We start from the raw sequence: 72,089 nt of genomic DNA, 5'->3' as shown, positions 1-72,089 counted from the left end.
CCAATCACAATTCACAAGACAGATGCGATTTCATTCGATAAGACTAGACTCCACTGACACCTCTCTCTCTCCAACATTACATGTCGAAGTAGTTAGGCTCTCTCTCTCAATTGTGAGCTCTTGCTCTTTTCAAATGAGAGTAAAAGTGCGAATGAGTATTCACTGGTTATTCACTGCAATTAACACACTGGGAGGGTGGGATGGGAGGGGAGAGAGAGATTCCATTCTCCCTAGCATTACATTTCCTCCGCTTCAAAAGTGTCAAAGTAGTTAAGTTGTCTGTGTCCACATATTCTCTCACTCTCTAATTTGTGAGCACTTTTCTAGTGAGACTGAGATTGTTCGTTGTTCACTGCTTCTTCTTCCCACTCTCCCCAACAGTATATTTCCTCCGCACCAAAATTGTCAAAGTAATTAGGTTGGTTGTCTCTGTCCACATATTCTCTCTCTCTTTCTTTCTCAATTGGTGAGCACTTTTCGAGTGAGAGTGATAGTGAAAGTGTTCACTGTTCACTGTTCACTGTTCACTGTTCACTGGTTAGCTTGCTGCAATTAAGCCACCAGGAAGGGGGGAAAGAGATGCCAAAGAGACACTAAAATAGGGTAACATATCAATGATATAAGAAGGGACCACTAAACTTATCATCAATTAGCACCCCCTTCCCCGGGATTATAACCCCTATTAATTTACTTTTATTCTTGCTTACTTTAAAAGTTATGGCCTATTAAAAGTGAAAAAAAAATCACCGATACTAAAATTTTGGGCGATTATTCGCTTGGATGCGTAGGTTACACCGAGACACATGGAGTGATCATTTTGACCATTAGGGGGGCGGGGCGGTTATTTCGCTCACCCCATTTGTTTAGGCACATCTTGCGCCCCTGCACACAGAACATTTGGCTTAAAATTTTAACAATTTTAAGCTCCTCCAAATCCTAAATGTACTTGGCACAACCAATGTCCCAAGAGGGCATGGAGCGCGATCATGTCCTAATACAAATACAGTCTAAAGCCCTTTAAGATCAATCACATGGAATCCACATAATACATCGCAGCCAAATTTTTTTTCCTTTGATACACACGAGAAGGAAAACCAGAATCGCATCTCATTCGCTAGTGTAATAGTAGTAGCAGTAGTCTAATTAGGAGCAAATAGAAATCGCACCACCTTGAAATGGATGGGTGGATGGGCATGGCCGATGATTACCATTTCCAACTCCGGTCCACACCCCAACACTCACACCCAAAAAAATAAGACAGCTCGTGTGAGCAGACGCAACCTTATTGAGGGCCTTCGTTGGCCATAAGTTTAATAAATCTTCTTTACCAAAAAAAAGTTTAATAAATTTTAGATAAAATATTATATGAGACAAAAGATACCCGTTAAAATTAAAAGACAAAATAATAATAAATAAATACTAAAAGAACTTGTTTAATCTTAGCTCTCATGACCTTACATCTTAAGAATTATCTAATATGAGGTTAGGGTGTGGATTTGTTTCAGTTTAGTTCCAACAATTCTTAGTTGGTTTATTGTGATGAGTCATAAAATCGTCATCCGCTCAGAGAGTGACATATGGAAGGACCGAGGCCGAATCAAGGTCCGAGTTGAGCACACAGTGTGCGGCACTAAACCGGTCACCGAAGGGGAGGACATGCACCCTATCCCCAACATGGCCGAACGGCGTGACCGAGCACTAAGTTCGCGTCGAGGGCTGACCCGAGCCCGCTCTGATCAGCCATAGGCCGAACACCGGTGAGGTCTGTGGTCGACCGAGCTAACATAACGCTTATGGAGCAGCTCACTCGACACTTATGCAGAGCACGAAGCCGAACATTAAGGGCACGACAGCCCGAGGCCGAGACCTCTCCAGAAGCAGTAACAACGGCTCACCGGGGATCATGGAGCCACATCAGCATGCCCCGATAATCACGGGATATGAATCGGGCCACGATCCCGCGATAGGATCGAATCACATTCCAATAAGGACTCTTACCTTATTAAGAACCCGACTCCGAGAGTAACTCTCCATTCCGCTCCGTACGGAAGAGCCCTACCAATAGAGGACTCTTACCATACAAGGACTCTTCCAGTCGCCTCATCTCATCCTATAAATACTCAGGTATGGAACTCAAAGGTTCATCTCATTTTTCACTAAGTTGATACGCTGTTGCACAAGAGACCTAACTTAAGCATCGAAGAGTCTTTGGCCGGGGCCACACCGTCTCTCTTGTGCTCACTCGGTTTTTGCAGGCTCATCCATGGGCGAACCGGGCGACGGAGGTTTTCACACGCAACATATCCGTTCTAAAATTATTGGGAGACCAATAACTTAATTGGTAGATCCAAAACTGATCCAATAAGCAATTGGATGGATCGATTCCAATTTCTAGTGGATCGGTCTAAATCTGATCCGATTTCCGGTTCTAGTGCACATACAGATCCCGACTCTTGGTTTTTAATCCTTGATTATCTTACGGGAATGTTGGTACTTCTAGAGATTCAAATCACGATAACCCAAACTATCAATTACTTCCAATATTGATATTGATACAAATAGTTTCAAACAATCACTTTTTTGTATTAAAAAATCATATCAACTCAATATCAGTATCGACTAGACCCAAGATTAAGATTTACATCCGATTTAATTTCATACTATTGGGGTTGGGTGTGTCTTGTATTATACGGGTCCATATAATTGTAATTAACTCTGTATTTGTAACTGGGTCGGGTTTACGTCCATTACATGTTCGGGCTAAAATTTTAATAGTGTGGGATTAGGGTTTTGAGTTTCCCTATATATTGTCTCTATGTGAAAAAACCCTAGGCACAAGCAAAGAGGACCACTTTGTGAGGTGGAGAGTGGTGTAGAGAGTTTAGGAAATAGTGAAAAATCTCTGGTTCTCTTGGGGATGTAGGCAATCTTGCCAAACCATAGTAAATTCTTTGCGTTGTATGTGATTGTTTGCTTGAGTTCTTCTTCATGGTTGTGCATTCGTCCCTAACAAGCGATATCAGAGCGAGGTTCGACAAATTGTTGCAAGGTGTGCACAGAGATCGAAGGAAAAGAGTATCACAAGAGCATGTGGATCAATTGTCTCTTACGATGTATATTCGTGTAAGAGAGCAAGAAAGTGTACATTGAAGGAAGTAAAAAAAATAGAGAAATTGTAATCATCAGTTTGGGAACGTAATGTCTACAGAATAAAAATAAATCAAGAAAAGGGATCATACAAGAAAGAGGAGGAGAAAGTTAGGTTTGATTGAAAAAGCATATATTTTTTCCGAGTTGATATCGTACGGATTTGGCTTTGTATGGAAGTTCTAATTTTGGACAAAGGGTGCAATATGGAGGTTAAGTGTTCCTAAGGCTTTTTAATGTTCTGGAGTCAAATGGAAGGGATAGATCGAGCAAATTCTGCTCCGCTGGTATAGATAATGTGGGTTTTGCAAGATCAACGGTGATACGGTTTGACAATTCATTTTGAGCATGGAGGGTATAGATTTGGTAAATTGAATGGTGGTGAAAGATTCAAACTACATTGAACGTTTCAATGGCCCTAATGACTTCATTCTGTGGCAACAACGGGTGAAGAATATTTTATGTAGGAAGGGGCAGCCAAGGCTCTTAGGAAGAAATCAGAAAAACCAAAGAAGATGAAGGACATGAGTGACAAGAGTTGAGGGATTTAGCAAGCATTACAATCCAGTTGTATCTTGCGGATAACATTCTTCATGAGGTCATCGGGTTTGGGGATCCAGAGGAAGTCTGGGCAAAGATGGAGATCAAATTCAAGTCCAGGTCAATGACAAATTGATTGTTTTTGAAGAAATAGTTATATGGCATTTAGTTCTTAGAGGAAGCAAAGTTTGAGATACTCTTGGATGAGTTCTACAGGATATTAACGGAATTGTTAGCTCTTGATGTGAAGATCGAAGAGGAGGACAAGGCACTTCTCCTTTTAGTGTCACTACCTCCTTTATATGATCACATTGTGACTACACTACTATTTAATAAAGATACTCTCAAACTTGACAAGGTTGTTGTTGCTTTGCTGATGAATGACACACGACAAAAAAATAGCGGTGAGGTGACGTTAAGGGGGGGGGGGGGGGGGTAGTGCCTTGGCTGTAGGTGGTGGTCAAGATAGAGGCAGATTAAGTGAGAGGCTGGAGGAGTTCGGTAAGTATAAGTGTTACATCTACACCCAACTTTGACCCAAACCCTAATTGTAGGTCTAAAACCTAAGGTCATAGCCACTAGTACTTTGTGGAGTATTGACTGGGTGATTGTTCAAGAATAAGGAACCCTGTGGTGCAATTTTATACGCCAGCGAGGAGATGAATACCTCCTCCATGCAATTGCAAAGTCCATCACCAGATGTACAGCTCATGGTGAGTACCCTTAACTGACTAACCCTAACCATAAACTTAATTTATTAAACTTGGGGAATCATGTTGGGGAAATTATTATGCGAAGGCTTTGACAACTGGGGGTAATTTGATAGTGATTCAGCAAGGAACCACACTCAAGTTGATGGGGAACTACTTGACCCATCGACCTGAGTTGTTGTATTACCTTAAACTCTGTCCCGTGAGTGCGGGGCCCGGAGTCGCGAGTCGGGGGTCTCGTTGTCGTGACCCAATTACCTAATAGAGTCATTACTCCAACAATGCGGGTGAGCAAGACCCACGTATCGACCCTTGTATACGAAAATTGACCAAATAATCATTTTTCATCAAATAGACCCTCTCCAAACGAGGCCTTAAGTCATTACCTATATAAACCAAACTAAAACCTGAAAACCATTCTTAGTTAAAATCGTGGGAGAAGAAGGAAGGAGGGGAGGTCTTGCCAACCAAACCTCTGACCGGAGCTGAGAACCTCATCTCTCTCTCTTTATTTTTCATAGTTTTTAGTTCCTTTCCTTAGAACCCCCGTCGAACCAGCCATGCAACCACTGCACAGCTTGATTCTAGTGAACCAAGTGTTGGATTCATCTCAAGTTCAAGGTAAACTCCAGCCTAATCAAATTCCTATTTTCAAACTCTTTTCCTAGACTTAGGGCCATGTGCAATTCTGACCTAAGTTGAGACTTTATACAATTAATTGCCATGCATGTCAAATTATGCAATTAGAAGCCTAATCCCTTTTTGCATGCATGCTTAAACTCAACTATAGGACCTAACCTTAGTTTTAGGTTAAGTTAATTTTGACCTTCATCACCTTGAATGCTTGAATTAAAGCATTTACAGAACAAACATTAGCTTGCGTGTTTGATATAATGATCTAGACTCGATCCTATGCATGCATGACCATTCTTATGTGGATCATCAAACCCCCATCATCTAGACCTAATTAGGATGTTAATTTTGTAGATTGAGTAAACTAATCATCACCGCTGAAGCCAATTGAATGGATTCAAGCAAAATCCCTATATTCCCAATCGAAATTCTACAACTACTGACTCAAGTCGATCACTAGGGTCACTGGGGATCGACTTGAGACATCGACCTGTGAATGGTCTTTAAAAGCCTGAAAACCAAGCTAGCTACTACCTAATTGGAGTCAATGGGGATTGACCTGACCCATGGACCTAAGTTTCTGTCAACTCTGTTTTTGAGTTTTAAACCGGTTCCAACATAAATCTTAGTGCACCTTAGGGCCCCTCCTATACTCTAACTCTTTCTAATTCATGCACTTGATTAATTAACATAGGATAGGATCCTTGTAAGACGAGGCCTAATCGAGAAGTGAGTCAGAACCCTATAATCAAACAAACAGTTAAGTCTTTGACAAGGTGAATGGGATAGACATTGAAATCTTCGGGTCGTTTCTTTTATTTACTTTCTTGTATGCCATACATGCTTGCATGATGCACGTACCCTTGAGTTATATTGTTTAGAATTCCACATGATATGTGTCCTCGTACTTATTTTGTTATACGGAACTGTTGATGGATACTATGGAAATTTTATTATGTGTTGGAATGCATGCTATCAGTATGCTAGATTAGATGTCATATCTGGCCTGGAGATGAGGAGTGTGGTGGCCCGTAGTATGGGATGCGGAGGCACCACTCAACTCATACTATGCCATGTAGTATACACGTGGTTAGGGATATTTTACACCCATATACTATGATCCTTACCAACAAGGGTTTAGGTGTTGGGTAATCATAGCTTCCTATTATCTGAGAAGTTATTATCTGCCTAGGATAGGTTTGATTATGATTATCAGGGGTCTGCCAATGGGTGGTGTGCGGTGCCATAACCTGCGTGGGTCCCATGACAATAATTAAGGTTGCAAACACGGTGATGACAGATTAAGCCGTGAATGTTTCTTGAGTTGTTACAGTAGCATAAACCTAGAGACTTAGACATTGTTAATAAGTGAATTAAAAGATAGAACCAGACTTCATGCATATAGGATCATGAATACTACAACTGCTTGTGTGGTTTATTCCACTCATTTGGCTTAGTGGAGCTCACCCTTGTGGAATTTCTTTTTTTTTTTAGATGATCTTGCAGGTGGATACCCCTGTACAGGAGGATTGTTTCAAGGCGGAGATCGATGGTGATAGTGACTATCTTGGTATGGACCCCAAGGGGTGTGATCCCTCTTATGCATGTGATCAGGGTGTCTCTTCGTGATGAGACATGATGGACTAGACTTCTTTTCTTTTTGATGTTGTGAACAATATTCTTATTGAGTAGATAGGATTCTACTGTTCTTTTGTAAAGCTTTCATGGTTATCTTTGTAAAGTTGACCCTATAGTATCTTGTAAAGCTTTAAACTACTGACTAGAGCATATGTACATATGGTACAATACAAGATGTGGGAACAACTGTACATTTGTATTATAAATCCTTTGGGTATTTTAGTTTTCCGTGCACTCTGATTAAACTATTATCTGTTTAACTTGATGCATGATTGTGAGTTATATTTACTGCTTCTGGATCCTGGAGATTTGGCGGATATTGCTGGGTATCCAGGTCACCTGCCGAACCCATCCATGAGTCGAGTTTGGGGTGTGACAATAAGGGTCACTCAAATTCTAAAGGTCGTAAAATAATATGTTATTATTACGAGGAAGAAGGTCTCATATAAAGAATACTTGTCCAAGACATAAGGAGGAGAAAGAAGATAAATCATCCACTGTTGGTATTGCGGAAGAGTCTTGGAGTGAAAATGAAGATATACTTCTCACTACTTCATCAGGTATTGATACTTCAGAGCATGGGTTTAGTCCCAAATCGGGTGTATGAGTGTGGTGTGCGTTGTGTATATCCACTATTCCACGACCCAAAAAGTCGGTTACCTTTTGGGATTGGTATGTGGTTTGTGTGATTACTAAAAGAAACTGCGTTGTGTGCGCTGGGTGTGTGGGTTTAACCCCACATTGGGTGAATGAGTGTGGTGTGCGTTATGTATATCCCCCATCCTGCGATCCTAAAAGTCGATTAACCTTGTATGATTGGTGTGTGGTTTGTGTGATAACAAAAAAAAAGTATGGATAAAGGTACAAGTTTTCATGATTGATGGGATTGTGCGAACTTTGACTAGGGTGAGGAATGTGCCAGTTCTAAGGAATAATCTCAGATGCTAATATTAAGGTGAGTTCTCAAGGTTTCAAGAGGGTCTATGGTTGTGATGTACGATGGATGATTGGGAATCTGTACAGACTTGTAGGGAATATTGAAATAGGTGGAGTTTGCATTGAAACTTAGGCAAGAGGTATAGGTGGTTCGAGTGATGAATAAGTGTGAGTCTAGAAAGAAGTGGGTGTCTTTCACTTTAGATTTGACAAGTGACGATGATCTCTCGAAGTGGGGTGCAACAGTAGGAGAGGTGGAGCCACTTCATATCGTGTGGTGGCAGTGAGCTATATGGGACACCCTGAGTAGGGGTGTGGACTATGCCAGTTTGGGAATGGCAGACATACAAGGAAACCCTGGACAGGGGCATGGCCATGACAATTGGGAGTGGCCGATAGGTAGAGACAATGGTGAAGTTTACGGAGTCGACATCAATATCGGTCTTCTTTAGGGTGCTTGCAAAATCCAAGCCAAGGTTGAGATTGTTGGGGTTGGATGTGTCTTGTATTTTGTGGGTCCACATAATTGTAATTGAGTCAGGTTTGGTTCAATTACATGTAGAGGGGTAAAATTGTAATTGTGTAAGGATTAAGGTTTTGGGTTTTTCTATATTATCTATGTGAAAAATCCTAGACACAAGCAAAGGGAAGTACTTTTTTTTTTTTTTTTTCTGTAAACAAAGCTTTATTGATAAGAACGTGCAGTACACATGAATTATGAATTATAAGCTTCATAAAACCATGGAATGAAAGTGGGCCAAACAATTCCACATGCCAACAATTCAGCCACGCTGTTTTCCTCCCTTGAAATAAAAACGAAAAATACATGATTCCAAACTAGATGTCAAATGAGTTGTAATGACTATATCCGTTGGGGCATTATTCGTAGAGTGTTCTTATAATGCTATAGCATTTGACATACTATTAGCCAGTTGTGCCATTACGGTTAATGCAGCTTGTCACTGGTAACGGAAGTGTAACCACTCCTTAGTTGTAAGGATTGATGAGCCCCATAATGATCTTTAAGAGCATGAAACAGATGAAATTGTGGAAACTTATTCCTACTAGGAGATGTTGAAATTGATGAAATTGAAGGCATGTAACCCATGACCAACTGTGGAGGTTGATGAACATTAGCCATTGTAGCAGACTGTGGTGGTATAACTGTTGGCTGCATATTGGGCATTTAAATGTGTAACTGTTTGAATGGAATTATAATAATTTAATGCAAAGGCTGGTTGAAGGGAAAAACCATGAGGAATCGCTGTAACAGCAATAGCTGCTCAAGTCAATGGTAGAGTGCAGTGGCATTGACCGTTGATTGCATGTTGAGCATTTAAATGTATAACTGTTTAAATGGAGTTATAATCATTTAATGCAAAGGCTGGTTGAAGGAACAACCATCAAGTATCACTGTAACGGCATTAACGATTGAGGTCGGTGGTGGAGTTGCGCCGGCATTGGAGGCCCGAGCTCGTGAGATCTCATACCATAGTGTAGCGGTACTCTCTAAATTGAGAGATAACGAAAAACCCAAGTACTATCATCACCTACCTCCATCTTAAAATCCTCCACCTCTCCTTGAGCATGCCAAGCCAAAACCACTAGAGCATTATTCCAAGATACTGCAGCGCTACCCTCCAATTCATTTCCTACCACAAACTCATCTTTGCCTTCGTTTTCGCTTCATCTTCGCCTTCCTCATCTGTCATCTTCACCTTTCTAAATCTTTGTCTTCGCTTTTGTCTAAACAACTTCCAGTGGTCATGGTGATACACTCACAAGTAGAGATGTAAATGGATCGGATTCGGATCGGATGTGATCGGAGCCAGACAGTCCCTGACCAAATATCGATACCTTTAAATGGATTCGGATACTGATTTTCGACCATCCGTTTACATCTCTGCCTTGTGTAACCCAGATCTTCCTCCCCCTAGTGGATACAATTCACTCTCGACCCATATCTCTTAGATCATGATTCTATTTTCATCATTTTCTAGAACCTGTTGAATCTTCAAAAACCCTCAAAATCATTATTTACTTAATTTTTTTATTAATAAATATTTAGATTTTTTTTTTTTCGAACGGATTTTTATCGGAGTATTCAAAAATTTTTCCAGATATCTCTAAACAAATACGAGTGTCCCTAAACAGATACAGTTGCGGATTCGGATTCCGGTTATCCATTTATATCCCTACTCATAAGGAGAAAAAATAATTCTATTGGAAAATTATCAATACAAAGGGAAGTACTTTGTGGGATGTAAAGAATTTTTAAGAATTTGTAAAAAATCTCAAATTTTTTCAGGTGGGATGGCATACAATATTGTGGAACTTGAGTTTTTCCATGTTGATGTAGGAGTCCAGATTCTATCCCAATACATGCATGGTACAATTCAATCACATTCTCCTAGAAACTTTCATGATTATTAAGGCCCATCTCACACACCTCTCTTCACCTCACAAAAATCAATCACAATCACAGTCAATCATCAACAACAACATGGTCCTTTTCCGAGCCTAACGGATCACATAAATTATGCAAAAGAGAGGGAAATTCATATAAATTATATATTATTGAAGAGCACTAATAGTGGAGTAAGGAATGGATAAACATTGCTGGTCATTATCTTCTTATTTCCTTTCCACCACCACCACCACCACCACCTTATAAACACATATTAACACAACCTTACAAATTTTGCATTTCATCTCCTCTTTGTCTTATAGAGTCATATAAGAAAGAGCTCAATGTCATCAACCCCTACTAGTTTCACTGACCTTTTTTTTGATTATACCATCTATAAGTACTCCCTCTATCTATAGTCTCTCTATATAATATAAGATAATTAATTTAAACCCTAACTCCCACTAAGGAAAAAAAAAAAAAAAAAGATAATTAAATAAGCACATTCCATGTCTCCATCTGTAAATTTTGCATCAGACTTTATCTGGTCATCACCATTGTTGAACTGTTGAAGAAGAAGAAAAAGAAGAAAGGACGAAGAAAAGCACCACTACTCTGCATCACCTCCACAAAGACCAACTCAGGCAGACGAAAACTAACAGATATGGAGTTTAAGTCGAAGCAATTCACATCACATTGCAACTGCTAGTGTTCTCATCACTGAAGAAATGGGTGTAGGGATCTGTCGGTGGTGGTGGAGGCAAGTAGTTGACCGCCGGCGGTGGCCGGGCATACATCATGGGTTGGAACCTTTCGTTTCCGTTGGCGCGTTGCTGGTTAATCAACATGGCCAAGTACTGTTGTTGTTGTTGTTGTTGTTGTTGTTGGTACGGGTGAGCCATCATCTCAGGCCCCGCTCCCGGGAAGTACCCAGCAGCGCCGGCGTTAATCGCCGCCGCCGGGAGCCCTTGCACGGCCGGAATGTTGCCCATGTGAGCCATGGGAATATTTCCCATCTTAGGCATGCCTCGCGTGACATCGATGTCATGGAAAGCGGGGTGAGGTTGCTGCATCATGTTGTTCATGTTCATTGTTTGACCACCGCCACCGCCACCGCCACCGCCACCGCCACCGCCACCGCCACCACCACCACCACCACCACCTCCACCTCCACCTCCGCCTCCGCCTCCGCCTCCGCCTCCACCTCCACCCTTCTTACCACCACCATTGGCACCACCGGGATTGTTCCCTCCACCGCCATTCCCATTATTGCCACCCTTCTGGTTATTTCCTCCACCATTTTTGCCGGCACCGGCACCGGCACCGCCACCTTGATTTTGATTGCCTCCATTGTTTCCACCACCGCCACCCTTCTTTCCTCCACCGCCATTCTTCCCATCGTTATTTCCACCCATGCCCTTCACTTGGGCAGGAATCTCACCGCCACCACCTTTCTTTCCGTTGCCACCACCGCCGCCACCACCGTTGGCTGCTTTGAGTTGGGGATGCTGACCATTCATCATCACATTAGCTCCCTGAACATTACCCATCATGGGTTTCATCTTGTTCGGGGGTGGTTGTTCAAAATCATCATCAAAATCATAGTCATCATCAAAATCATCGTCATCAAAATCATCAAAGCTATCCCCATCACTAAAATCTTCATCCTCAGGCAAGTTGAACTTAACAGATTTCTGATCCTTTAAGGGCATCTTTAAGTCCTTGAATTGGGGAAGCATATTCAGATCTTTGAACCCTTTCATCTGCTGTAGTTGCTGTTGAAGCTGCTGTTGTTGCTGTAGTTGCTGTTGGAGCTGCTGTTGTTGCTGTAGTTGCTGTTGAAGCTGCTGCTGTTGTTGCAGTTGTGGCTGACCACCCTTCTGTTGGTTTTGTCCTCCACCCTTCTGAGACTTGTTGTCTTTGCCGCCTTTGCCATTGTCAATTTGCATGTTCTTGAACTGGTTCTGGGGCTGGGGTTGGGGCTGGTTCTTGTTGTTCCCCTTTTGAGCCCCCCACAGCTCTGCATGTTTCCCAGCTTTCCCGAGCTTCTTTATGAGCGTTGCTGGGTCAACATTTCCTGAAACTGTTACCTTCCCCTGTTCCGAATCTATAGTGGTGGTATAGACCCCTGACAAAAAAAAAAAGGAGAAGATCAGAATTCATGATAAGAAAATGGAAAATTTGTTGATAGTACCTTCATGGAATCCAAATAACAACTTAAGAGGAAATTATTAAAGACAGGAGGAGGGAAAAATAATGAGGGATATGAAAATTTAGAAAAACAAATTATATGTCTAGGAAAGAGAATATATGTTAGAACAAGAAAAACACCTTCGATTTTCTGCAACAGTTTCTTCACCTTCTGCTTACATCCATCACAGTGAATGTTCACTCTGAGCACGCAAGTCTGCAAGAACAGATTACAATCAAGAAGAAAACAGAGTAAACAAAAAAGAAAAGCTTGCAAAGAATTATGCCGTGGGAAGAATGAGAGAAAAACAGAAAGAAAGAGACTTGAGTCTGAGTACAGAACAAGCAAACCCCCATAAAAGAAAAAGGAAAACAGAATAACTAGAATGTTACCTGGATCTTCAAAAACTCTTCTTTACTCATCTCTTCCACTCAAACAAAAAAACCAGATATAATGCGATAATGGGAAGAGAAATTGGAAAGAAAAAAAAAAAAAAAAGAAGATCTGAGTATCAGAAGTGGCCGTAACAGAGGCAATAAATTGCAGAAAACCCACAAAAGAGCTCTCCTCTGTTATCCTTTATGGTGGGTTCTTCCAACCCAACGCAGAGACACACGACACAAATGGCTTCTGAGCAGCAGGAAGGAGGGACGACAGGGTCCAGATTACAAAGGGAGAGAGAAAGCGAGAGTTCAGAGGAGGTGGGTCGACATTAAAATGCTCTTCTTCTCCGTTTCCTCTGTTTCAGGGCTGCATTTGTTGTGTGAGAGAAAGAGAGAGACAGCTCTTGCTTCTCTCCTTTCTTTTGCCCTTTATTTATGGATTACTTTATCCTATTTACAAAAAAAAAACTTTGTTTTTGGAAAATCAGAAGAGAATTAGCCAGAAGGTTAGGTGAGCTTGGCTAGAGATAGGCTCGGCTTCAATATGAAATAAAAATAATAATATGGACAAAGTAAATGGAGAGAGGTTAATTTTTTGTATTAATTAATCATAAATAAACTGTCAGATAAAACCACCGAAATTGGACGCGTGTCATAAATACGGTATGAATGCACCGTGACCCGACCCACATACTACATATGTTTTTAAGGTAAAAACATAGAGCATATTCAAAAACTTAGGGTGATAGGCTGCATGATGATGCACCAGCGCTGTGGTCAATGAGAGCATGCATGGGGCATCAATGAAGGTGAGATTTTCACATTTTTTGCGCAGGTATCAATTCACCCGTGTCGGATGGGATTTTCGCACTTCACAGGGGGCAGGGCTATTCTTTTGCCTTCATGTCTGGGTGTAGGCACCAGCCTGGCAAAGATCTCTTTTCCTAATATAATACTTAAAAAGGAAAAGGTTTTCTAAGTCAGATGAGCAAGGTCTAGTAGCATCTCTCGTGAAATGATTTCATTGCCCTTCAACATACATACAATCTTGCCAACAAGGGTGGGATTTTCACATTTCAGTGGGCGAAGACCATCGTTTCATCCCATGCAAGGGATGGGATTTTCACATTCACAGGAGGCAAGGCCATCATTTTGCTCTCATGTCTAGGCATAGACACCAACCTGGCAAATATCTGTTTACCTAATTCTTAAAAGGAAAAAGGTTCTCTAAGCCAACGGGCAAGGTCTATTAGTTTTTCTCTCATGAAATGACCTCATTAATTGTCCTCCAATGTACATACAATGTGGTTTTATCATCGATCACTCATTGGTTCGCTATGTTGCTTGTTCAGAGACAAACTCTCTCCGATACTTAAATTACCCTAAATACTCTCTCTTGTTTCAGTATTCAAAATAAATTACTATTTGTTATTTTCTACAAAATGCCAAGATGACATAAACTTCTCACTCGCCATAGACCATCCTTAAGCTACATCTTTGGCCAATGGTTGTTGTTAATCAGAAATAGAATTATCTAAAAATTAATCAATCCATGCATGACACACATCTTAAGTTAAAAGATAATAATCTAAATTTTAGTTAATTACTTCTGCTGGATTGATTTATAAACTGTTAGCACCTGCCAAAAGTTAATCAATCTATGCAAGATACACATCTTATAACTTCTGTTGGATCAGATTCTTGCATTACATTGGTAGCAAAATTAAAGGATTAATAACACAACCAATAGGTATTTAGCCCTTTTTCTTTTTCAGTTTGAGTTTTTCCAAAAAAAATTCTGATTTATTGCTAAAGAGGCGAAGAAATAAATTCATCAATCCATTCCAATCTAATAAAAAACCGAAGAACAAGCTAATGTCTGATTTGGGTATCTCAATTGAAATACCCATAAATGGTTATTTTTGTAGAAACAATATTCTTGTGTATTCTACCTATAAGAGTGTCATATTTCATCTGTAGTAAAGTTAAAAGAAAATAAATAAATAAATAAAATTTGCAGGACCTCAGTTATTAATCACATAAGTTCAATTTTTTTGATTGTCCAACACCCTTCGAAGAAATGGGGAAAATCTCTTTGAATAAGAAGCGTAGTCTATGCCTTCTCAAATTTTTTGGAGCAAGAGATCATTGCCTAATCATGTGGCCGCTGCATCAGTGTAGGGCCAATGAGAGCGAATGTAGGGGAATCAACATGGATGAGATTTTTAATTTCATGGAATACAAGGCGGTAATTTTTTATGCTCCTGTGTCTGGATGCAGATTACATTATTTTTTCTCCTCTATTAGTTCTTTTGAGGAGAGAAAAAATGAATAAAAAAAATCTCGCTGTAGGACTATAGTCCACCTTGCTTGCTCAAAGAACCCTCTCCCTTAAATAAAGATTATGTATAAAAATGATTCTATATAACATTTAACGTCTCTATTTAAGATTCCCATTATTATATCTTTAAATTAAAAGAGATAATACATTAACTTCAATTAATTCCTTCCTTCGATCAATTTATAATCAAACACAAGATTTTTTTTTAGGAAAGAAATAATTAAATTTACTAAATAGATCATCTGATACAGTAGTAGTTTCTCCATCCTTGCCTTACATGCCCATTTGTGAGTAATAGATTTTTTAGTTTCCGGTAATATTTGTGAGTAATAGATATAACATCTCAATATTTCTTAGAAAAATTAACATCAAAACTTCTTTTCATAATAATAACATCCATTAATAGAGTAAATGCATCCCATGGCCATCTCTCTTTCGTTCCTTGAGTAATCTAGTCTATTACTTGTTGACAATTTATCCATACAATTAAAACTTTCCTCCCTTGCTCCTTAGCTGGTTGCATTCCTTGAAGCAAACTCCGGATCTCTCATTCCTTTGGCGACCCTACAAAACCATAATCCTTTGAGACCACAACAAACTAAGAGCAACACATCAAAGTTGAGGTCCATCCTTCTACTCCTAATGAAGGATCATAGCTACCGTCACATATAAGGATATGGTCATCCCCTTTAGATAAACCCTGGTATTCATCATCGGATAACACAATACTAGAAATGGGACGGTCAATAACATCTCCATAGTAAAAACATATTCAAATCATGAGACCATTTATACATAAGTGGACAATATGGTTAGGATTAGGTTTGACATGTTTGAATAGAAACTCATTTGGAACCATCCAAATGAAATAAGAGGCGATGGCAAAAACAGAAATAAGAGTTTTTTTTTTTTTTTTTCCTAATTTCAATAAGAAGGGAGTAAAAACGAGGGATTTAATCAAGTCAAAAATACTAAGGGCAGAGAGAGTTTCAGTTCTTAACCTAATGGTTCAGTAAGAAGTAATCTCTTAGGGAAACTACATGATAAAAACAAGGGTGAGCATTCTCTGTGAGAAACGTGGCCCCTGTGCGCCCACAGAAGCACCATGGGGACAGGATTTCTACTTTTCATAGGAGACAGAGCGATCATTTTGCCCTCCACTGTGTCTAGGCTAGGCGTTCCTAAAAACAAATGTCATGAGGTTCCATTTCTTGTGAGCAAAGACAGTAGATGGGGTCTACAGGCAAAAAAGACCTGAAGTTTATCGTATTTTTAAGTGCCAAATAAAATTCCAAATATATTGAATACTCCTAACATGTAAATGACCTAAAGAAATTTGACACAATAATCGAAAAACAATCTTAGTAGAAAAGGAACCTATCATTGCTAAATGGACAAACCCACACATCATTCTAGTTAGGAACACTAAATGTGGAATTCTACTAATAGCTTGCACCACTTCTGGAGAGAAAATAGAGTGCAAAACAATAACAATATTCCAACGATTTAGGTTTACACACAGCTTGCCAACCAATGGCTTAAGAAGAAGAACTTAATGTGGTTAATTAAGCATCGAATTAGGTTTACACACAATCTTTCAACCAATAGCACTCCACTTCTTCTTACCATTTTCCTCCCCTCTCCAGAATTTAGCATTAATGGGATCAAGCTTATCATATATCTTGTTAGGCAACATAAAACCAGGACATCCAATAAGTAAGAATAGAACTGAGAACAGTTCTAACCAGAATTGACCTCTCAGCCTAAGATAAGAATGAAAATTTCCAACCTCCAAGCTTTTTTTTTTTCCTCTTTTTGAATTAACATAGACCAATCACTACATTTATTCCTAGAGAAAAATATAGGAGTCCTAAATAAGAAGACTTAATCTAAAATAGTATTAATGTCTAAACTACAAGCCACTTAATTTTTAATATCCTCACACATATATATGTTTACTAAACAACATTCCAGTTTACCAAAAAAACACAACACTCCACTATTTTTAAAATTTATTTGTTGTCTAGAAATGTCTTGAAAAGGGATTTAATAAAGCATGCAAGGTGGAAATATCATTCTTATTAGCACGACAAAAAATGAATATATCATTGGAAAATAAGAGATGGGTTTCTTTCGGACAATGTCTCCCACTCTAACTATCTTTAAACATATTCAAATCCTTATAGACATTCAGGATACGAGATAGACCTTCCATAGCAACAAGAAATAGAAAGGGACTCAATGGACATCTTGTCTAATACCACGAGAAGGCTCAAAAAATAAAATTATTATATTCCATTTTGATTAAGAGACAAGAGGATATAATATATTACTTATCATGTCACACCAAGTTTGATTAAAACCTAAAAACTCAAAAATAGCATGTAAATATCCACATTCTGTCCTATCATATGCCTTGGACATATTTAATTTAAAAGTAGTTCAACCCCTTCAACCTTTATGATGCGTAAAAAAATGAAAAATTCCATGAGCAACTATGATGTTATCTAATATTTGTCTATCCTTGATAAAGGCTGCTTGAACACAAGACTCATTTTGCTCCAATATTTACCCTATGTATATGAGATTCACTTATTATGTTCTAATAGAGGGCATAATTGTAGAATTTCAATTGTTCAATAGTTCAATTAATAAGTTGTCGATCATCTGCCATGACAATATTGAAGGCAATGAAAACATAATTAACTCTAACTTTTAAATGAACTCTTTAGGATGGACTAAGTTTTCCTTCATCCATTCCTTCACTATTGGTGATGTGACCATTTGATTGGGCTCCTGTGTTATCATTAACTCCCACCCTCTATTGAACAGGATCGAAACTACCCTTCTGATGCCAAGCCAATGGGGTACTAATAGCCATGGTGAAGGATAACTCGGTCCATTTAGGATTTATATTTTGAAAAACATAAATCATCATGCATGTAATTGTTCTATCAATTCATAATTGATGTATATATATGGATACAATTTTATGAGGTTCCTTGTGAGTTACTACCTCTCAATTTAGAAAGTATGCTACACTATGGTATGAGAATTCACGATCTTGGGCCTCCAACGCCGTTGCAACTCCACTATCGACCTCAATTACTGGTGCCATGAATATTGGTTGCCAACAGGGTGGCTTAGTCGTCGGTGCCGTTACAATGATTCCTCATGGTTGTTCCCTTCAACCAGTCTTTGCGTTAAATGACCGTAACTCTCAAACGGTACACATTTAAATGCCCAACATGCGACCAGCGGTTATACCACATTCTTTGCTGCAATATTTAATACTCATCAACCTCCACAGTTGACCAATGATTACATGCCTTTAATTTTATAAGTTACAACATCTCCTAGTAGGAACAAGTTACCACATTTCATCCGTTTCACGCACTTAAGGATTATTATGGGACTCGTCAATCCTTACGAGTAAGGAGTGGTTACACTTCTATTACATGTGGCTAGTAGTTTCCTAGTGGCAATGAGCTTCTTCAATCGGTTGTGAATCATAATAGACGTCAATTTCTCAACAATTACTAACCATAATGGCACAGCTGGACAATGGTATGTCAAATGTTTTAGCGCTACAAGGACTGTGCAACGGATATGGCCATCACAGCTCATTTGATATCGAGTTTGAAATCATGTATTTCCATTTTTATTTCAAGGGAGGAAAACACCGTGGCTTACTCCCTTGTCAAGAGGGCCCGGTTTTTGACGTGTTAAACTGTTTGGCTCATTTCTATTTCATGGTTTCATGAAGCTTGTAATTCAGAATCAATGTGTATTACACGTTCTTATCAATAAAGCTTTGTTTACCAAAAAACAATTGATCACAAAAGATATGAAAGTGTAATTTTAAGTAATTAGTTTATAGGATTGGTTTTATAGACAAGTTGCTCTTAAGTTGGCCTCTTTGAGTTTCAGAAGAAAAAACTCTTTCATAGATGAATTGCATACAATGTTCAAGATTATAATTAATGAAGATTTTCAATAAACTTTCTTAATTCTTTCCTTTAGTGTGGGGATTGATTTTAATTCTTTCCTTCAGCAAATAGAAGTAGGCTAAATAATAAGCAGCCAAAACATTATGATTCAAATTGAATCACTATTTCTCCCAGGTTCTTACCCTCTTTTGATAGCAAATTATACTTGTCATTCTTAAAAGCCTAACCCACCAAGAAAATCTTGTGCTTTTACCTTCTTTTTCCGATATACCTTTGCTTTGAAAAGAAGCATGAATGCTGACAAAGTCTTCCCATAATCCCAAAAACAAAAAATTTACATTTTGTCAAACTTTACAGTTTACATCCAATAGATTAGGTGACATGAATGGCTTAGGATTTGAAAGATTAATGACCCTAAGTCTCATATAATTTCTTCAGAACAGTAAAATTCCTAGGTAAAGTTGAATGGTAATGATAAGTACAGCTTTAATAAACTCTAGGCCGCTATAGAAGAGGCTAAGTATTGATATTGCTTTCTTTATATGTCTATCATAATTGAGGGAATAAATTGTGCAACTGTACAAGATGACTCAAAATGTCACATGATCATCACATGACCGACCAGCATAGAAGAGGAAATAAGACCCCTATAAGCTGTGTTGGTACATTGAATTATTTTTCCTTCTACATTGAAAATGATAGAAGATATTTTTGTGTGAATTATTGGTGGCATCTATAGTGTATTATATTATTATGGTTCTGTTTGGTATGCATTTTCAAAATAGATTTTAGATCTGGAATGTATTCTAAAATGAGAAAAATCGGATTTTTAAATACGTTCTAAACCCATAATCTTTTCCAAGATCAAACATAACCATAATAATTTGCAAAACAGAAGATCTGGTTTCAAGGTCTATGTGGATGCCACGTAAGCCATCCTCATGGAGAGGGTTTTTTATTACTTTGCATTGTTCAAATTGATGAGTTATTGGGTTACATTTACGGTCTTTGTTTTTTTTTTTTTTTGAAAGAGAGTTGTCTATGGGAGAGTGTATTGCCCATGCCTAGACATAAAGTGCGGCAAAATGATCACCCCGACCCCATCTACATGCAGAGGTCACACTCCCCATAGAGAACACCAATTATTTTCTTTTAGTAGCATTAGAGTTATCCTATTACTTTGGGTCCTCTAGTTCTAACAACATTTCGACATGATAATTAATAAATTATTCTAATCTTTAATTATTGAACCAATTAAAACAATAAACTAAAAATAATTTAATAATAGATTAGTGAAAGTTAGGCAACATAGCCGCTAATATATATATATCTATATATATATATATATATAACTATCCTGACTCTTGTTAATTCTTCATCGTTACCATGTGTGATTTGTGGGCAAGTCAGGTTTAGTACCCTCGTTAATTGTATATGTCAAACAAAACTCCAATTTCCCAAGTTTTACCATTTGCAGTATCGTCGGCAAGACGCAGTTCGAAATTTTTGCAAACCCCAATACATATATGAGAGTATGAACAGAGTATTTTTTAAATCGAAAACAATAGTAGAACTTTGGAGTGTCAACTGATGAGCTCCAGTTTTGTTCCAAAAATATACCCTACTACATGTGAAATCCACTGTAGAAATTAGGTTTGTCTATTGAAGCCAAATTGTTGGGGGTATGATGTCTTGTATTCTGTTGTTTTCATATGTGGACTAATTTCAAAGGACAGTTAGAGAAGCCCCGAAGAAATCGATCCAGCTTTTGCTTTTGAAGTAACCTCGAGGAAATTTCGTTTAGAGTAATATGGGTATTTAGGTAAATTATCTGTATAAGGTTTCGCTATATATTTAAAACGAGGGTTCTTTCTCTGTAATCAATTTGAGAGAGGAGTGAGGACAATAGACTGTAACCCTGTTTTCCATTGATAGTAAAGTAGATCTCATCTCACCGTGTGTGTAGACAATCTTACCGAACCACGTAACCTTATTTTCCAGACCCTGAGTCATGATCGAGCAGGGCTGACCCAACTAAGGGGACTCAAGGTGGGGTTGAGGTTTTAAAAAGCCCGGGTATTAAAACCGACCATACACCAATTCCCATTAACCACACCCACTGAAAAGGCAAAAAGGACCAACGATGCACCGATTATTTCACGTGTGATTGTGTTTGAGCACAAATACACACTGCATTGCACGACCGGTTAGCATTATTTTTCCCCTTTTAAAATTTTTTTTTCTTTTGGGGTGGGGGTGTGGAGGATGGGGGGGATTGGTTTGGGGGTTCTATTATTTATGGGTATAGAGCTTGGACTGGTGGGACACTTCTCAAAGGATTCACAGTTTTGAAAATTAAATACATTATCGTTGGGCATCCCAATTCCCAATAGACAACCCATCCATCTAGAGTGGGAATGTGGGATTGGGGTTTGGGGTTTGGAGGAAGGGCCTCTGGGAATATGGAGTACCATCCTTCAAACTTTGGACCGTCCGATTGGTGAGTGAAACTGACAACAGTACAATGAATAAAACCCAAAGGGTCTTTAGTGATTGATTTACTTATGATACACTAAATTTCAAAACATGGTTTTAGGTATCGGTATTGGGACATGGCTGATTCTGAAACGAATCAACCGTATCCCAATATCGATACCTGACCAATACAGATCGGCCGATATGTTACAAACATTCTTCTGTTTTCTTTTTTAGGTAAAAATAGCTTTTTGATTCAGTATCGGTTTGATATGACTGATACGTATCAGTATCAGTATCAATATTGTTAGCAACCGATATTGGTGTCGATATTATGAACTCCACTATCCTCCAAAGCGTCGCCTATCACCCCACAACAACCCCTCGCCCCCTCCCAAAAGAAAAACCAAGCCTTGACTCTTGAGTGTGAACGCGAAAGTGAGTAAGAGCACAACACCTGATGCTCTGTCCCTTTCCTCAGTAGCCCCACCTCCCTTTCTCCCCCCCCCCCCCCCCTAAACAACACCTGATTCCCTTGTCCCTTTCCTCAGTGGCCCAACTACCCCAACTCAGTATTGAGTCTTGAGTCCGAGTCAGAGTCTAAGAATGAGTAGAGTGAGAGCACAACACCCAATGAGATTTTCATGCAACACATGGGAACCAACCATGATTTTGCTTTCAAACTTGATAAGATCTTTGCCAAAAGGCCCAGAACACAGTTTTGGAGTTGTTCTCTTCGATGTCCCCACCTGGATCCAAAAGAAAAAAGGAACCCAGAGAGAGCTTCTTTTCATTAGGGAGCAGAAGACATTCTTCACCCCCTCTTTTCTTAAACCTTCGGTTACGAATCTTTCGAACTTCAAAGAAGATCCAAACCCTACCAAATCCACCCCTAAGACAAAAGCCTCTCCCTCTCCTTACAGTAGGATTATAATGGATTAGAGTTAAAGACTGCATGTTTGGTATGGCATACCAGGAAAGAAAAAAAAAAAAGAAAAATGAATGAAGAAGAAGAGGCACGAGGCTCTCAATTCTTGCCCATGCTTTTAACAGAGAGTCGTTGAAGCAAAGTAAGGACGAGTTTTTAACTTAAAAGCAAATAGGGGGAAGTGGGGTAGAGTGTGTTCAAAATCCAAATAACAGGTGGGATTTCCCACTTTGGGGATAATATTATAAATATCGAGGGAGTCATAATGGTCAAAAGAGTCCCCCAAAACGGAAGACCCGTGACAAATCCAGAGAGGGATCTAAGAGACTTCCTTGCTTAGTAATTAATAGGTTTTACAGTTTTACTACTACTACTACTACTAACAACGAAGGGGACTTCCTTGCTTAGTAATTAATAGGTTTTACTAATACTACTACTAACGAAAGGCACTTCCTCATTTGATGCTTAAAGCCCTCACATCCTCACTCTGAGGCTCTGAGCTATTTCGTCAGTGTTCCATGTGCTTTACCAGCAGGTAGGGGATGGTTACGTAACCCCAATTCATGTGTTAGAAAGAGACATTTTTTAACCGACCATGGCCTGGCCTGGCCTGGTCTGGTCCAGTGTGTGTTAACGTAATGCTTAAACCGCAGCTCCCCACATGCTGTGAAGTATCTATCCATTAGCAGCTAATCAAGGATTCAGGGAAGTTAGTAAAGGTCTGTATGACTTTATCGAATATAAGAGAAAGGCGAGGGTTCTCCGAGGAAGCGGCATAGGGGAGCCACCAATGACCACTTAATTTCTCATTCCACTCAGGGAATTCTACAAACAACTGCAACTCAATGTGCTTATCCTAACAAACAGTTGGGATGGGAGTACATTCCCCCCTCTGAGAGAACTGAGTGTCCTCATTATTGGTGCTCAAATGTTACTGCTGCGCAGTGACAAGCATGCGCATTAGTGTTTCCTGCCACACAAGGAGACTAGTGCTCTATACATCAACTCAATAATATGCTTATCTACCTATGTATGGCCTATGCAGATGTGGTATATAAGGTATTCCATTCATCATTTCCAGTTCACCATGATTGTATCTTTCTGCAGCATGTAAACCTCAGGCATTACTTTATCCATCGAGTAAGATCGGGAGCAGACTATAATTCCCTGAATGGCTACACGCCTCTGCAGACAACTTGTGCTGCCTACAGCTCTCCCCACTGAATACTGACCTTCTATCTTTAGTTTTCAAGAACTATGATTCCTTTGTAGCAGCAAAATATGGTGCAATGTACGCTATTCTGTTGATCCAAGGCGTTGACGGTCAAGATGCAAGGCGAAATTAAAAAGGCGACCAAGTCACCTAGACACTTCGGTGATGCCTTGAGAATTGTAGTTGCTCTTATCACCACTTCAGCATAGTGCTCATGCAATCAAATCAAGAACAACGAATTAACCTCATCAGTGAGGATGATCTGCAGCTCATGGATCACTGAACCATGACACTGCTACCTCCTCTCATGATTATGTGCATCTACAACCTTCCCAATCCCCCCCCCCCCCCCAAAACAAAAGACTTGTGTCACCTAAATCCACGCCCATGGAACAAGAACCGAACCTACAACACACTCAATTTGGCATTTTATCTCATAGAACATCTGGTGAACAAAAGCTGGAAAAGACCAAAAAGGTGCCTCTTACTCCCCGTAGTAATTGTGGTCAGGTCTTAGGATTTGGCCCTGGTCTCTCGTAAGCAGTGTGAATCTATGAGAAGCTCAAAGGTTGAACTTTGACATAAGAGTTGGAGCCAACGAGTTTAGGTGCACAGTGTACAACCATACTGCAAGTCATGCTCCACAATCTCTCTCATATGCTTCTATCTGTATGTTACATCTAGGTTCTCTTGGTGCTTTTATCTGTAGGAAGACAAATGTGAAAGGAGGAAAGGTGGTGAATCTTTCCCGCCATGAACAAAGAGTAACCGCAGCAAGAGCCAGCCCGAATGCTGAAATTTATGAGCCAAAACTTGAGGGAGGTAGACCGGTCTCAACTTCCCTACTGGCTACAGGTACAGACCATAAGGAGAAGTCATGCTCACACCCATTTTGTCGTCCACATGAAACACAATTAGGAGAATCAGATTAGAGCCGTACCCAAGAAGCTGGTAAGAGTGGTTAAATTTGCAATCAAAGTTTCAGAAGCAAAAATTTCAATGCAAGCTTTAGAATAACGATCCATCGCATTGGGTGTAGTCATACCTTAGAGAAAACAAATGAATTTTATTGTGTCCCATTCCCATCTGGCTATCATGATGTTTCTCTTCCTAATTCCTACTCTCTTCCCCCATGGCTTCCACATTCTCTTACTCTCCCAATATATATAACACATGGTATATATATATATATATACATATATACTCAAATAATTCCTACCATGTATTTCTCTGTTAAATATCCTGAGCACTGCTGGGCTCTACCCGTTTGTTCTGACTTCTAAACCCTTGTTGCTGTGGCACAAGATCTAGGTTTTGGCAAGCCCAACGCATATGCCCATACCTAAACCCAAAACCGCAATCCTGCAGCACAGGCCCACTCATGTTCCCTCTGAACACTTTCTACAAAGGAACATTAGTCCTCAATTATTTACTGTGGACTCATTGAATGCGCAACAGAGTACAGAACCTAATTGATGAAATACTTCACAAGCACAACCCCAACGAATAAAAAACATATAGGCCAGCAGGGCACCAACCATCACACAAATGCTTGCTAGGGATAAAGTTCCACTGACCATGTTTCTCTTCTCTTCACAACCCCCCCCCCCCCCCCCCCAACCATGGTTTGGCAATTCTAACCCTACCCCATTACTTTTAGAGCTAGCTTGTATAGCAAACATTCCCTTTCTTTTCCCTCCAGAGCAAAACCTCCTCCCCAACCCTAGAAACGATAATAATAATAATAACAGATAGGTATGAGATACTCTTCTTCATAGACCGTTTTAGTAATCCATTTCTTGCTTTTGGACTCCCAAAATGCTCTTCCTTGGATTAGAAAAGAAAAAGGGACAGACCTTTAGAAGTTAGCACCACCGCAAACCTCTCCTACCTTTTAAAATAAGAGAGCTACACGAGCAGCTGTCACTCAAATTTGCAGAGGTGACTGCATAGGGAAACCTAAAGAAGAAAGGCAAGCAAGTAACTGTGTGTTTTATTAGAAAGAAAAGGTAAACCAACAAAGTCATGATGCTTTATTTTCAAGTTGTATGTACAACAATATTTACAATCCACAATAGACTGAAACACTAGACATGATTATATTTGAAGGTGAGATGGAAAACCAAAGAAGGAACAATCTAGGTAGAATAAGTTATACAAATGAATAAAAAGCACAGATGAAGGTAAAAGATGTATTAAAAAAACCTTATGCCACACAAATTGTTGAAATATCAAGAAGCGGATCTTTCACCGACCATGCGACCATCATCATTGACTTTGATTTCTAAGAGCTCCTCAATGGCCTGACGGCATATCGGACACTTATTAGATTGATGCCTCAATGCGTTTGCACATTCTCTGCACATACACTGAACAGGGAGCACCATTGTCCAACGTGAGCACAAAGCAAATCAAGACAGTTAAATAAGCAGTAACCTACTGTCAACAGAGAGAAGTTCGCTAGTAACTGCTGTATGCTGTAAAAAACATCAATAATATTTATCCTTTTTCTTTTGGGGAAAAAAAACCTTGGTTGTTTTCCAAGAACTTGGAATAGGACTGGGTTTTCCTACACAGACATTAAGGAAAGAATCTCCCCAATAGGCACCTAAATCTGCCACGTGACAGATCAAATAGTGGACAGGTAAACCCTAAGGTCTCTCATCACATCCTTAATTTCTGGCCAATCCAAGTTTGCCAAGTGTCAAGACAAGGAATTGAAATTCTGAACAACCAAGAGGGTACACAGGACTACAGTGGAGGGTGCATGGACATACACAGGAGGGTAATTGACTGAATTTGAGACAGAAATCTGAAATGTGGCCTATTTCCCTAGTTATCAAATGGTCAGATTTGCCACTTCCATGTGGCAAAACTACATGTGCCTCTTAAGGAGATTCTTTCTGAATAGATGTGTGGTAGAACTTTTTACAATGGCAAAATTAAAGAAGTTTGAAGTCTCAAAACCCTGATACTATTGAGATTTTTCGTACTTCATTTTTCTGAAATTCATAATGGAAAATCACAAAGTTTTAAACTTTCATGTACAGCATAGCTATCTTATTTATCTTGTCACTCATTATTTCCTAGGTCAAGCAAATAATTTTAATCTCCCTCGAAGTTATCTAGCACAAAAGTCCAGGGACCTTGATCTCACAATGACCAAATGGTCCTATCTTAAATATCCAATATTGTAGCTCAATTGGAGAAAGGACCAGCAAAACATAACCGAATTTGTATCAGATGCATCGAGTTGCATTTGAGTGACCCAATCATCCAATCTATTGGCTCTTCTGCAGACATTACACATGATGCCTTTCAAGCTATCCAGAAGACCACAAAAGATTGAATGGTTAGGGTTATCCAATTGGGTCGTCAATAAGAATTCCAGGGAAGGATCTAGAAAGTTAATATATCACATCCCTCTGTGCATAAGCCACATGCACCAGAATGCATATGTTGCCTGATGGTTATCTTAAACTCCAATTGATAGAACACGTATGCTCTTGATGGTTCTTACCATATGTCGACAAGGTAAGACAGCTGTATCTTTAGGTTCTGTCATGCAAATAACACACTCCTTCCCTTCGTCTTTGTCACCAAAGCCTGCTTCCACTGGGTCGCCAATTCCATAAATTTCACGAAGTTCATAGCGAACCCCATCAACCCACAATATCTGCTTCACAACTCTCACTTGAAATGATTCCCTGTTATTCTTTTCTAAGATGGCTTGAGTAATCTGTGCATGAGAGGATGTGGTTAGTGGCAGAGACTGACCAAGTTGATCGTCTGCAGGCAGAGGTGGTAGGCATGCTTCAGCTAAGATAACAAGTGGGAAAACATCTTCACCCGGTGATGGCTTAGAAAGATCATCCAACTCAAAGAAGCCTAGGTCAATTCCAGTCCCTGGAGACTGACTGAATTTCTGGCCCAAGCCTTTCTGAAAGGAAATTCTAACTGGCATATAGGCCTCAGGATATAGTGGACTGAAGCTGCAGTCTGCCCCTTCTTTCGCAAAGTAGAAGATAGTGATACTGCCATCAATAAGAAAAAATAAACCATAATATATGGCCTGATATGTGTGTGCTCATGAGAGATTTGCATAAACTTTCTTACGAATTAATTACAATTTGTGTGGTATGGAGATCACTCAAACAAGCCAACACTTTGGGGTTCAACTCCTCAAAAAGATCATGAGAATCATGATGCAATGACAAGGTCAAAAAACAGTTGGCTACTTGCTTGTTCAAGTAAAAAAAAAAAAAAAAAAGTCCCGATAAAAGGGCATTCTGGGTTGACATGCTTAAAATGGAAAGCAATTTTATTGCAGGAATCAAAATGTGGATTCCATCTCAGGAGAAAATAGTATATCTACACAGAACACATCATAGGTGGTTTAGTAACCATATGCTACACTTATTACAATAAAAGCTCAAGTATTTGACCATAACAAATCAACACCTGGCTGAGTCACAGGTGTAACTCGGTCTGTGAAAAGCTTTTCGCAATAAGTTTAGTGCAATACACACAATCTATACTCATATAATATAAACTCCAACCTATTTGGAATTGACCACAGATACAAATTTGACACAACAAGAATCAAAGGCACTCCATCCTGTTTTAAGTAGAGGCCCTCTACGTATATATCTTCCCTCGGAATCTTCCTTTCCAATTCTCTCCCCAACAAGAATTTCCAATCCCATGGGGCCTTTATTTATCATGTACCAATCAAAAGCAGATATCACAACCTGTTCACCAACATCCCTTTTCAAAAACTAGATTGTTGACGTATTGGCACTATCTGTAGGTCCTAAAAAATTTATATACTTTAAATCCACCAAATTAGTTAAGTTTACATACTAGTGGGAGAAAGTGTGTCAGACATCCTAGTCAAATGTTTCTAATGAAGATTTGTTCTACATGCTCTCCCCCTCCCCCACCCCAAAAGCAATGTACAAGGTTTCACCGAAATATCACGATTTTGAGATTTCGGGTTTTTTTTTTTTTGTTGGTTTCGACAGCAACTGAAACGATTCTAGGTGCGATATAGATAATGTACAAGTTCGGTCAAAATTTCGGTAGGTTTTGCCGAAATTTCGGCTGAAACGGCACAATCATATGTTTTAAATATGTGGTTTTGACGAGATGGATCGAAATTTTGACCAATCTTGTTAGTAGCCTCTGGTTATGACAGAAAAGCTCCAAAACTCCCCTTTTCTTGTTATTTTGGCCAAATCTCTACCATACACGCTTGGTACTAATGCTTGGACAGTAGAGGAACTCAATGGAAGTGAAGATTTGCTGCCGAACAACAGGATTTGTGCAAAATCCAAAATTGCAGGTAACTCACTTTTCCCCAAAACTAATTTTTGCAAAAAAAAATAGGATCAATACTTGGTTGTTGTCATTCAATTTTTTATATGTCAAACATTGTAGCCCGACCTATGACTTCACAGACCCGGGTTTCATTTTCCATCGGGAGCCTTGTGCACTGGGTCGCTCTTTTTTCTTTAAGAACTTAGAGATGCTAATGGGAGTTCCAGTCGTGTAGCCGCAGTAGCTGCTAGAGAATCCACATATCCTGGTAAGTCTACTGCATTATTTGTCATATTGTTTACATTGAATTCATATACCTATTATTTATTCCTAATATTATAATTTTAATGCAGCCGACTAGTAGGTGCTCTATGGAAAAGAAGCACCTAACTTGAGAAAGATAGCAAACAATGTTCTCTCTCAAAGTTGCTCCGCCTTCAGATGCGAGTGCTTCTATATTACATTCTTGCTCATCCCCAACAAGAGGCGGAACCAATTGGGTCACAAACGACTGGAGCAATTGGTGTACGTTCTTTATAACATGAGACTGAAGATGCAGCACATAAGCCAAGGCATGGAGGGTGATAACAATCCAATTGAGCTTGCCAACATTTTTCAAGCTGACTCAGACAATGAGGAGGATCCCCTATAGCAATGGATGAAGGATCGAGCTGACCCTGTCATGGATCAAGTTGGGAGTAGGCCCGACCCCGAGATAGCTAGTTAGATGGGTACCGACGTAGACGAGTATATGCCGTCTTGCGAGGGCCGTGTGCATTCATGGATACCCCAACCTTTCGAGTCTCAGGCTGGTAGGGATGATAAGGACCTCAAGTAGTCGCATTCCAGTGAAGGTAGTGATGGTGGTGATGAGGGGTGATGGTGATGCACGAGAGGTACCAATACTAACCGAGTCTAGAACTGGAGCCGGAGCTGATGCACTTCACAGGTGAGACTCAGTTTACTCATGCCACATAGGAAGAGAACCATGGTGCACGTGCCCCCACACATGCAAGGCCTGCAGACTACTCGAAAGGCCTACGCTGCTGATTCATACCACCACCAAAGGAGGATGATAGTAGGGAGTCCATGGACATCAGTGTCAGGAGCTAGACAGACACTCTCGAAGGCATGAGTATGGAGGATTGGTATGCATGGAGGGAAGTGTTGGGTATTCTGGACCTTTCCTTTTTATGTTTTTTCCTTTCTTTTTTCCTGCTTCATATTATGTCGGCTGTGTAAGGGCATATATGTCCATGTAATTCTGGTTTTATTAATATAAATAAAGGGCTTAGGGAATCATATCGATTCACTTAAGCACTATTCTCAAAACTGTTTTGTTAACATGGCATCAGAGCCACAATTTCTCTGACCTGTTTTCAAAACCCCCCACCCTCCCATCGTTTTTCCCTTCTCTCTCTCGATTTTTTTTCTTTTTTCTCCCCCTTCTCCTTGCTTCTTCTCCCTCTCTAAGGGCAGCACTGCAGAGGTGATCAGATGATCTAGTTGCTGCCCTATTCCCACCTCTGTTTTCCTTTTTCTATGACCTAAAACATTATGATCGATAGCTGCTGGTTCTCTCTTGTGATATTTGGTGTTACCAGATTTTGAAGATCGGTCCACAAAATTTATTGGAACTGGTTCTCCCTCTATTGGAGACCCTTCTACGACATTGAACTACTGCTGTCAAGTCTACCACAGGTGCTGAAGACCCCCTCTCCCATTCGATCTATTAATTCAGGGTTTTTTTCCAAAACCATGTGCATTATCAATTTTTGGGATTGGGCTGCTTGTGGCTGCTGTTTCTTTTGGCTGTTTTTCTTCTTCATCAAGGACATTCTCTGCAGTATATTGGACAGATAACATCAGCCTTCTTCTCCAACAATTTTTTTGGTTCCACTGCCCCCATCGATCTTGGGGAGGGCTCCTCCATTGCTGTTGGTTTTTTGGGAGGTGTGTTTCCCTTCACAAAGGGACATTCGGCTCTGCTTTCAGCCCTTGGCTTGACTTCTTTGTTGAGTTTCCCTACCGGACAGCCCTTCTCTGCACTATGGGTGACTCCACTGCTTTTTCTACTGCCACCTCTGATTAGGGTAGCCATGACAAATCAGATTATCGTGATCTTCATCCTAACCCTACCAAGTTAGATGGCAGCAACTATCTGTTGTGGTCTCAATCTACCTCTTTTGCTATTGCTGGACATGGCCTCACTGGCTATATTGATGGGACTATACCTATGCCGACTGCCCCTGGTGCTGCCCGGACTAGATGGCTTGCCAACCATGGTCTTCTTATGTCATACTTGGTTGGCTCTATGAATTCAGATCTTGCACAGGGATTTCTCCTCCTTGATACAGCTTCTTAGATTTGGTCAGCATGTAAGGAGACATATGGGCAGCTTGGTAATGATGCTCAGGTTTATGAACTTCGCAAGAAGGTCCTTCATACTACTCAAGGGGACTAAATTGTGTCTAAATATTATGCTACTCTCCGCAGCCTTTGGCAGCAATTGGACCATTTTTCAGATTATCACCCTGATACAGCTGCCAACCTAGCTGCCTATAAAAAGCATGTTGACAAGATCAGGGTTTATGACTTCTTGATTGGGTTGAATGTTGAGTATGACCAGATTCGTGTTCAAGTGTTGGGCCATTCTCCTTTTTCCACACTTGAACAATCCTATGCCCCGGTCTCTTCAGAAGAAAACCACAGGGTTGCTATGTTACATACTCCTGTTTCGAACAGATCGGCTCTCCAGACTGTTGCCCAGGCTCCTGCTGCCCCTGTTGGTACTTTATCTGTTGGTAGTTCCACTCCAGGCCCTGTTGCCTGTGACCACTGTCACAAGCCTTATCACACCAAGGACAAGTGCTGGAAGCTTCATGGGCAACCAGCTGACTTTGAAGCCAAGCGTGCTGCCAAGAAGAAACCGAAAAAGCAAAGCAAATCAATCTAAAACTGTTGCTACAGCCCCGGCTACAAACATTGGTCTATCCCAGGAAGATCTACAGGCCTTCCTACGTCTACTTAGGTCTTCCGCTGCTACTGCCTCTACTACTTCCGCTGCCACTGCCAATTCCTCTGCTCCTTCAGGTTCAAATTTTGCCCGGTCAGGTATCCCATTTGGTGGTCATTGTGCTTCTGTAGCTTCCCATCCCTGGATCATTGATTCTGGGGCTACAGATCACATGACTGGTTCTTCTAGCTTATTTCATAAATATTCTCCCACTTTTGAGAAAGATAAGGTCAAAGTGGTTGATGGTTCCCTTTCTTCCATATCTGGAAAAGGAATCATCAACTGCACTTCCACCCTTCCTTTGTCTTCTGTTTTACATATTCCTAATTATACTACTAACCTTCTTTCCATTAGTAGTATTACTCGTGATCTTAACTGCAAGGTAACTTTTTTTTCTTCCCATTGTGTTTTTCAGGATCTGGCATCTGGGAAGACGATTGGATTGGGTAAAGTACACGATGGTCTAAATCTGCTTGATGATGGTCGTCTCTCTCCACCGGCACCTTCTCCACTCCATCAGAACTCCTTGGTCTCTTCTGAACTTTACCAATGGCACTCTAGATTAGGTCATCCTCCATTAGGTATTTTAGCCCATTTGTTTCCATCTTTAGTAACAAAATGTAATAAGGATAACTTTTTTTGTGAGGCTTGTGTTCTGGCCAAACAGACACGTTCAACTTATTCTTTATCAAATAAAAGGAGTTATTGTTTTCATTTGGTGCATTCGGATGTTAGGGGACCTAGTCGTAAAACCTCGATTTCTAGCCATCGTTGGTTTGTCTCATTTATTGATTATCATTCTAGAAATACTTGGGTATATCTTCTTCACACAAAAAATCAAGTTTCTTCATGTTTTCAACATTTTCATAAAATGATCCAGACCCAGTTCCAGGCCACTCTCAAGGTTTTATGGAGTGATAATGGAACTGAGTATATGGAATCTTAATTCCAAAAGTACTTTGCTGATCATGGGATTATACATTAGATTAGTTGTGTTGATACCCAGGCCCAAAATGGTGTGGCTAAAAGAAAGAACCGCCACTTATTGGAAGTGGCAAGAGCATTAATGTTTGCTCGGCATGTTCCATCCCAATATTGGGGTGATGCTGTCCTCACTGCAGCTTACCTTATTAATAGGTTACCTTCACGGGTTCTTGATTCCCGTAGCCCATCTGACATTTTACTTGGTGATTCTTCCTTTGTGGTACCTCCCAAGGTATTTGGCTGTGCCTGTTATGCTAGGGATACTAAATCCCCTGGCAAACTTGAACCCCGTGGGTTACGGTGTATCTTTTTGGGTTATTCTCCGACCCAGAAAGGTTACAAGTGTTACCACCCTCCTTCCCGTCGTACTATGGTCAGTATGGATGTAGTTTTTCATGAAACCCTTTCCTATTATTCTTCCCCACCTCTTCAGGGGGAGAGTTCTAGTGAAGATGTGGTTCCCTCTCTTAGGTTTCCTCTCCCTTCATCACCTATTGTTACTGCCCAACATTCCCCGACTGATGACCAGCCTCCCGTGGCTGCTGTCCAACCTACTTTGACTGCTGTCCAGCCTACTTTGACGAATCCAATACAAGGGGAGATCATGGAAACAAGTGGTGGTAATGTTCCTATTCAGGGGGAGCTGACTCTAGTACAAAGGACCATTAGTAGATTTCAGAAGGCCAGTGACGCTTCCAACATTCGCACTAATAACCGGAGATGTTCTAGCAAAGGGCAGAATCAGTCCACTGCAGCACCGATACCCATGCAGTTGCCGAATCAGGATCCAGATCCTTCTCCTGGTGAGCCTTCCTCTTTTGATCTACCCATTGCTCATCGCAAAGGTACTCGAACTTGCACTTTACATCCCATTTCACGTTTTGTTTCTTATAGTTCTTTTTCTCCGTCTTTTCGTACCTTTGTTTCCTCCCTTTCTTCTGTTTCCATTCCTAAAAATTGGCAGGAAGCATCTACAGATGGAAAGTGGAAGGCAGCAATGTTGGAAGAAATGAGAGCATTGAACAAAAATAATACGTGGGATCTTGTAGCTCTTCCTCCAAGGAAAAAACCAGTGGGTTGTAAATGGGTGTTTGTGGTCAAGCAGAAGGCAGATGGTACAGTGGATCGGTACAAAGCACGTCTAGTTGCTAAAGGCTTCACTTAGACATATGGCATTGACTACCAGGAGACTTTCGCACCAGTAGCAAAACTCAATACTGTAAGGGTATTGCTATCCTGTGCAGTGAATCTTGGATGGGACCTTCAACAGTTGGATGTGAAGAATGCCTTCCTCCATGGTGAACTAAAGGAAGAAGTATATATGGACATTCCTCTAGGTTTTTAAAGTCCTGCTACCAAGGGTAAGGTGTGTAAACTGAAGCGCTCCCTCTATGGCTTGAAGCAGTCACCTAGAGCTTGGTTCAGCAGATTGCACAAGGCTATGCTTTCCGTGGGCTACCAGCAAAGCAATGCTAATCATACCTTGTTCATCAAACGAGTGGGTGATTAGGTAACTCTCCTCATAGTCTATGTTGATGATATTGTAGTGACCGGCAATGACGGTGATGAGATCAAAAAGTTGAGGCTGTTTCTTGGCCGTGAGTTTGAAATCAAGTATCTGGGAACTCTAAAATACATTTTAGGGATAGAGGTAGCTCATTCTTCAAAGGGCATATTTCTGTCTCAAAGAAAGTATGTCCTGGATCTACTATCTGAAACAGGGTGCTAGGGTGTCATCCCTCCGACACTCCCATTGAAGCTACAATAAGACTCAAGGAGAAAGAAGGTCCACCAGTTGACAAAGGTCGTTATCAGAGATTGGTGGGAAAACTTATCTACCTCTCTCACACTCGACCAGACATTGCCATTGCAGTTAGTATGGTCAGCCAATTTATGCATGACCCTTATTCCTCTTACATGGAAGTAGTCCTTCGCATTTTAAGATATTTGAAGTCTGCTCTAGGACAAGGAATACTTTTATCTCCTAATGGTCATCTGAAGGTTGAAGCGTACACTGATGCAGATTGGGCTGATTCAAGTGATAGGAAATCCATCACTGGATATTGCTCTTTTGTAGGTGGGAACCTTGTCACCTGGCGTAGTAAAAAACAGAATGTGGTGGCCAGATCAAGTATTGAGGCAGAATTCCGTGCGATGGCTCATGGTATCTATGAATTATTGTGGCTTAAGGAGCTGTTGCAAGACATTGGGGCTGCTGTCCAACTTCCAATGCTGTTATATTGTGACAATAAGGCTGCCATTATCATCGCTCATAATCCTATCCAACATGACCGAACTAAACATGTGGAGGTGGACAGACATTTCATCAAGGAGAAAGTTGAAGCTGGACTAATCTGTGTTCCCTATGTGAAGTCTACTGATCAGCTGGCTGATGTGTTCACGAAGGGGTTGAGTGGCAAAGTGTTTCATCCTTTTCTAGCCAAGTTGGGCATGTGTGACATTTTGCACCAACTTGAGGGGGAGTGTTAGAATATATGGGCCAGAATACCATAGGGGTATTCTGGACCTTTCCTTTTTGTGTTTTTTCCTTTCTTTTTCCCTACTTCATATTATGTCGGCTGTGTAAGGGCATATATGTCCATGTAATTCTGGTTTTATTAATATAAATAAAGGGCTTAGGGAATCATATCGATTCACTTAAGCACTATTCTCAAAACTGTTTTGTTAACAGGAAGTGACGTGCACCGTCATATGGATATGGCACGGAGAGCACCAGTTTCGACTATAGTCACTACACTGGGTATGGTCAGCTTGGGCAACTGGGCAAGTTAGCTCTTCATCATCATTACCCTCTGCCTCTGAGTATGAGGGTCAACCACACACTGGGTCAGGTTTTGTGGACAATATCTTTTCGTACCTGGCCCCCAAACCATACATGCCAGTTCCAATTCCACAAGCACCATCCAGAAGCAGTGGCTCTCGCTCGAGTTCTGCACAGTTCAGAGGTCCATACCCTAGGTTAGGAAATCTCCAGTTTGTTGATGATTCCATTCATATTGCTTATGTAGATGACTTCGAGTGATTCTTCCCCCATACTATGACATGGTTAGCTTATGTGATAAGTCGGAAGCTAACTTGGTTCGGCAGCAGCAACTTGCTAGTAGATTTAATCCAGCCCGACACGCATTTCAATACTAGGAGTCTAGGACTCTAGGATGGGCATAGGGGTGACTTGTTGCTTGTATTGTTGACTCTAATATATATTTGACTCTTTGTAACAAACAATGTTTGATGTATGATTTATGAAATGGTTTATAATTTGATTGTATTTTCGTTCTTAATGTTTATTTAAGTTGTTTTACTTGAATTATATGAGTTCTAATACTAAAGATTGTGTGGAATAGATCATATCAGTGTATATATACAGTGTATAGACTACCAACCTAGGGTCTAAAGTCAAACTACCATTTTGGGTGTGATTTTTTAAAATCTACGGGCTCCACTATGTTTAGAGGGCCTAAAATAGGCTGTCCTACAAGTTTAATGACCTAATTTGGCCATATGGCCCCCAAAACCCAACATCGAAATTCCCAAAAAAAATACCAAGTTTTGGCCTGAAATTTTGGTTTCGACCAAAACATTTCAGTTTTGAGCCTGACCAAAACCATGTCCTAAACTGAAACCTCGAACCTTGCCCAAAAGCACCCTAGTGGCTGAGTGTAGTGGTTTGGCCAGTTGAAAAAAGTCTTAAGTAAGACCTGTGGGGCATCAAGACAAATAGAAGTAACCCACTCAGTGAGCTCCAAACCATTCACTTACAAATAATAAAAGAGAAAACAACACAAAGAATCTTTCTTTGCAGGGGAACAAAAGTTTAATATTCCTCAAATTAAGTATTGGAAGGCTACCATAAATCTATTTGGATTAATTAGTATTCAAAAGGAAACCTCTTTATGACCCTTCAAGCTAATAAGCCACCAAGTGAGATACCTCACCTGTAATGACCTAAGTTTTAAATACATCACGACCAACCTTGATTCTCTAAGTCAAATTGAACAAGGGAAAAGGATAAGTCCAAAAATTCTTAATTAAAAAAAAAAAGGGAAAACAGCACCGAGTGATCAAGAATCTAGTTACATGGGTTTGGGCAAAAGGATTGGGTGTGCGTGGAGGGGCTAATGAGTCCAAGGAAGAGGATTAATCTTCTCTTGTGGGTGGATTGTGGATGCATATCCCATCCTTGTATCTGTGTGATGTCATATCAACACGAGTACTACAATCATGGTACAAGATTTCGCGAAATATCGTCGATATATTGGCATATTTCGGAAATCTCGAGCCATCCGAGACGAAATGCCCAGGCAAAATGGAAAAAGTACATATTTCGGCAAGATTTGGAGATATTTTGGTTATGTACCAAAATATCGTCGAAATCTGCTACAACCACTTAAAGCCTGTTGAGAAATATAATGGTTTAATGCTTAAGTGAATCAATATGATTCCCTAAGCCCTGTATTTATACTAATAAAAGAGAATTACATAGACACTTATGCCCCTATATAGCTGACATAAGTATAAACAAAGGAAAGAGAATAAATAACGTAAGAAGAAAAATAAAAAGATGGAAAGGACCAAAATACCCCTACGGTATTCTGGCCTATATCTCTAACACTCCCCCTCAAGTTGGTGCAAAAATGTCACACATGTCCAACTTGGCTAGAAAAGGATGAAACACTTTGCCAGTCAGCCCCTTTGTGAACACATCAGCCAGCTGATCAATAGACTTCACATAAGGCACACAGATAAGTCCAACTTCAAGTTTCTCCTTGATGAAATGTTTGTCCACCTCCACATGCTTAGTACGGTCATGTTGGACAGGATTATGAGCGACGCTTATGGCAGCCTTATTGTCACAATATAACATTATTGAAAGTTGGACAGCAACTCCAGTATCTTGCAACAGCCCCTTAAGCCACAACAATTCACAGATACCATGAGCCATCGCACGAAATTCAGCCTCAGCACTGGACCTGGCCACCACATTCTGTTTTTTACTACACCAGGTGACAAGGTTCCCACCAACAAAAGAGCAATATCCAAAGATGGACTTCCTATCACTGGAACCAGCCCAATCCGCATCAGTGTATGCTTCAACCTTCAGATGACCATTGGGAGATAAGAGTATCCCTTGTCCTGGAGCAGACTTCAAGTATCGTAAGACACGAAGGATGACCTCCCTATGAGAAGAATAAGGGTCATGCATAAACTGGCTGACCATACTCACTGCAATGGCAATGTCTGGCCGAGTGTGAGATAGGTAGATAAGTTTGCCCACCAACCCCTGATAACAACCTTTGTCAACAGGTGAGCCTTCTATCTCCTTGAGTCTTGTCGTAGCTTCTATGGGAGTTGCCGAAGGATGACACCCTAGCAGCCCCGTTTCAGATAGTAGAACAAGGACATACTTTCTTTGAGACAGAAATATACCCTCTGAAGAACGAGCGACCTCTATCCAGAGAAAATATTTCAGAGTCCCCAAATCCTTAATTTCAAATTTCACGGCCAAGGAATAGCTTCAACCTGTTGATCTCATCACCATCATTACCGGTCACTACAATATCATAAACGTAGACTATGAGGAGAGTAACCTTAGCACCCACACGTTTGATGAACAAGGTATGATCAGCATTGCTTTGTTGGTAGCCAACGGACAACATAGCCTTGTGAAATCTACCGAACCAAGCTCTAGGTGACTGTTTCAAGCCATAGAGTGCACGCTTCAGTTGACACACCTTACCCTTGGTAGCAGGACTTGAAAAACCTGGAGGAATGTCCATATATACTTCTTCCTTTAGTTCACCATGGAGGAAGGCATTCTTCACATCCAACTGCTGAAGATCCCATCCAAGATTCACTGCACAGGATACCAATACCCGTACAGTATTGAGTTTTGCAACCGGTGTGAAAGTCTCCTGGTAGTCAATGCCATACATCTGAGTGAAGCCTTTAGCAACCAGACGTGCCTTGTACCGATCCATTGTACCATCTGCCTCCTGTTTGACCACAAACATCCATTTACAACCCACTGGTCTTTTTCCTGGAGGAAGAACTACAAGATCCCACGTATTGTTTTTGTTCAATGCTCTCATTTCTTCCAACTTTGTTGCCTTCCACTTCCCATCTGTAGATGCTTCCTGCCAATTTTTAGGAATGGAAACAGAAGCAAGGGAGGAAACAAATGTACGAAAAGAGGGAGAAAGAGAACTATAAGACACAAAACGGGAAATAGGATGTAAAGTGCAAGTCCTGGTACCTTTGCGATGAGGAATGGGTAGATCAGAAGAGGAGGGCTCACCAGGAGGAGGATCTGGATCCTGAGGCGGCAACTGGATGGGTATCGGTGCTGCAGTGGTCTGATTCTGCCCTCTGTTAGAACATCTCCGGTTATAAGTGAGAATGGTGGAATTGTCAATGGTCCTCTGAAAGTTACGAATGGTCCTCTGTACTGGAGTCAGCTCCCCCTGAATAGAAACATTACCACCATCTGTTTCCATGATCTCCCCCTGTATTGGATTCCCCTTAAGTGAAGGGACAGCAGCCTCGGGAGGCTGGACAGTAGCCGGGGAGTGTTATTCGATGGCTATAGGTGATGGGGGGAGGGGAAACCCAAGAGTATGAACCACATCTTCACTAGAACGCTCCCCCTGAAGAGGTGGGGAGGAATAATATGAAAGGGTTTCATGGAAAACCACATCCATACTGACCATAGTACGGCGGGTAGGAGGGTGGTAACACTTGTATCCTTTCTAGGTTGGAGAATAACCCAAAAAAATACACCGTAACCCACAAGGTTCAAGTTTGCCAGGGGAATGAGTATCCCTAGCATAACAGACACAGCCAAAGACTTTAGGAGGTACCACAAAGGAGGAATCACCAAGTAAAACGTCAGATGGGCTACGGGAATCCAGAACCCGGGAAGGTAACCTATTAATAAGGTAAGCGACAGTGAAAACCGCATCACCCCAATATTGGGATGGAACATGTCGAGCAAACATTAATGCTCTTGCCACTTCCAATAAGTGGCGATTCTTTCTTTTGGCCACACCGTTTTGGGCCGGGGTATCAACACAACTAGTCTGATGTATAATCCCATGATCAGCAAGGTACTTTTGAAATTGGGATTCCTTATATTCAGTGCCATTATCACTCCGTAAAACCTTAAGAGTGGTCTGGAATTGGGTCTGGATCATTTTATGAAAATGTTGAAAACAAGAAAAAACTTGGTTTTTAGACTGAAGAAGATAAATCCAAGTATTTCGAGAATGACAATCAATAAATGAGACAAACCAACGATGGCCAGAGATAGAGGTATTACGACTAGGTCCCTAAACATCCGAATGCACCAAATGAAAACAAGAAGAACTCCTTTTATTAGATAAAGAAAAAGTTGCACGTGTCTGTTTGGCCAGAACACAAGCCTCACAAAAAAAAATTATCCTTATTACATTTGGTGACCAAAGATGGAAATAAATGCGCCAAAATTCCTAATGGAGGGTGACCTAATCTAGAGTGCCATTGGTAAAGTTCAGAAGAGACCAAGGAGTTCTGATGGAGTGGAGAAGGTAGCGGTAAAGGAAGGTGACCATCATCAAGCAGATACAGCCCACCGTGAACTTTACCCAATCCAATCGTCATCCCAGACGCCAGATCCAGAAAAACACAATGGGAAGGATAAAAGGTTACCTTGCAGTTAAGATCACGAGTAATACTACTAATGGAAAGGAGGTTAGTAGTAAAATTAGGTATATGTAAAACAGAAGACAAAGGGAGGTTGGAGGTACAGTTGATGATTCCTTTTCCAGAGATGGAAGAAAGGGAACCATCAGCCACCTTGACCTTGTCTTTCCCAAAAGCGGGAGAATATCAATAAAATAAGCTAAAAGTTCCAGTCATGTGATCTGTAGCCCCGGAATCAATGATCCAGGGATGTGAAGCTACAGAAACACAATGACCACCAAAAGGGATACCTGGCCGGGCAAAATATGAACCTGAAGGAGTCAAGAATTGGCATGGCAGGAAGTAGTAGAGGCAGCAAGAGCGGAAGACCTTAGTATATGCAGGAAAGCCTGTAAATCGTCCTGGGATAGACCAATGTCTGTAGCCGGGGCTGTATCAATAGATTCAGATTGATTTGCCTTGCTTTTAGGCTTTTTCTTGGCAGCCCGCTTGGCTTCAAAGTCAGCCGGTTTCCCATGAAACTTCCAACGCCTGTCCTTGGTATGATAAGGCTTATGACAGTGGTCACAGGTAATAGGACCTGAAGGAGAACTACCAACTAATAAAGTCCCAATAGGGGCAGCAGTCTGGAGAGCCGATCTGTCGGAAATAGGAGGATGTAACATAGCAGCCCTGCAGTTTTCTTCTGAAGAGACCAGGGCATAGGATTGTTCAAGTGTGGGAAAAGGAGAATGGCCCAACTTGAACACGAATCTGGTCATATTCAACATTCAACCCGGCCAAAAAGTCATACACCCTAATCTTGTCAATATGCTTCTTATAGGCAGCAATGTTGGTAGCTGTATCAGGGTGATAATCTGAAAAATGGTCCAATTGCTGCCAGAGGCTGCGGAGAGTGGCATAATATTTAGACACCGTGAAGTCCCCTCGAGTAGTATGAAGGACCTTTATGCGAAGCTCATACACCTGAGCATCATTACCAAACTGCCCATATGTCTCTTTACATGCTGCCCAAATCTGAGAAGCAGTATCAAGTAGAAGATATCCCTAGGCTAGATCTGAATTCATAGAACCAACAAAATATGACATAAGAAGACCATTGTTGGCTAGCCATCGAGTCTTGGCAGTACCAGGGGCAGTCGGCATAGGGATAGTCCCATCAATATAACCAGCGAGGCCACGTCCAGCAATAGCAAAAGAGGCTGATCGAGACCATAGAAGATAATTGCTGCCATCTAACTTTATAGGGTTAGGGTGGAGATCACGGAAATCAGATTTGTCATGGCTAACCTGATCAGATGTAGCAGTCGAAATATCAGGGGAGTCACCCATAGTGAAGAGAAGATCTGTCCAGCAGCTAAATAGGAGCCCTCCCCAATATCGAGTGTGTGAGGGTTATGGAAGAAAACCCAAAAACAGAGATCGATGGGGTAGGGAAATCCCAAAAAAAATTTGTTAAAGAAGGCTTATCCACGCTGTCCAATATATTGTAGAGAATGCCCTAGATGAAGAATAAAAAAATCCAAAAGAAGCAGGAGCCGCAAGCAGTCCAATCCAAATACCGAGAATATGTAGGGTTTTTTTCTTCAAAAAAACCTGAAAGTAGGTCTCGATTGGGAGAGATGGTCTTCAGTTTCTGTTGTAATCTTGATAGTAGCAGTCCAATGTCGCAAGAGGGTCTCCAATAGAAGGAGAAGCAGGCCTAATAAATCGAGGACTGATCTTCCCAAAAAAAACAAGAAACTCTAATTAGCGCAATATGGAACCAGCAGTAGGGGTGTAAATGAATAGTCGAAATCTGTTTCCGTATCCGAGTCCGTATCCATTTAACACTATCCGAATCCGTCCGAAAGCTAAACGGATGCGGATATTGATAGGCTATAGCTATCCGAAAAGCTATATTTACATGTAAACGGATAAAATATCCGATCCGTATCCGTGTCCGTATCCGTTTAGCACTATCCGAATCCGTCCGATAGCTAATCGGATGCGGATGCGGATGCGGATGCGGATATTGCACTATCCGAGCCGAATCCGATCCGTTTACAGCCCTAACCAGCAGCCATCGAGAGAAAAGGTTTAGGTCATGAAAAAAAGGAATAAAAGAGGTGGGAAGGGGCAGCAACTAGATCGTGTGATCACCTCTGCAGTGCTGCCCTTAGAGAAGGAGAAGAAGCAAGGAGAAGGGGGAGAAAAAAAAACCGAGAGAGAAGGGAAAGGGAAGAGAACACGATGGGAGGGAGGGGTTTTGAAAAAAAATCAGAAGTGTCGTTGCTCTGATGCCATGTTGAGAAATAGAATGGTTTAATGCTTAAGTGAATCAATATGATTCCCAAAGCCCTGTACTTATACTAATAAAAGAGAATTACATAGACACTTATGCCCGACATAAGTATAAACAAAGGAAAGAGAATAAATAACATAAGAAGAAAAATAAAAAGGAGGAAAGGACCAGAATACCCCTACGGTATTCTGGCCTATATCTCTAACATCACATGACTTAGCTTTTAAATACAGATTCTCGCAAGTCTCGGTCGAAATTACCTGCAGAGAACTCTCCTTGCTTCAGTTTTTTGGTTGCTTCCACTCTTCCAAGCCTCATTCAAGCGTTGTGTGGCATCATTCTCGACGGATTGTCGCCGGAAACATGTCGGAGCCTCATCCAAGCACATCCTCCAAGGATTTTTCACTATTTAAGGTAATTCTTTTTTCTCTAAAACTAATTTTTTTTTTAAAATAGTATGTTGAATACATGTTGGATGGTGATGATATTAATATATGTTAGACACCGGAAGCCGATCTACAACCTCATGGTGTCAAAAAAAATTCTCCATATGTATTTTATTTTTTTAATTTTCTGATTTAAAAAATTGATTTTCCTACAACAAAAATGGTTATAAATTAGGGGTAATATAAATTGGATGGGGATCAATTAAATATATATTAGACACCAATGGCCGATCTACGGCTTCACGGTGTCAAAAATATTTTTCTGCCCATAAATGATTATTTTTATTTTCAAAAATTAAGAAAAAAATTTAAAATTTAAAAAAATAAATAAATAAATAAGGAAAAATATTAGGTTTTGGTTTGAAAAATCATGAAAAAATATGAAAGAAATTTTTACATGTTTTTTAAGTGCATTAGATATATATTATGTTTAATCATTTGGGTTTTGTTGTGTTAGGTCAATATTTATATGAAAATTATTTATAAAAAATTGTTTTTGATTATGAAAAAAATATAAGGGTTAGGGGGAAAATATTAAATAGCTACATAATTGTTTTAGTACTCTCAAAGTCTCAATTGAAGTACTTCTATATTAAGTTTTTAATCATTTATTTTACTTACATTGCAGTAAACAAGTATAAAGTATTATTATGACGGATCGTGAAAGACAACGTGTGAAAGGAAAGCAGAAGGTAGGGGAAAGTAGTCAACAGAGAGAGCAGAGGGAGCAAAGAGAGCAGAGACCAGCCAAGTAGCCTAGGGCTGACATTGCATAGTTACATGGCACTCCAATTGATGGGGATAAGAAAAAATCCCAATGTAACTATTGTCACATGTAGTTTTTAGGAGGTGGGTCCAGTAGACTTGAGCAACATCTGACTAGAGGATCTAAAGATGTTGTATGTTGCCACATGGTCCCTACTCAAGTAGCTAGGGAAGTTGGTGACAGTTTGAGGGGAAAGAATAAGAGGAAGGCTGAAAAGCAAAGGGTAAGGGAACAACTTGAGGAGGCAGTGAGGAGTTCAATGGGAGGAGGAGAAGGAGAATACCATGATGATGATGGTGATGACTCTGATGATGATGACAGTGATGACCCCATCTATGTGTCTGATGATATATAAACACCACAAGAGGCTAGGGACTTTCGACGGTCTGTTTCGAGGAGTAAAGTTAGTTTTCGAGAAGATCAACAGAGATAGAGAGTAGGGAGTAGTGGAGGAGCAGGCACATCTGGAGGTTCCAGAGTTGGGGGGTTGTTGAATCCTTTTAAAAGATCACAAAGTATGAAGGCAGCTCCAACACCTCTATCGGTACCAGTACCACCATTAGCATCAGATCCTAAACTACATAGGAAGAAGGGAAGCACTCAACCAAAAATCAAAGGAGCATGGAAGAATATGAAGGGGTTAGTGAAAGAGTCAATAGCTAAGTGGATGCTATACCATACCATCTCAGCAAACACCACACAAGACCCCCTACCATACCATCTCAGCAAACACCACACAAGACCCCCATTATGATACCATGATTGATACAATTGCAGAGGCTGGCCCCGGGTTTAAGGGGCCCACCCCATATGAGGTAATGAATGTTTATTTACCTCAACAGAAGTCTGAGATTGATGAGTACATTGGGGAGATGAGGAATATGTGGGAGACATATGGGGTGACTATAATGGCAGATGGTTGGATTGGGCCTACAAGAAAGTCTATCATCAATTTTATGGTATATTGTGATGGGAGGACAGTTTTCCTCAAATCTGTGGATGCATCCAAAGAGATAAAGGATGCAAAATATATTTATAGATTGTTGATGGAAGTAGTTGAAAAAGATGTAAGAATAGAGAACGTTGTCCAGATTGTAACGGATAACAAAAGCAACTTCAAGAAGGCCAATGAGAAGATGATGAATAACAGTAACTACTGGCTCTTCTGGACCCCTTGTGGGGCCAATTGCATTGATCTAATGCTGAAGGATATGGGCAAGTTAAAGTTGATGAAGACTATGGTGGAAAGTGCAAGACAAGTCACCAACTTTGTATACAACCACTCCTTCGCACTAAATCTATTGAGGGAAAAATGTGGGGGTGACTTGGTGAGGCCGGGCATCACTAGATTCGCCACAAACTACATTGCCCTAAAAAGCTTTGAGACAAAGAAGGTCGGGCTGAGATCTATGTTTGCTTCTCAGGAGCGGTTTGGATTGAAGGGTTCCAATACCACAGGTGGGAGGGACGCACAGGCAACCATTTCCTTTGAGGAATTCTAGACAAAGCTAAGCAAAGTGGTGAAAGTTTTGGAGCCAGTAGTTAAAGTTCTACATATAGCGGACTCCGTTCTCAAGGGCCCCACCATGCCAGTCTTATATGCTGCCATGGACTTGATGAAGGATAGTATCTACAATGTGGCTCCTCGTAGTAGCAAGCACTTTTTGGATATTATCAATGCTCGCTGGGAGAATCAACTTATGCATCCACTGCATAAGGCTGGTGAGTAAGTTTGTTTATGTAACTAATTTATATCTTAGTTTCTTAGTAATATTACTAATTACAATATCTCATTTTTATATATCAATTTTCAGCATACTACTTGAACCCCAAGTATCAATATAATAATAGGCTTGGGTTGGATACTCAACTTATTGATGCTGTGAAACAAGTAGTAAAAAAGTTGGAGTCAGATGATAGACTACAATCTATATGCAACAATGATTTGAGTCTTACAATTCATTTGGAATATAATTAGTAAGTAGTAATTAGTAAATGAGTCATTAATAATTTTCCACATGGGTATAGATGAAGGTTTTTAGGGATGCATTAGGGAGTTTTGGAACCAATGCTGCAGTACAAGGCAGAGCATGCGGTGATGCTAGTACTCAATTCAATATCTTATTCTTTTAAATTACATATGTATTGAAAGTTGAAAGTTGCGAAAATTTTGACACGTCTTTTTTTGTTGTAAACTTGTAATGCAGTTGAATGGTGGGTGTTGTATGGGGAATCGGCTGAGAATTTAAGGAGAATAGCAATCAAGGTCCTTGCCCAAACATGTTCCGCATCTGGCTGTGAGAAGAACTGGAGTACGTTTTTGCTCATCCACTCCAAGAGGCGCAATAGATTGGGTTCTGAACGTCTATCTGACATGGTATATATGCACTACAACTTGAGACTGAAACTACAACACATACGCATGGGACATGACGGACAAAGGGGCACTATTGACCTTGCTAACATCTTTCAGGTTGACTCAAATGAAGAGGACCCTATTGTGGATTGGGTGAGGGATAGAGGTGAGCCGGTGTTGGATCAGGAGGGAGGTAGGCCAGACCCCGTGATAACTTATGAGATGGGTGCTGATGTGGATGACTATATGGCTGACAAGGATCAGATACACGCACGGGAAGCATCACCCATACCATTCCAGCCCACAGGTGGCAATGCTGATGAGGATGATGACTGGTCCAGGTCCTCAGGTGGTAATGTGGTACTGGTAGGACTCAGACTCAGACTCAGACTGGAACTGATGGAAGTGATGGTGATGGTAATGATGGTGGCAGTGATGATGATGATGATGATGGTAGTGGTGGTGGGGGTGAAGCATTTGATGGAATGTAAGAGTGTTATGTGGTAGACCAGCAGACGGCGCCTATAGAGCCAATCCGATTCACCGAAGAAACACAATTTGATCATGCCACACAAGATACGGACCACGGTGCACGTGAGGCCGCACCCGCACCCGCACCCTCACGTACCCCCTTATCATACACCAGGAAGCGTAGCGGTCGGCAAACATAGGTTGTTGATTATATGGATATTAATGAGATATCTAGCTCTATTAGCGTATTGAGTATGGGTGATAGGGAGGGAGGATCGAGTAGGCATTGGCTTGCCCCATCTTTTGACGTACATACCACTCCATCGTCATCGGATTATAGTGCATCACAACCTCAAGGTGGATATGGATATGGATATGGGCAGTTCGTTGGGGACTATGACTCCCAGTCCTAGTACCAGCCCTAGGGACGTACTGGATCATCTTTTGTGGACGACATCTTTTCATACCCTAGCTACCCAACTCACCAGCCATACATGCTGCCAGTACCGACATCACATCATACTGAATCAGTGGGTAGTCATGGTGGTTCTTCACAATCACAGATTGGTCACCAATATCCTAGGATAGGTTACCTTAAATATGTTGATGACTCCATTCACATGGCAATTGTGGATGACTACACTCGTTTCTTCTCCGAAACTATACCTGGTCCACGTATGTCCTTCAGACAGAGGACAATGGACGTCAACTCCAGTAGAGCATGAGTGGGGTCGATCCAAGAAGGCAAAGCAATTATTATTAGGATTTGTTTCATGACAGTTGTCAGTCTTGTGAGTTGTGAGTTGTGAACTTGTGAGTTGTGAACTTGTGACTTTGTGTATTGACTATTGAGTATTGAACTAATGACTTTATGTACTTATGAATTTTTTAGTTTAAAGTTTAAACTAAACGCCACATTTGACTTTATTTTTTATTCATTACTTTGTTTCAATTTGTTATTATGTCTTTGAGTACTTATACAATATGTATTTAACTATTTATACATCAGGGTCCGACCGTATACCGTCAATCAAGGGTGCAAACCCAAAACACCACTTTGAGTTCACTTTTTTGCAATATGAAGGTTTAAATGTGTTTATTTAGCTTAAATAAGGGTGTACATGAAGTATCAGGCCTTAATATGGCCAAAAAACCATTGAGATGGACTGCCGAAATATGGCGGAAAAAATAACATATTTCGGCGAAATTTCGGTAAATTTTGGATATTTCGGATATCTCGACCAGCCCGAGATACCGATATATCGCGAGATCTTGAACTATGACTACAATGTTTTACATGCAACATCTGGGTCAGAGTCTAGAATAGAGCCTATGGGTACATAAGAACGCATCAACAAATAGAGGACTTGAGTCGTCAAGATGTTCCTCCTCCATGAACCCTTCAATTAAGACCAAGGTTCAAGAACCCGGTTTCGGTACAAGTTACGCCCTGGCCAAAAACCGAGTTGGGCTAAATTTTTTTTTTTTTTTTTTTTTTTAACTCAATGGCTGGTTTCAGTGGGTTTTAGACCTATTTTGGGGCTGAAACTTGGTACTCAGCCTATTTTAGGCCATTTAAACACAATGGCACTATCAAATTTTGCAAAAAAAAATCAAAATAGGAGTTTCACTTTGGACCTTAGGTTGGTAGGCGACGACGCACTAATAGGCCCTATTCTACACATAAATTAGTAATTGAAAGCATCAAATCATACAATTAATATAAAATAACTTAAGTAAACATTACAAATGTAGAAGTGTACAATACATCAATCTTAAAATATTACATCTATCATCCCATGCCATATTGCCAAATCAAGTATTCATCTCCCTATCGTGCCACAAAATCTTCCCATGCCATACTGCTGTTGCAGTATTGCACATAGGTTGCCACACAACTCATATAAATGTTGTCATCAACATATTCCAAGTTCCCTATCCTAGGGTATAGAAGAGGCAGTTGCACTTTTGTAGCTGAATGATGTCTTCGTGATGCAAAACCAAGGGTGTATTCAAGGAAGAAGAAGAAGAAGAAGAAGATGGCTACTGCTCCATCGAGCCTGACTTGAACCAGCCCAAGTATTGCGCCAGTTTTGGACCAGGAAACACTGTTCATATGAACAGTGTCACAGGCCTTAGTGGAGCCAGCTGGCCTTTGACCAATCAAGATGTCTTTATATTTTAGAAAATTAGTTGCTTAAGTTAGTTTCTATTTTCAGTTTAGTTTCTATTGACATAATTAGAAGTTAGTACTTTCTATTTTTGTAATTAGTGGTTAGTTTCTATTTTTGAAAATAGAAAGTCTTCACATCAACTTAGTTGTTGATAGTGCTATGTAATTTCATTCAAGGATTATAAATACAACCCATTGCTGCTGGACAACAGCTCCACGATTTTGATTCTAAACAATAGCTCTGCGGAAGTTTTGCTTCCATGAAGCTGTTCCTTGGTGTTCAATCCTTGGAGAGAGGAGCTGGTGTGTGATCCAAGCTGACTCCTTGCGGTGGGAAACCCAGGAGGTTCTTTCTTGTTGCTGGATTTTAATCCCTGCAAGTCTTCAAGCTTTCAGAAGTCTCTTCCCTTCCATCGAGTTCCATTGCTACTGGCCAGACCTTCATTCTCAGATTACCTTCTATTTTTGGACTAACCTTCTAATTCTATTCTCCTTCTTTCCTTCCATCTTTTCAGCAAACCTTCCCCCTCTAAGACCTCCACTCGATCCTTGTTTCATCCCATTCTGTCCAGCAGATTGTCTGCTACAGAATTTCTCCCAAAACCCATTAAAACCCTGTTTTCCACCCTATTACTCAAATCGGCAGAGAAGAACAGCCTCCTCCAGATTTGTTTGACTAATCCCTTGACTTCCCTGTTATTCCCGACCTATTCCCTCACCTTCTCTTTATTCTAAGCCTACCCATTAATCCACCAATCCAACCCAATCTTACCCCATCTAGCTGTATCCCTTTCCCTGATTTCAGATCCTGTTTGGGACTGGTTGAATCCTCATTCCAGTTCTACATTAATTGGTATCAGAGCCCATGGCAAGGAACAATAATTCTGGACCTTCTAGTCTACCTAATCCCATGGCAGCTATGCTGGAGATGTTTACCAAACTGAGTAACCAGATCACGGAGAGCCAGAAGCTGATGTATGAGAGACTCTCAGCAATGGAGGCGAGAGTTGCTGCCCCTAATAATGCCACCCACCTTCCATTAGATGAAGCAGTCCAGCTGGCTCACTCTGCAGCCAACTTTCCTAACCGGAGGGATGTAGGGAGATGCCCACAAAGGGTTCCAGCATTACAGCCGACCTTTGAAGAGCATCTATGGAGTTATTTTACTGGTGATCAGACCATACTTCATAGGCACACTGGTGATTCTCAAAAGGTTAAGCTTGAACTCAAGGACTACTCGGGAAAACATGCCCAAGTGTTCTATGACTGGTTGGCAGCGTTAGATGACTACTTTGATTGGTACGAAATGTTAGAAGATCGAAAGATGAATCTTGCACATACAAAGCTAGTTGGAGCTGCACGTGAGTGGTGGAGAACTCGTGAGTATGAGATAGAAGATGGTGGAAGAGCACCTGCCACATGGGAGGAGATGAAAGAAGAGTTGCGGGACAAGTATTTGCCACCCACTTTTAGAGCACAACTCCAAGACAAATTAAATTCTCTTCGTCAAGGGACAGTTGCGGAGTATATGGAGCAGTTTGATTCTCTATCTTCTCATACAGGGATTAGGGAAAGAGATATTCAAGTCTTGTCACAATTCAGATTGGGTCTCAAGCCGGAAATTAATAGGGCCATTGGCGTTGTTGATGTGGTGAATGTTAGAGACTGCTTTGAGAAGGCCCTATGTGCTGAAGAGTTATTGGCTTCCAATAACAAGAGGTTTGGTGATCAGACTGGGGAGAATAAGAAGAATTTTCCAGCACATAAACCTGCTACAACAGCCCCTAATCGACCCACAACCTTTACCCGACAAGACAAAGGTGAGGCTCCTATGACTAGTGGCAACCAGGCACAATGTTTCCAATGTCAAGAAACTGGACATTATGCTAAGTATTGTCCACTCCGTCAAAACGTAAACGTTGTTGCTGAAGTTGACAATGCACCGGAGGAGGACAATTCTAATCTACTACCATACCCATTCGATGATGCTGATTATGGTGGAGCTGATTTTGACGAAGATGACACTACCACTGAAGGTACGTATGGCATTCATGTAGTCAGCCGTATATTAGTAGCTGAAACCAAAGGAGAAGATTGGCGGTGCACTTGTATCTTTTACAGCCGCATGAAGTCAGGTGACAAAAATGCCCTGGTGATAGTTGACAGTTGACAGTGGCAGCTGCGTCAATGTCACTTCGGATGCCTTTGTGAAGAGGGCAAACTTGAAGATGGAGAAGCATCCTCAACCTTATAAAGTACCCTTGCTGAACGGTAACACCTTGGAAGTAAATCAGCGTTGTTCTGTACCGCTGAAACTTCATAGGTATGAGGAAGAGATATGGTACGATGTGATCCCTATGCGCCTCATTGATGTTTTGTTTGGTAGACCATGGATGTATGACAATGATGTCATGGTTGGTGGGAGAAAAAATCAGTGTCTATTCCAGTTCAAGGGAGCTCACACCATCTTCCATCCAATCAATGTACCCACTGAGCTGTGCCAACGGAGAGCTTTGAGGACCAACCAAAAGAGCGCCGGTGATGAGAAGAAGGTGCTGGCTGTACCACACAAAGAGCTGCTGGCTGTTCCTCACAGGGAATTTTTACACACCAGCCATGATACGGGACTGGTATTAGCTCTTGTTACCAGGGAAGTTACTCCACAGCTTGAGGTAACACTTTCCCCACCCATCAAAGAGTTACTATCTGATTTTTCTGATTTGGTTCATGATGAGCTGCCAGATGAGCTACCGCCAATGAGGGATATCCAACATGCCATTGATTTGGTACCTGGTTCGGTGCTACCAAATTTACCAGCTTATCGCCTCAGTCCTACGGAGCATAATGAGCTCAAACGGCAGGTTATCGGGCTGCTTCAAAAGGGTTTTATTGTGGAGATTTTAAGCCCATGTGCTGTACCAGCTTTGCTTACTCCCAAGAAGGATGGATCAGGGCGGATGTGTGTGGACAGCAGGGCAATAAATAAAATACCTGTCAAGTACCGGTTCCCCATTCCACGGCTTGACGACATGTTGGACATGCTGTCCGGAACAAAGGTCTTCTCTAAATTGGGACCTTAGGAGCGGTTACCATCAGATTCGTGACCGCCTGGGCAATGAATGGAAGACCACCTTCAAAACAAAGGACAGGCTGTATGAGTGGAAAGTCATGCCCTTTGGTTTGACGAATGCAACTAGCACTTTTATGCGAGTTATGACTCAGGTACTTCATCCTTTTATTGGTCGATTTTTGGTTGTTTATTTTGACGATATTTTGGTGTACAGCAAAGACCAAAATGACCATATTGACCATCTTAAACAAGTCTTGAGAGTTCTTCGTCAAGAGAAGTACTTGAACCTCAAGTAGTGTTCTTTCATGCTGCCCAAGGTGGTATTTCTTGGCTTTATTGTTTCAGGCAAGGGGGTGGAAGCTGATCCGGAGAAGGTTAGAAGCATCAAGGACTGGCCGGTACCTAAAACACTCACTGAAGTTCGAAGTTTACATGGTTTGGCTTCATTCTACAGGAATTTATTCGAAATTTCAGTGTTGTAATGGCCCCTATTACTGAATGTATGAAGTTAGTAAGGGAAAATTTGAATGGACAGACGCGGCAACAAAGGCCTTCCACCTTATCAAGAAGAAGATGAGTGAAGCACCAGTCTAACGCCTACCAGATTTTGACCGAGTATTTGAGGTTGCTACAAATGCCTCACATGTCGGATTAGATGGTGTATTAATGCAAGGAGGGCACCCAATCGCTTTTTATAACGAAAAATTAAATGATGCCAAGAAGCCCTACTCGACTTATGACTTGGAGCTGTATGCAGTTGTTCAAGTGTTACGTCATTGGCCCCACTATCTTATCGGTAAAGAATTTATTCTTTACACTGACCATGAAGCACTCAAACATCTTCACTCTCAAAAGTCGATTAGCAACAAGCATGCCAAGTGGGTAGCCTACCTACAGGAGTTTGTATTTGCGCTGAAATACAAGGCTAGTAAAGAGAACACAGTGGCTGATGCATTGTACCGCAAGGTCCTCACCCTCAATACCTTTTCTGCCTATGCAGTTAGTATTGAACAAATACGAGGAGAGTATACTGCCGATACAGATTTTAGTGTGATCTATGATGCGTTGTAGCGGGGTGTACAGCATCCTAAATATTCTGTCCATGATGGTTACTTGTTCTTGGGGACGCGCCTATGCATTCCAAACTCTTCCCTACGACATCACATCGTAAGGGAACTACATAGAGGAGGTTTGGGAGGATACTTTAGGAAGGATAAGACCATTATTCAGGTGACGGACCGTTATTATTGGCCACACATAGCAAAAGATGTTGACCATGGGATCAAACGGTGCCGGGTATGTCAACTTGCAAAAGGAGGGAAGCAAAATACAGGTTTATACTCTCCCTTACCTGTCCCTCATGCACCATGGATTGATATTATTAGCATGGACTTTGTCCTTGGACTGCCTCCTACTAGAGAACGATATGATTCCATTATGGTTGTTGTTGATCGTTTCTCTAAAATGGCTCACTTTTTGCCATGCTGCAAGATCTTTGATGCCTATCAAATTGCCAAGCTGTTCTTCAAGGAAGTGGTGCGAATTCATGGCCTGCCCAGCAGCATTGTGTCTGACCGTGATGTTAAATTTATGAGTTACTTCTGGAAAACTTTGTGGCTGCAAACAAACACAAAGCTCCAGTTCCCCTCATCTTTTCATCCACAAACTGACGGACAAACTGAAGTGGTTAAACGGAGTTTGGGCAACTTATTGAAGTGCTTGGTTCGGGATTATGAAAAGACATGGCAATCCATACTTGACATAGCTGAGTTTGCTTATAACAGCTCCGTGAATCGGACTACCGGTCGCACTCCTTTTGAGATATTCCTTGGCGCACAACCCCGGCAGCCTATAGATCTTGTGCAATTGCCCCCACAAGCTCGCATCAGCATTAAAGCTGATGAGTTTCTGCGCCATATCACAGAGGTGTGTGCTGATGTTCGGCGATGAATAGCTCTTAGCAACGATGTTTACAAGGCTACAGCTGGTCGTCATCGCCATTACGTGGAATTCCTGCCAGGTGACATGGTGATGGTCTGTGTCAATTCGGAAAGGTTCCAATCAGGAGTTAGCAGTAAACTCCATCCAAGGAAGATGGGTCCATATAAGGTGTTGAAGCATGTTCGCCCAAATGCTTATGTACTCAAGTTGCCTAATGATATGAGTATAAGCAATGTCTTCAACGTGGCTAATTTACACCTTTATGTGAGGCACCACACTGATGATGGTGACACTGAACAATTGCTACGCCTGCCCCAACTTACGCCAACTAAAGAAGACATCATTGAAGCAGTTTTGGACGACATGTACAAAAACCACTCGTCGTGACCCCGGCTACCATGCCTTTCTCGTCAAATGGAAGGGTAGGCCACGTCATGATAGCACTTGGATACATGCCGATGACTTCAAGAAGCTTGATCTAGACTTGTACGAATGTTATATGGCCTTCACCCATTCGTTGGAGATGAATGTTTTCAAGCCGGGGAGAGTTGATGCAGAACCAAAGGTGTATTCAAGGAAGAAGAAGGCTGCTGCTCCATCGAGCCAGACTTGAACCAGCCCAAGTATTGGGCCAGTTTTGGACCAGGAAACACTGTTCACGTGAACAATGTCACAGGCCTTAGTGGAGCCAGCTGGCCTTTGACCAGTCAAGATGTCTTTATAGTTTAGAAACTTAGTTGCTTAAGTTAGTTTCTATTTTCATAATTTGAAGCTAGTACTTTCTATTTTTGTAATTAGTGGTTAGCTTCTATTTTTGAAAATAGAAAGTCTTCACAACAACTTAGTTGTTGATAGTGTTATGTAATTCCATTCAAGGATTATAAATACAACCCAAGGGGGGGCCTAAGAGCTCCACGATTTTGATTCTAAACAATAGCTTTGCTCTTATGCAAGTTTTGTTTCTATGAAGTTGTTCCTTGGTGTTCGATCCTTGGAGAGAGGAGCTGGTGTGTGATCCAAGCTGACTCCTTGCGGTGGGAAGCACAAGAGATTCTTTCTTGTTGCTGATTTTCAATCCCTGCAAGTCTTCAAGCTTTCAAAAGTCTCTTCCCTTCCATCGAGTTCCATTGCTGCTGCCCAGACCTTCATTCTCAGATTACCTTCTATTTTTGGACTAACCTTCTAATTCCATTCTCCCTCTTTCTTGCTCTATCCCACCATCACCTTCCTCCCATCTTTTCAGCAAACCTTCCCTCCTCTAAGACCTCCACTCGATCCTTGTTTCATCCCATTCTGTCCAGCAGATTGTCTGCTACAGAATTTCTCCCAAAACCCATTAAAACCCTGTTTTCCACCCTGTTACTCAAATCATCAGAGAAGAACAGCCTGCTCCAGATTTGTTTGACTAATCCCTTGACCATAGTTCAAGAACTAGCAAGATATCGCCGAGTTTCTCGGTTTTTGGAAAAGTCGAGACGATACTGCTTGCGAGTCTCAAAAGTGCAATATCTCGGCGAGATCTCGGATCTCGGTTCGGATCTCGGTTTCGACCCATTTTTTTAACCCACCAACCACTTAAATACCTCACCTAACTCGACAGAACTCGATATATCTCGACGAGATCTTGGATCTCGGGTCCAGATCTCGGGTTGACCCAAAGTTGAGGCTTCGAGTTGGAAAAAAAAAAATGCACCAACTCGGCGAGATCTCGACTCGTCTCGGTTTTTCCAAGAGCCGAGTTGGTACCAAGACCCGAGTTTTAGTACCTTGCCCTTGACTTCCCTGTTATTCCCGACCTATTCCCTCACCTTCTCTTTATCCTAAGCCTACCCATTAATCCACCAATCCAACCCAATCTTACCCCATCAAGCTGTACCCCTTTCCCTGATTTCAGATCCTGTTTGGGACTGGTTGAATCTTCATTCTAGTTCTACATTACTCCGACAGGTTCTACGTCGAAATCCAGGTTAAAAATGAAGAAGCAGTAGCTCACAAGCAAGGTTCTGCAGCTCTCGGTCGAGTTAGAGGCGAGATCTCGCCTCTCGGTCGAGATATGGCCTTCTTAAAAAGTGGTTTGGGTCGAATCTCGGTCAAACCGAGATCTTGACTGAACTGAGATTTCAACCGAGTTGGGGTATTTCTGGGTTTCGACCTCCAACTCGTCTTGCCAAATCAAAAAAGTGAGTTTTTACCGAGATCTCAGCATGTTCTTGTACCATGGTTAAGAGATTGTTGAGGGCTTCCCAAACATGAGAAATCAAGGTACTGATCAATAACCACAAGTGTCATAAAGCATGGTAGCTTATTAGAAATTGACAAGGAGAGTGACATGGGTGCACCACACCTCCTAAGTGATAGCTAAGGCAGTGGGTGGTGCCTCCTCTATAAATTTAGGGTTGCACCAAAATTGTTCTTAAAATAATTAGCAAGAAAAGAAAAAAAGATTCTTCCACACAATTCCGATGATTATGATATAAAGTAACATAATTTCCTTCTTTCCACACCATAGTATTTTACCTTTTCACAGTAAATAAACAAGCAAAAGCACATAGGAACTCTCAAAGTCCACTTGTAGCCATTTTACTTTTATTAAAACCCGTAATTGAATCTAGCCGGACCGAAATTATGCAATTATTAGAAGCTCCACATACATAATCCACAAGAAATCAATGTTCAAATATGTTTCCACCAACAGAGTCATGTTTATCCTCCAAGTAGCAGGCAAACAATTCAAACTCTGAAAACAACCCGCCCACCCCAATGGTTGAAGTTTCTCAACCCTATACTAGGTCATTTGGGTCAAGCTCAACCATAGCCCAGCCTAACTTTTTTCATGTTCGGTTTGGTCATGTTTGCACAATTTGCAATGTACCTCAAAATGTGTATAAGAGCCTAGCCTAGAAAAAGGGCTGAAAAACCCAATCCAGCCTTGCAGACAGTCAATTGGGTCAAGTTGGATCAACCCTTAAAATTTTCACACCATGTACTTGGCCCTGACTTCACATATCGGGTCGGATCATACTTTATCCCAAGCCCGGAGCCCATCACTGATCTCAGAAAATATCTCATTCGAGTCACCACCAAAAAATGTTAGAGTGGGTCAATCTTCGAAACGGGTACAAGAATTCGAGACACACATAACACCTATATTCAATGGACAATACACAACAAATTGACATCAAATTTCTACATTGTCCATTCATAGATATTAGCTACTTTGAGTTTCTTTCACCACCATTTATTGCAGGTCTCCACATAGTTGTCAAGGCGCCAAGGCGAACCATGGTGGTGGAGGGGCGCCCAGGCGCCCTAGTGTCCTCACCCCCATATCCCATATATCTAGTATAGACACATCATTATCATCATAGGTAAATTAACAGCCAATTAAAGAAACCAGCAACAAAAACCAGTAGCTACATAAAAATATGTTGGTTGAGTTGCACTATTGCAACATGTTGGTTATTGTAGACAAGTGGGCGAGCCTTGGCACAACGGTTAAGTTGCACTATTGCAACCTGTTGGTTGCAGGTTCAAAACTTGGAAACAGCCTCTCCTGTGAAACAGGAGTTAAGGCTGCATACATTTGCCCCTCTCAGACCCTGCAGTAGCGGGAGCCTTGTGCACTAGGATGCTCTTTACTTTCATATAAATTAACATCCATTGTAAGACTGACCAATCATTCACAACAAACTAGCTGTAAAAACCAGCAGTTAATATAAATTGAACAAAGAAGATATTTCACTTCAATGATATTTAATGTCACATAGGATCAGAATTGATTCTAACAGAAAATTAGCAATAAACTATAACAAATATAACCAGATACAACAGTATAGCAAGTTTTAAGATTCAATGATTCCATGTATCGCTAGCATTAATACATTATAATTTTGTATGCAGCTAAATAAAAAGGTTAGAAGAAAAAGAAAACTATATTATATAACAAAAAAATAAAATACAAATAGCATAAGGCACCCACCCAGCCAACTAGGCGGACCAAACCGTCCAAGGTGACACCCAGGTGGCCAAGGCGATCACCTTACCTACATCCAGCGAGGGTGAGGCATTGCCTTAACACCCTAAAGAGGCCTAGGCGACGCCTGGGCAACTATGGGGTCTCCAACAACCAACTCATTCATGAGTTGTATCTGAAGCATTAAACAAGAAGTTTTTACATTAGCAACAAAACTCCAAAGCCCATTACTGGAACCACAAGACAAGAATATTGCAAATTACCACTACTAGAAGCTGTTATCATCAAAATGTTTCGGCATTTTACTCACCATAAAAAAAAAATCTGCGTTTTATCACTCCCAAGGCTTCCATAATGGTGAGAGAAAGTAATCTTTCTGGATTTTATCTTCCCAGGGCTCCCACAAATGGTGAAAGTATGCAACAAAGGGAATTGCCTCTATAGCCAGAATGGCACACTTGACCACCTTTCAAACAACTCCCCCTCTTCACAAAATATCAACCCAATTATTCTAAGCAAAGCTTGTCCAGGAGTTCTTTGGCGGTTGACAATTGTTCAGACCCCTTAAACATGACGCATCAATTCAGAATGCAAACTTTCTGGTTTTTGAGATAGTTGGTGTTCAAAACAAAGAGGAATTAGGGGGGAGGGGGGAAACTAAGAAACTCCGAAGATCCACAACACTCAGAACAAGGTATCTTTGTCCAGGTAAACAAAGATACCTGCCCACTAGCTGGTATTGTGTTAGAACTAAACCAAAATGCTGAAAACCCAAAGAACGATGGAAACCTGCTAACTACTTCAGGTCATGAGATTCAACCAAAGCCATTGTTTTACAGTTGCTTTAAGATGATAACATTTACTCTGCCAAAATTTTAAGTAATCCTCCCCGCCTTGTGGTGGCAGACTCTGGTCAAGTTTTCTCTCTGCAAGTTGCCCTTTCTATGTCTTGAATTTGCGACAAGTATGGTTGTGATACTGAAAGTTTAGTATCGAACACATACTCCAAAAGCCATAGCATTTCAGCAACTTCCCCCTTTTATAAATTGTATATTAAACAGCATATTCCGCATACATTACTTGGTCAAATATAAAATGCAACCATCATACTTCTCACATTTCAACATCTTCCCCACTTCTCCTTTTCAGTTAATTCATTCCAGACACTATCTATCTATTGGCTTAATTTTTTTTGGGATCGAGGGGAAAGAGTTTGAAGTTCAACCCTCAAAATCGTCATCTAAAGAAAAATGTTTTCTCAACTTTTCTCAATCAACAATTCTTAAAACTTAAAACTCACAAAGAATTACCATTCACAGTAAATTGGGAGAATCACACAAAAAGAACAAGATCAGTCATACCTATGATACAAATCCACCCGTAACAAAGAAATGAGCATCACAACAAACACCAAACAATTCGACAATCCATAAAAGCGTCATACCTGCCATCGACCATAGCATCGAAAGTAAAGGAAACTAAATGGCAGTCCTGGCTCGTCTCATCGACTTCAAGTTTTATCGTATCCTTACGGATATTGACATCGTTCTTAACCTTTTTAGCATTCTGATGGTCAACATAAGGAGGCGGAGTCTGCGGAGGTTGCGAAGGAAACCACGAATTCCTCATAACAGGAGGACCCTCATAACCATGATTAGCGTAGTAATTGGAACGACCTTGACCCATAATAGGTCCAGCGAATCCACAGGTGTTATACCCACCCGCATACTGGTAGCAGGATGAATAAGGAGGGGGAGGAGGTGCAGGGTAAGGATTTTGAGGTGGAGGATGATATGGTGCATTCGCCGCAAAGAAATAATTTGGTGGCGGTGGAGGAGGCGGCGGCGGCGGAGGTGGTGGTGGTGGTTGAAGCGGAGGTGAAAGATAGCTTGAAGACGGGGGAGGAGCAGATAGTTCAGAAGTAACGGGCGAAGAATAGATGAGTTGAGAACGAGATTGACTGTGATAGAGATCGTTGTTCCTTCTTCTACTGCTGAACGAGATGCCCATATTTTGGACTTTGCCGATCGATTCAATGGCGAGAAAGGATAGAACTGATACAGCGATAATACGAGATTTTTCAGTGAGGAATGGCCAAGGGAATATTTTAAAGAAGGGTTTTTTTCACGTACCCCCAGAGGGTTTGACGTAATTATGGAAAAATTCTTCACTTTTCAAAAAGGGTTAATTTCAAATGCCCCCCTGAAAATGGTCAAACGTACGGTTGCACCTCTGAACTTTCACTAATGCAACGTGCCCCCTTGCTTTCCAAACTAAGTATCAATGTAGTCCCTCCAATTAGTCAGAGACGTTATGTTATAACGGATCCTAGTTTTTGAAAATTTATGGACCATTCTGCCCCCTTGATAGGGTCAAATGACCAAAATAACCTTACTTGAAAAAGAAAAAAAAAATCTACCACTCATCTTCCCCAAATCATTAAGGGTTTGGGGAAGATGAGTTCTTGAATCAGAAATCAAGAATGGAAGTCCACGATAACAAGAGCGAGCCAAATTCCACAGTCAATTTTTGGGGAAGTGGTTTAATTTCACGGGGAGAATAACCTTACTTCAATGCCGAAATCATTCTGAGGCATCCTGTATTTGAATCAAAATCATGAATCCTGTAACTATAAAACGCAACTAAAGCTTGCCTCATGTCTTCAACACTCAAAGAAACCCTGTTTTGAAGCAGGCCAAAGAAAAAAATCCCATAACTCGTAACAAAATTCCCTAATTCTGTTACATCGAAGGATAAAAGGTTCAACTAGAACACGTAAAAGCACCTGCTGAACTCTATCCTTCCAACCAAAACACACAGGAACTTCTTCATGGTAAAGAACTCTCCTCTTAAAAGATTTCAGTTCTGTAACTGACATCCATTCACCATCTTTTGCAGTTTTTGAACTCTGCAGAAGGGTAAATAAATATACCAAAAAGAGAGGCCAAGTGCTAACAACAAAAGACGAAGTGATTTTATGAGCTGAAAATCCTAATTCCTGCAGCAGACTCCATTGGATGGTCAACCCACAGTGTTGGATGATGATTTGATACAGGTATTGAAGCAAAATATAGACTTTTGTGTAGATTAGCATAATAACCCTAAAAATTTAACCTTGAAAATTCCATGCTAATTTACCGTCCGGACAGAAAATAGAAATGAGAAATCTACAACTTAAACACAAAACCTTCAAAATACGAATTATCGAAAACCCTAACCACAGTCCAATAAGATCTCCGAAACTTTCTACCATCATCACAGACCAAATCTTGAAAACCACACAACTGATCCAACATCTAAATGCCTTGCACCACCACCACCCCGCCCAAAAAAAAATCCTAATATCCCTAACAGCAACCATCACAGATTGAAAATTAGAAAAGGAAAAGAATCTTCTGACCCATTCAAATTGACATACCATTCACCAGAACAACAGAGCAGAAGAAAATGGTCGATTTAGTTTCAAGGAACTTGAGAGAGAAACTAACTACTTACAGAAGATTCGATGGATAGGATTGTCGCTCGTCGATATGAATAGGAAGGAGAAAGCGTTTACAAAAATCACTCAAGCGCTCGAATCAAGAACGAATGGGGAGAATAACCTTACTTCAATGTAAATAAACGATTTGGGGAAGTGGTTAAACTTCGCGGACTTCCATTCTTGATTTCTGATTCAAGAACTCATCTTCCGCCAACCCTAAACGATTTGGGGAAGATGAGTTGCATGTTTTTTTTTTTTTTTTTTCAAGTAAGGTTTTATTTCAAGGGATGGTCATTTTTCACCCTATCATCAGGGGCGAATGGTCCATAAATTTTCAAAAACTAGGATCCGTTATAATATAACGTCTCTGACTAACGGGAGGGACTATATTAGTACTTAGTTTGGAAAGCAGGGGGCACGTTACATTAGTGAAAGTTCAGGGGAGTAACCGTACGTTTGGCCATTTTCAGGGGGGCATTTGGAATTAACCCTTTCAAAAATGCAGCGTGCCCCCGTGAGGTTCTTAACAGTTAATATATTCCCCCATTCTGTTAGTCTAGGACTAACAACGTTAAAAGTATGGGATGAAGTGACAAAAATGCCCCTCCTAGTTGGGAATGAAAACCATTCTACCCATTGAGTTTAGGGGTTGAAATTTGGGGAAAATCCTAAATCTCATCTTCTCCTTTGCCTTCGTTCCTCCTGGTCATCTTCCCCAATCGTGCCCTTCAACGAAGAATCACCACCACCTGAATCGATTAGAGTTTAATCTTCCACCTACAACTCCTCCGCCCAGATCAGAGATGAGTTGGAATTGAAAATCCAAAGACTAAAACACTAGTAACAAAGTTGGGCAAGAAATCCCTAAGGATCTCTGTTGCCTAATGGGTAGGTGGCCACAGCGTGTGTGACCACACCCAGAAAAATGCCAATCACAAGCCTTGCAGCTTCTGGGATCACAGTTTGTCTCTGTCCTTTGTTCATTGAATCATGTCCACTCTCGACCGTTTCTGGTCTTTCGATGTGCACATTGAGACGAAAACGCTTCGATCCGAAAGCCCAAACCTCTAATCTAAGCTCCAAGTACGTTCTTGGTGAGGTTGTAATTTTTGGAAAGTTTCTAATGGCAGTCACAGATTCTCAAAATTCAGTTCTCGGAGAAACAACTTGTGATTCTCTGCTGCATCAGTTGCAGAAAATATGGGTTGATGTTGGAGAGAGCGATAAGGAACATGATAAGATGCTGCTATAGCTAGAGCAGGAATGTTTAGTTGTTTACAAGAGGAAAGTTGACCAGGCTGCAAAGTCAAGGGCACATCTTCTCTAGGGGTGTGGTGGGGAGGGGGAAGGACGGGAGTGTGGTGGGGGGCAGCGGAGGGCTGGGGGATTGTAGGTAAGGTAGACGAATAGAGAGAAGGGTAGGGCCTTTTTGTGAAGAAGAAGAACAACAACCTATCTCCTTGTTGCAATCCCGCCCCATTTCTTTCGTTCAGTTGAAAAAGCTGTAAATGAGGAAGATGAGTCGATTTGGGGAAGCTGAGTTGCAAGTCTTTTTTTTTTTTCTTAGAAGGGCATTTTTGTCACTTCATCTTATACTTTTAACGTTGTTAGTCCTAAAGTAACGGAATGGGGGAATATGTTAACTGTTAAAAACCTCAAGGGGGAACGTGCAGCATTTTTGAAAAGTGAGGGATTTTTCTAGAATTACGTCAAACCTTAGGAGGGTACATGAAAAAAACCCTTTAAAGAAAAGTGTGTGAGAGAGAGAGAGAGTAACGAAGACTGATAACTGTGGAAGGATGTGGCTCGGTCGGGCCGTGGAGTGTTTCGACTTTGGATTTTGGACCTCGGAGTCTAAGGGTGGTCGGTTCGATTGGTGCGGGATGAACGGGTTTTAGGTTGGTTATATGTTAAATTGAAACCAAACCATTAGCCAAAAAGTTAGTTTCAATTCAGGTTCGGTTTGAATCAGCTATCGGATTGACATAATAGATTCTTATTGGGCCAGTCTGCTACTGGTTTGGTTTCAATTTTTCATATATATGTATTTAAAAAATATTAAAGTAATGGCTTTTATTGAGTTTTTTCAAATCTTATTGATTTTTAATCGGTTTCAATCCAAGTTTATGTCAATTTTGGGTTCAGTGGTTTGGTTTCTAGTGGTTTCATAAATCCCAAACCGATAAGAATTTTGTTTGAATTGATCCGGCCGGTTTGGGCTGGAAATTGACAGCTCTAATTTTGAAGTTCCCATCATAGTTCCCACTTGTCAGTCACATGAACTGATGATTTAAAAAATTAACTATTCAAGTAGGCCAGCTATCAAATTTTCGGTGTCTATTTCAACCTTAGATGCATCATGTAGGGTTTCACTCATTTATAGTTTTCAACTGTTATTACTGATTTAATTTCCTATACCTTTAAAATTTTTATAGAACCATCATATTAACATACGAAAGGTTGAATAAATTGTCAGTACAACCCTCTCATAGTCTCTCTCCTCCCCATTCATCCTATACACATTCTTTCCTCGTTTTCCTTACTCCCTATTAGATGAACAATCTTGTGACCCCGATTTGTGGGTGTGTAGTTACCAACGTATGCTGGCAACTAATCGATCCCTTACCCTAATAATATATGAAAATATAAGATTTTTTGGAATATGACAAAAGGTTATGTGCACAGTTATGCGTAATGCACGATTATGTACACAATCGTTGGATGGGTGATAAGTGTCCACAGTGCATTTCCTCATCCTCATCCAACGGTTGTGTGCATCGTGCACCATGCACGACCATGCACAAAATCTCTCCCCTTAAAATATTGACCATTCCTTATCCAAAAAACCAAAAACAAAAGAATATTGACCATTGATAGATGTAGTCTCGTAGAGAAAATATTCTAAATCTAGATCCCAACTTAAAAAAATAAAATTTACAACAACTCAGCCATATCCAAGAAAAGTTTCTACTCTAAAAAAAAAAAACGAAAAATTTCTACATAATTTGCCCTGAAAAGAACCTCTTAACAACTACCCTGTTTTGGGTTGGGGAGGGGAGGGGAGGGGGGGGGGAGGGAAGAATACTGTTAGGTTCCATAGTATAAAGTAGTACCTCCCTATGTTTCCTCCCTCATGAAATGACATTTGCCCTGTATTTTGGGAGAAGAGAGACATAAAGGAGGCACTAATATACAGTATATAATCCCTTCTTTTTTTTTTTTGGAAATATAATGGGTGATAGTGGCAATTTCAATTGATAGATATTTGAAAAACAATCCTGGTTGATAATCTGTCAAATTTCAACTCAAAAATCAATTATATACTCCCCCAATGTATTTACATACCTAGCATGTTATGTTGCATCCTCTTATTTTTTAGGCACACTGTACGTAATTTTGAATTTCTCAAAGTATTGCACTTATCAAACTTCTTTTAAGTTGAAACTTAACATTTCAATAAGAGGGACCTTGGAGTATGTTTGTTAACAGAATCTTGATGTCATACAAGCTGCCATGTGATAAATATTTGGATTACCTAGAAAACCTTGTTTAGATGGGCTATCTAGAAACCTCTTCTTTTTTTTTTTTATCTTTTTGTGGCAGTTAAAGCCTTTTTCTATAGTTGGTTATGCCTAATGAAATGTCATACTATAATCTAGTATGTGACAGTACATGGGTAGGTTTTGTGTAATTAAGGACCCCATCCAATTTCAATGCTTAAAATTCATCCCAAAATAAGAATAGTGGCTCAAAATTTGATCCAAAGTATCAACAAAATTTTACATTACCACGAAAGAGAAATGAATATGAAAAGTACAAATTGCTTTTTATAAATTTTAACTACTAAGTCTATTCATTTTGAGCTAAAATTTTATCAGGGAGATTAGCATGGAGTCCTTTTTGTCAACTCAAGAGGAATTAACCAATTGACAAAGTAGAGTATTGAAAAATCAAGGACTAGCAAAAGAGGTGAGTTCACATTCTCGTACATCTGTGAGGCACACATATGGAATCTATCCCAACTGGGCCCCACATGCAAGATTCCATATGTGCGCTGCACAGGCATACAAGAACGTTCTCATATGAGAATGTGATCTCGTCTCCTAGCAAAAGGGTGTATGTAAGTAATTGGGTGACCTAGAGATGCATGGATTCAACAGAAAGTAAATGATTGAATTTGGGATTGAAATTTTACACTTGGCCAATCCAAAACATTCCACACGTATCTAACAATATTAGAATGGTTGAATCATCCTTCCATATGGCACAATTAGGTTTGCTTATCCATTTCCTTTTATATTTATGCTATAAAATTGTTGAGATTGAATACAAATACTCATTTACAAATTTTTATTTTTTTTGGAAGGGGGTTGTTTTTAAGGATGTCAACGGATATTCGAAATCCGTATTCGAACTGCATTCATATCCGTTTAAGAGAATCCAAATCCGTCCGAAAACTAATTGAATATGAATATGATAATCCCCCTATCCGACCAATTATTATCCGATTCGTTTAGCAATCCGACGGTAATGAAATGTTTGAAATATATATGTGTCCGCCTATCCGATTAAGTTAGCTCTTTCAAACCCTTCTGCTTCAAAAGAATGCCCGTGGGAGCACCTCGCCTGAGGTAGTGTTGCCCAGCTTATGTTTGATATACAAAATGAAATTCTTAATCCCAATTTCCTCAAGAAAGTCTCTGCTACACGTTAAACAACATCTAAATAAATGAATTTCACATCTTTGTCTCAACTACCTTTGCAGAAATTGTTACGGCTTGGCATATTTTGATCCGAACCCTAACCTGAATCCGACTAAAGGTCCGAAACCCGAGGTCATAGCACTGTGTACGTTATGGAGTATTGATTTAATGTTCGAACAGGTAGAAGATAAAGAAGGAATCCCGATGATAACCCGTCGCTTGTCGGTAAAACGGTAGATACCTTCCCCGTGCGATTATGGGATCCACACACAGATGTTCAACTCGTGGTAAAAGATCCTAACCGCGTATTAGGTAATTTTAGTGTTATAAATATGTCAGTGTGGGTTCGCATACGAAATGCATCGACTTTTGGGTGTTCCGACACGAAGATAACGAAGATAGCAAACACAGGTTGATGTGCTGGTCGATTGTTGCATCGACCAGAGATTTCGGCCACCATGAATTTTGGCTCCTACAGGTGCGGGACCCAGTGTTTTGAATCCGGGATCTCGCCGCCGCGTCCCGAATAATAGATTGGAATGTTTTCCTCAATACTTTGGGACCCATGGGGCTCACAAAAATCTAACATCTGTGCTGCGGTCGGCTTAAAGCATAATCAAATAAAGCCCCACTAAATGACAAATTTTACAATGTGTTGAAGTCGGTTTCCGTAAGATGTTAAGATATTAAATAATTAAACCCTATCTAAACTAAAAAACCGACTTAAGTTAGAATTAATAAAAAATTAAAAACCTATCTAATCTATTCATCTACACTATTCCAATATTCTACACTATTCCAATGATTGAAACTAAAGCAATAAACCCACAAACCGACTCATGTTTAATTTAATAAAAAAATTTAAACCTATCTAATCCAATATCCTACACTACTCCAACAGATTGAAACTAAAGCAAAGGAGAAGAAGAAGAAGGCCGATTGAAGGGCTGGTGTTTCGATCGCTCCCTGCTCTAAGGTAACTCATCAAGCTCTATCACCCTAAACCCCCCTTTAATGCTTAATCCTTCCTTGAATTCATAAGTTCTTTTAATTTATTTCTTGAGATGGAATTGAGTAAAACCATCTCTTGATTTCCCCACTTCAAGGTAAGTCCTGATTTTAGCTTTAGATGGTCTAATCAATACCGAACTCACACACCTACTGCTAAAATTCAAGCCAAGGGGAGGGATCTTGATTCAGCCATAAATGGTTGAATGTCAAATTGAAACAAAGACTGCAACCATGGTTGTACCTACTTTAAATTTCCCAAATTTCTTGGGTAATCGGGTCATAAAATGGGCCCAGCCCATAGGAATGATCGTGTGAATATTATTCTCCAAACAAATTGGGGGAAATCCGGACAAAACCCCATTAAAACCCTATTTTCTTGCGATTTTGGGCTATTGTGCATCTCAGGTCGATGTCCCGGTTGAATGGGTCATCAACTTGAGAATGCTATCTCAGTCTTTTAAACCACTGTCATCTTTGGTTGATGTCTTGGTTGATTGGATCACAACCAGAGAATGCTGCCTTAGTTTTACACCTACTACCATCTTAGGTTGATGTCCCGGTTGATAGCTGCATCAACCTGAGATGTTGTTTCAATCGTAAACACGTCCTAGACCTTACCTAACCTCACTCCAAGGTAACCCTAGGACACCACATGTACTTAGACACCTTCTAACACATGTGTATTGGTTTAATAATCATAGGACATAGCTTCTCGGTCTTCGAACTTATCGACAACCAACCCAAGAATCAATCTAGCTACGTGAACGCAAGTAATCAAGGTGAGTGGGAATATGCCATACATGTAGGTGTAATACAATCATTGTGCTATAATATGAAAATTGATTGTGTTATTTCTCATTCTTATTTTTTATTATTGTTATGAGAGTTAAATGAAAATTATTGAGATATGATATTATTGTTGGCATGCTTACATGTGATTGGTAAAATAGATGTCGTACTTGGCTTGGAAATGAAAGGTATGGTGTGTCATAGTATGGGATGCAGGAGCACCGTACACTTCATACCATGTTCATATAGAATGGCATGTGGCTAGAGATCAACATCACCCATACTACGAACCCTTGCCAACAGGGGTTAAGGTGTTGGATACCACAATTGTGTGAGGTCAATGTCCTAAAAGGGCATTGGTCGTTCAGTAGACTCATGGAGTCATTAGGACAGGTGGTGTCGGTTGTTCTATCAGCCAATAAGGCTGGTGGTAGCACAGTGGTAACTTAGAGAGCTGGTCGGGCTGACCTGGGGAAGGGATGCTAGAGCCGACTAGTTTTTCCTGACAACTCAATGGATGTATTGCGGGATGGGGTTAAAAGCCCGCACCACGGATATATGTATTGGGATTGGAGTAGTACCTTTTTACCTAGACTTAGTTTTGTTGTTAGGTGGATTAAATTATAAAAACTAAATCTCATGCATATAGGATCATGTTTGTGTTGCATCTATATGCATGGTTTATTTTTCAATCACGGGGCTCGGTGGAGCTCACCCTCGTGGAATATTTTATTTTAGATTATCTTGCAGGTGGATATGATAGTAGAAGGAAGCATTACTTTGAGGTGGAGGCTGATGACCACCGTGAACATGCTGGTGCAGACCCAGAGGGTTGTGACCCCAATCATGCAGACAATTAAGGTGTCCTTGGAGAACAAGGACTGATGACGTGGTGTTAAATTTATATTTTCTTTTGTTAAACACCATCCTTTTTTGTGGAAGAGTTTCCACTATTTATATTTTAGAATAGTTGTGTGATGGCTCGATGATCGTGAACTTGGGAATATCGAGCTGATGGAACTTTAATGTAAATAATATATATAGGACTCGTAAATATTTACTTTGCCTGCAACTTGATCAATGTAACACTTGTTATCTCGATATTGTGTTGTGCTTGTGACGTGTATTTACTGCATCTGGATCCTGGAGGTCTTCGAATACTTCGGGTATTCGGATCAACCATCGAATCCTCCCAGGGGGTGGGTTCGGGGTGTGACAAAAATTGCTTTGTTGTAGTGGCTAGCCAGCCCTTATTTCGTAGTTGCAAGCGAAAAACAATCTTTACATTATAGTCGTTTGGCTGAATTTTTCATTTCACATCAGAGAAATTTGCGCAATGATCCCTAGCGGTGCGAACCTTATTGAATTTTGTTTTCTTCTTTTTATATTTTTATAAGTTAAGATAATGTGATTCTTTTTCTATATTTCTATATATATATATATGCACTATGATACACGGAATCACATATCTATTAAAATAAATATAAGATAAAACCAAAAGTAAAAAGAAGGTAAAAAAAAAATCAAAGACTAATAAGAGTAGAATAAAGGGTAGTTGTTGAACTCTCAAGTCTCAAAGCTAACCCTCATCAACAAATAGGTAAAGATGTCAATGGATAGTAAAAATTTTGTATTCGATCTGTGTTCATATCCATTTAGGAGAATCTGTATTCAAAAAATCATTATCCAAAACCATCTGAAAATTAATAGGATATTATCTGAATTCGTCTGAATCTAATCGGATACGAATATGATAATGCCACTATCCGATTGAATTTGGTCCGTTTACATCCTTATATGTTTTCATATTGTTGCGGTGAAATCTGGGATGATGTCCTCCTGGGCTGAGCTAGCCTATACAAGAGAACAACAAATGACAAGGGAGTGCCGGTCTAAACCGGTTAAGATGCTCTGATGGCTAAGTCAGATCTCTGCAATAGATAAAAAAAACTTATATCTAAAGAATAGGAAAATGACAGACCCCTTTACTTGGGATAGTTGTTGCTATTTATAGGGTTAAGATGGTAGATGGATATTTGATTTTCTAGATCGGAGATGATAGGGAGTATCCCTAATAGGAGTAGGTGTCGCCTTTATAGCTAGACACCTGTTGGTCTGGGAGTCACAAGGAAAGCACGACCTTAACTGACTTAGGCTTTGGTCAGGTTAGTTTACCATGCGAGATCAATTTGCTTGATGCCCAACTTTGGGTTATGTCCAACGTGTTTGCCGATCCAGCACGACATGGGGCTATATGCTGACAAGTAAGCAGATGAATTGTCCGAGTGGATTGGGCCGATTCTTCAGCTTGGTTTCCTGGTTGAATCAATAACCGACTCGGCACACTAGGACCTGGTTGTCATCTGCTAGCCCAACCTGAGTGGTCAAACCAGATGTGGTTTGGTTTTCAAAGACCTCATGTGGTTCGATCTAGGTTGGCTACTAGTCTGACCATTCCTTTGCCTTGCCACATGTCACTCAGGGATTGGTTGGTCACAACATGGTTCATCATAACACTCATCATCTTCGAATCTTCGATCTAGAAAACCACATACCAATCTACCATCTCAACCCTATAAATTAGCAACGCCTATCCGGAGCATCTTTATCTGTTGCAGGGTTCTGACTAAGGCATCGGAGCATCTTAACCAGTTCAAGCCGGCACTTCCTTGTCTTTTGTTGTTCTCTTGTACAAGCCAGCTCATCCCAGGAGGACATCAGCTCAGATTTGGCCGCAATAGATATCAAAATGGTTTGTAATATGATTCACAAATGCCTTCCATTGAACCACGGTTGGAGGAATCGGAAGAAATCAGATTGGCAAAATGACTTATTCGAATCAGAAAAAAAAAATGTAAACCACCAATGGAAAATCAGGTTTTTCATATATAAGGATACCATGGTTTAATATTTGTATTTCTCCATAAAAAAATTCAAAATTTTATATTCAATTATTTATATTTTTCTGGTTTTTTGGATTTTTTAGTTTTTTTATTTTGTTATGCCTTCATTATTTTTCCAGCCAACTCCAAGGCCGATCCAATAAAATGGATCAGTTTGGAATATTAAATTGAGTTTTTACCAATCCAGTCACTTCGAATTGGAATCAGTGGCGACCGATTTCAGTGCCGACCTCTTGAACCATGATTGAAACTGGAAAGCAAACAAAGAAGAGAGGATGAAGATGATGAATAGCATATATAATTGAGTAAATGGGAATTGAATAATCTCCTAACTGGCCAACAATTCCTGCAAAGTGCAAACATGGGAATTCTGTAAATGGTGATATTGATGGTTTTATTGGCACAGATTACTTTGTCAATGCAAATAACAGCAAAAAACTAGAACTTGCTATTTGGATTACTCCATCATACTGAGTTGCACTGAAGAAGAAGAAGGTGTTTCAGATACATTTAACTATTCTAACACACCAGAGGAAAGATATTTCCATTCTCCATATATAAATTTATATTTATACCAATATTTGTAAGAATATATACTAAGAACTCTAAGTGCTGCAAGGATTACTTGAGGAAAAGTATATATATAGCTAATTAAGTCAGCAAAATTCAGGTCTGGGTTTCTTTCTGACCATGACACAGCCTCTGTGATGATCTCTGAAGACCTTGATCTCAGAGCAATCCCTCAAGTCATCAAGGCTGATGTACTGTTGCTTTACCATCCTTGAGAAGTCACTCACACTGTCCTGTATCCAAACATAAGGGTGACAAGTCTCATCATAGTAGTAGAGCAAGGTCTTCATCCCTCCACCACCACCTCCACTACCACCCAAACTAGGCATGTAAGCCTTGTAAATGCTTTTGCATTTCAGTCTCTTTGAAGACCCTGGCTTGAGTGTATGACCCTTCTTCAATATGGATCCTACCCTTATCTGCAACTCAAGGGGTTTGTCAGTCAAGTTCCAGATTCTGGTGCCAAGTGATCCTGATGAGGTCCTGGCTTGATCACGACATCCATCGATGCACCCTCCAATTGATGAGAAAACCCCAAAAGTTGGCATTGTTTCTTCTCTGCAAGTATGAAATCTAAAGACCAAGGGGGTGGTTCAATCTAATCTATAACAGCCATTCCAGATTCATTACTATATAGTTACAA

General features: G+C 40.5%; 2 protein-coding genes across 2 annotated transcripts; both read right to left on the bottom strand.

Annotated features, from left to right (window-relative positions):
• Window positions 1-10,486: 10,486 nt before the first annotated feature.
• On the bottom strand, window positions 10,487-13,018 carry LOC122649125 (heavy metal-associated isoprenylated plant protein 32-like). Its single transcript, XM_043842495.1, has 5 exons — window positions 12,595-13,018; window positions 12,343-12,418; window positions 11,215-12,139; window positions 11,059-11,176; window positions 10,487-11,027 (listed from the first exon to the last, which is right to left on the bottom strand). Exons 1-5 carry the CDS (start codon window positions 12,622-12,624, stop codon window positions 10,698-10,700), a joined length of 1,479 nt encoding a protein of 492 aa, XP_043698430.1. The 5' UTR covers window positions 12,625-13,018; the 3' UTR covers window positions 10,487-10,697.
• A 12,470-nt stretch (window positions 13,019-25,488) lies between these two features.
• LOC122645696 (probable E3 ubiquitin-protein ligase LUL4) lies at window positions 25,489-60,094 on the bottom strand. Its single transcript, XM_043839030.1, has 3 exons — window positions 59,434-60,094; window positions 27,013-27,526; window positions 25,489-25,861 (listed from the first exon to the last, which is right to left on the bottom strand). Exons 1-3 carry the CDS (start codon window positions 59,997-59,999, stop codon window positions 25,724-25,726), a joined length of 1,218 nt encoding a protein of 405 aa, XP_043694965.1. The 5' UTR covers window positions 60,000-60,094; the 3' UTR covers window positions 25,489-25,723.
• Window positions 60,095-72,089: the final 11,995 nt, after the last annotated feature.

Source organism: Telopea speciosissima, chromosome 1 (genome assembly GCF_018873765.1).
Source record: "Telopea speciosissima isolate NSW1024214 ecotype Mountain lineage chromosome 1, Tspe_v1, whole genome shotgun sequence".
NCBI classification, from domain to species: domain Eukaryota; kingdom Viridiplantae; phylum Streptophyta; class Magnoliopsida; order Proteales; family Proteaceae; genus Telopea; species Telopea speciosissima.
Note: the sequence above shows the minus strand (reverse complement) of the source record. Positions and strands in the feature narration are given on the sequence as shown.

Coding starts and splice junctions, on each gene's coding strand:
- LOC122649125 (XM_043842495.1), bottom strand. CDS start 12,624: ATGAGTAAAGAAGAGTTTTTGAAGATCCAG. Junction 12,419..12,594: donor AAGAGTTTTTGAAGATCCAG/GTAACATTCTAG, acceptor CTGTTCTTGCAG/ACTTGCGTGCTCAGAGTGAA. Junction 11,028..11,058: donor CAACCTCACCCCGCTTTCCA/TGACATCGATGT, acceptor GGCATGCCTAAG/ATGGGAAATATTCCCATGGC.
- LOC122645696 (XM_043839030.1), bottom strand. CDS start 59,999: ATGGGCATCTCGTTCAGCAGTAGAAGAAGGAACAACGATCTCTATCAC. Junction 27,527..59,433: donor GATGCTATGGTCGATGGCAG/GTATGACGCTTT, acceptor TATTGATGGCAG/TATCACTATCTTCTACTTTG. Junction 25,862..27,012: donor TCTTACCTTGTCGACATATG/GTAAGAACCATC, acceptor CTCCCTGTTCAG/TGTATGTGCAGAGAATGTGC.